At 37.9% G+C, this 53247-nt stretch overlaps 1 protein-coding gene across 3 annotated transcripts; it reads right to left on the bottom strand.

Moving 5' to 3' along the window:
* Positions 1–8134: 8134 nt before the first annotated feature.
* Positions 8135–42816, bottom strand: LRRCC1 (leucine rich repeat and coiled-coil centrosomal protein 1; the record flags this gene model as incomplete). Of its 3 annotated transcripts, none has more annotated exons than XM_080929481.1 (19): positions 8135–8158; positions 17013–17148; positions 17672–17809; positions 17900–18108; positions 18548–18711; positions 19546–19720; positions 20613–20798; positions 23055–23256; positions 25991–26130; positions 27059–27263; positions 32570–32718; positions 33514–33661; positions 35192–35388; positions 36575–36778; positions 36877–37052; positions 39524–39691; positions 40369–40434; positions 40708–40913; positions 42728–42816. In XM_080929481.1, 19 exons carry the CDS (start codon positions 42814–42816, stop codon positions 8135–8137), a joined length of 2982 nt encoding a protein of 993 aa, XP_080785607.1. The 3 variants fall into 3 exon arrangements, with proteins under 3 accessions (XP_080785607.1, XP_080785605.1, XP_080785606.1); XM_080929479.1 differs by lacking the exon at positions 8135–8158 and adding an exon at positions 14309–14431; XM_080929480.1 differs by lacking the exon at positions 8135–8158 and adding an exon at positions 14309–14431 and having other exon boundaries at positions 36623–36778.
* Positions 42817–53247: the final 10431 nt, after the last annotated feature.

Here is a 53247-nt window from a genome sequence, read left to right as displayed (position 1 = left end):
AGCCTTGAAAGTGAAGTCAGTAGACCGCCCCCCTCCCCACCCGGTCACCCCCCCACTCTTGCCTTACCTGCTTTTAAATAGCGTTCTTTACACAATTACATTGTTTTTGTTCTCCAATAATTGTATTGGGACACTGGCAGCATCTTGTACTTTAGTAATAGAGGAAACTACAGATACAAATTCAGATCACAGATATGAGAGAAGAAAATGTGTTCCCACATTTTTACTTGCAAACCTGAGAATCAAGATTAAAAATTCCAACAACTTGGGTAAGTGAGGTGGGTGGGGGTAGGGTGGAGGGCACCCTCTCAGAGACAAAGGGAAGGAGGAATAGGGTAAAGAACTTTTGGAGAGAGTACCAGGAAGGGGCGCAACATTTGGAATGTAAATAAATAAAAACAATTTTAAAAACTAAACTCGGTTTTCACACCTGTTGAATATCGTTCATACTTAACAAATAGTAGGTTAGTCAAAATCTTATTTGACAGGAATTAATGAAGACGTATCTTACATGCAAAAATACTGAAACTAAGATGAACCTCAAAGAGAAGGAAGGCCAGAAAGTGGATACCTCAGTCTTTCTTAGAAGGAAGAACAAAACGGTCATGGGAGGAAGTAAAGGGACAAATAGAGGAGCAGGGATTGCAGAAAAGATCATCCAGAGACTGCTTCACCTGGGGATACACCCCATATGTACCCAACAAATCCAAGCACTATTGCTGTTGCCAAGTAGTGCTTACTGGTGATAACCTGATATATGGATGCCTCCTCAGAGGCTCTGAGAGACCCAAAGTGATACAGAGGAGGATGCTTACAGCTAAACTATCAGACTGAACACAAGGACCCCATTGAAGGAGCTGGAAGGATCTGTAACTCAATGGGAAGAACAAAATTATCCACTATCCAACCCCACCACAGCTCCCAGGGACTAAAACACCAACCAATGAGTTCACAAGGAGAGACCCATGGCTCTAGGTACATATGCATCAGAGGATAGATTCTCTGGCATCAATTGGAGGAGAGGCCTTTGGTCCAGCCAAGGCTCATTTTCCCAGTGCAGGGGAATGCCAAAGTGCTAAGGTAGGAGACGTGGTTGGGAGAGGGAGCACCTTTATGGAAGCAATGAGATGGGGAGGGAGGATGGGATTGTGAGAAAGGGATAACATCTGAAATGTAAAAGCAGAGAATTTCCAGTAAAACATTTTTTGGGATCCTAAGTGGAAGGGTGAGTCAACTTCTGTCCATGTTCTACCCCGAGAAAGGCTGCACAGAACTCCTGAGATTCAAGCAGCAGAAATGAACGGGCGTGTACATTTCCAGCCCTAGGCCAGACTCGGCTCACTTTTACCTGGATGGGCAGCCTGCCTGCTCACAGTTCCCTGGGAGCTCAGAAGAGTGGCAGGAACGCTTTCCATCCTAAGCAGATAGAAGACTCAGTACCCATCTGCACACAGCTGAGCCCACTGAGAAGCCTTGCAAGCTCTCTCCCACCTGAGCTCACAAGAGAGGGCCTGGCAACTGCAATCAACACTGGGTACCTGCCAACAGACCGCCAAGACCCCGGAATAGCCTTCCTTGCAAGCGCTCTTCCAACTAAGCCCACAGAGAGCTTGCCACACACCTTCTGGCTGTCCTGGAAGGTAGCCTGGAGCCTGGAGGTGAACTAGCATGGCGCACTCCTGGATCTGGTCATTTCCAGCCCAGCAAGAGGGCAGGATGACCACCATCAAGGCTGAGGACCTGCCTCCACAAGGCTGACCTACCAGAATAGCCTTACAAGAGCTCGCCAACCTGAGCCCACAAAGACAGAATGGAGTCACTGCAATCAGAACTCACTGTCTACCTACAAAGAGCAAAACACCCAGAAGTAATTTCCTTCCTGAGCCCACAGGCCCTCAGATCCACTGGAGAGACAGGCTCCACACAGAGAAAACAAGATCACCTATAATCACAGATAACAAGATGGCAAGAGGAAATGGATGGAAACCAAGACAACCTGGTAACATCAGAACCCAGCTCTCCCACCACAGCAAGCACTGGATTACCAAACACACCAGAAATACAAGACTTAGACTTGAAATCATACCAACAATCATAACCTACAAATTCAGCCCTACAAAGGATGATAAATAGAAAACTCCAACCCAAAGAAGGAAACTACACCCAAGGAAAAGCAAAAAAAAAAAAAAAAAAAAAAAAAAAAAAATCTCACACAGACACACACACACACACACACACACACACACACACACACACACCAAAAGAAGAAAAGCACACAAACATAAGTCTACTTCTAACAACAAAAAGAACAGGAAACAAAAATCACTATTCCATAATTTCTCTTAACATCAAAGAACTTGATTCCCTAATAAAAAGACATAGACTATTAGACTGGATATGTAAACAGGATCCAGCATTTGCTGCCTACAGGAAACTCATCTCAGAGACAAGGACAGACACTACCTCAGAGTAAAAGGCTGGCCTAAAACCCAGCTATTCCACTCTTGGGTATATACCTCAAAGATGCTCCAACACATAACAAGGACACATGCTCCACCATGTTAATAGCAGCCTTATTTATAATAGCCAGAAGCTGGAAAGAACCCAGATGTTCATCAACAGATGAATGGATACAGAAAGTGTGGCACATTTACACAATTGAGTACTACTCAGCTATCAGAAACAATGACTTTATGAAATTCATAGGCAAATGGATGGAACTAGAGACTATCATCCTGAGTGAGGTAACCCAGTCACAAAAGAATACAGAGGGTATGCATCCACTGATAAGTAGATACTAGTCAAAGAAAGCTCTGAATTCCCAACACTCAAGAAATAGTTCACAGACATTATGAAGCTCAAAAAGACGGAAGGCCAAAATGGGGAGGCCTCAGTCCTTCTTAGAAAAGAGAACAAAACTCTTATGGCAGGAAATGCAAGGTCAGATAGAGGAGCAGGGATTGAAGAAAAGATCACCCAGAAGCCACCTCACCTGGGGATCTATCACATATGCAGTCACCAAAATCAAGCACTATAGCTGCTTCCAAGAAGTACTTACTGGCAGGAACCAGACAGAGATGCCCCTTCAGGGACTATGCTAGAGTCATATAGATATAGCTGAGCGTGCTTGCAGCTAACCATTGGTCTGAACTTGGGGATCCCAATAAGGTTGCTAAAGAAAGGACCTAAGGAGCTGAAAAGGGTTGCAACCTCATGGGAAGAACAACATTATCAACCAACCAAACCCTCCACAGCTCCCATGGAGTAAAACACTAACCTTTGTGTGCACTTTGAGAGACCTATTGATCCATTTGCATATGCAGCTGAAGATAGCAGTGTCTGGCATCAGTGTGAGTAGAGGTTTTTGTTCCAGAGAGGGCAGGTTTTCCCAATGTAGGAGAATGACAAGGCAATGGGGTGGAGAAGGGGATCAGAAGGAAGTGCACCTTTGTGAAGGCAACTGGGGGGGGGGGGCAGGGATGGGTGTGGGGCAGGGTAAAGGGATACCATCTCAAATGTAATACAGAGTATCTAATAAAAAAAGAGGAAAAGAAAAAAACACTTTCTTCCATTGTGTATTTCTGGCATCTTAGTTAACATTCAGGTTACATAGGTGTATGGATTTTCTTCTGAGTCTTCAATTCCATTAATCAGTATGTCTACTTTTATGCCTGGACCATACAGTTTTTATTACTATTGTTCTATAATACTGCTTGCAATCAGTGATGGTGATATCTTTAGATGTTCTTTTATTATACAGGATTGGTTTAGTTATCCTGGGTTCTTCCTTCCTTCCTTCCTTCCTTCCTTCCTTCCTTTCTTTCTTTCTTTCTTTCTTTCTTTCTTTCTTTCTTTCTTCCTTCCTTCCTTCCTTCCTTCCTTTCTTTCTTTCTTTCTTTCTTTCTTTCTTTCTTTCTTTCTTTCTTTCTTTTTTAATGAAGTTGGGCATTGTTCTTTCAAGGTCTGTAAGGAACTGTTAGAATTTTGATGGGGATTGTGTTCAATTTGTTGATTGCTTTTGTTAGGATGGACATTATCATTATGTTGACCCTACTGTTCCATGAACATGGAAGATCTTTTCATCTTATAAAATCTTTAATTTCCTTCATCAAAGATCTTGAAGTTGTTTTTAATATATGTTTATTGCACTTGTTTGATTGGAGTTACCCAAGATATTTTGTATTATTTGTGGCTATTGTGAAGGGTATTTTTCCCCTCATTTCTGTCTCAGCCCCCTTTATCATTTGTATAGAAGAAGGCTATTGATTGATTGTTGTTGGTGGTTTTTTGTTTGTTTGTTTGTTTTTGGTGGTTTTTTTAAAGCTAATTTTGTATCTAGTTACGTTGCTGAAAGTATTTATCAGGTGAAGGAAATGACTGGTAAAATGTTTGGAGTCCCTTATGTATAAGATACTATTACATGTGAATAGCAATACTTTGACTTCTTTAGTTCCAATTCGAATACCCCTGATCTTCTTTAGTTTACTTATTGCTCTAGCTAGAACTTCAGTTATAATATTGAATAGATATTAGAGTGGGCAGCCTTGTCTTTGATTTTAGTGGAATTGCTTTGAGTCTCCATTTAATTTCATGTTGGCTATAGGCTTGCTATAAAATTGCCTTTATTATGTTTAGGTTTGTCCTTTATATTCCTAATCTTTCCAAGACTTTTATCATGAAAGGGTGTTGGACTTGTCAAAGTTTTTTCAATGTCTGATAAGATGATTATCTGTTTTTCTTTCACTTTGCTTATATGGTGGATTACACTGACAGATTTTCATGTGTTGAATATTTCCTGTGTCTCTAGGATGAAGCCTGCTTGATCATGGTGGATGAGGTTTTTGGTGTGTTCTTGGGTTTTTTTTTTTTTTCAAGATAAGGTTTTTCTGAATAACAGAACCCTGGCTTTCCTGGACTCACTTTGTAGAACAGGCTAGCCTTATACTCTCAGATATTTGCCTGCCTCTGTCAAAGGCATGTACTACTATGATTGGCTTAGATTTTGTGTGTGTGTGTGTGTGTGTGTGTGTGTGTGCACACGCGCGTGCGCACCATAGCTGTCTTCAGACACACCAGAAAAGGACATTTGTCTTAGTCAGGGTTCCTATTCCTGCACAAACTTCATGACCAGGAAGCAAGTTGGTGAGGAAAAGGTTTATTCAGCTTACACTTCCATATGGCTGTTCATCACCAGAGGAAGTCAGGATTGGAACTCAATCAGGTCAGGAGGCAGGAGGTGATGATGCAGAGACCATGGGATGTCACTTACTGGCTTGCTTCCCCTGGCTTGCTCAGCTTTTTTTCTTGCAGAACCCAGGTCTATCAGCCCAGCAATGGCAACACCCACAATGGGTTGAGCCCTCCCCCCTTGATCACTAGTTGAGAAAATGCCTTACAGCTGGATCTCATGGAGGCATTTCCTCAACAGAGGCTCCTTTCTCTGTGATAACTCCAGCTTGTATCAAGTTGACATAAAACCAGCCAGTACAGCATCAGACCCCAATAGAGATAATTGTGAGCCACCATGTGGTTACTGGGAATTGAACTCAGGGCTTATAGAAGAGTAGTCAGTGTTCTTAACAGCTGAGCCATCTCTCCAGACCTGAATTTGTTTTTTTTTTTTTTTTTGTTATTGAGTATTTTTACATCAGCGTTCTTGAGGAAAATGGTTGTATAATTCTCTTTGTTGAGTCTTTGTGTGGATTAGGTGTCATGGTGACTATGTCCTCATAAAATGAATTTGGCAATGTTTCTTCTGTTTTTATTTGTGGGATAATTTTCTTTGAAACTCTGATAGACTTTTGGGAGAAAATGTTCTGGCCCCAAGCCTTTTTTAGTTGGGAGACATTTAATGTGTACTTTTATTTCCATGGGGGTTATATGTTTATCTGATCTTGATTTAACATTTTAATGGTATCCATTGCGAAATTTTGTAGAGCCTAAATTTTTGAAGCAGGACCTAATGATTCTTTGGATTACCTCAGTGTCTGTTATGTGTCCCCTTTCTGTTTCTGATTTTAGTTTGAGTATTTCTTCTCTGTCTTTAGTTATGGTTTGTCTTTGTTGATGATTTTCTTAAAGAACCAATTCTTTGTTTCATTGATTCTTCATAATGTTCTCTTTGTTTCTATTTTATTGATTGCAGCCCTGTGTTTTTATTATTTCCTGCCTTCTATTCCTCTTGGGTATGTTTGTTTTTGTTCTAAAGCTTTCAGATATGCTGTTGTTAGTATAAGATCTCTCCAATTTCTTTATGCAGGCAAGTAGTGCTATGAACTTTCCTCTTAGCACAGCTTTTGTCATGTCCCTCCAATATGGGTAGTCGTGCATTTATTTTCATTGAATTCAAGCAATAGTGTTGTTCAGTTTCCATGAGTTTGTTGGCTTTCTGTTGTTTCTGTCATTGCTTTAATCCAGTTTTAATCTGTTCTGATAGGATTTAGGAGCTTATTTAATTTTCTTTTATTGGTTAACACTTGCTTTGTGACAAAGTAAGTGTTCAGTGTTGGAGAACATTCCATAAAGTACTGAAAATTATATTATTTTGTGTTTGAGTAAATTTTTCTGTACATATCTGTTAGGTCCACTTGGTTAATAACATGTTAGCTCCATTATTTCTCTGTTTAGTTTATGCACGGGTTACCCATCCATTAGTGAGAGTGGAGAACTGAGGTCTCCTACTATCAATGTGTGAGACTTGTGTAATTTAAGCTTTAGTAATGTTTCTTTTATAAATGTTGGTGTTCCTGCAGTTTGGGCATAGAAATGAACTGAAATGGTCTTTTGGTAGATTTTTCCTTTGATGAATATGAAGTGTCCTTATGCATTTCTTTTGATTAACTTTGAAGTCTATTTTGTTAGATATTAGAACAGCTACAACAGCTCATTCCTTGGGACCGTTTGCTTGGAAATTTTTTTTCTAACTTTTTACTCTAAGGTAATATCTATCTTTGATGTAGAGGTGTGTTTTTTGTATGAAGGATGGATTTTGTTTTTGCATTCATCCTGTTACTGTCTTTTTATTGGGGAATTGAGTTATTGAAAGATGTCAATGGCCAAAGATTGCCAATTCCTGCTATTTTGTTGTAGTTATTTCTGGTGGTTTTGTGTGTTTATGTGTTTGTATATATTTTGTTTCTTGAGATTTTAATTAAGAAACATTCTGCTATATATGCTAGGTCAGAAATCGAAGTGAAATAAAATCATTACTATTTCTAATACAAATTTTGTTTGTCTTATTTAGCTCATATCCCCATACTACATTAGAAACTGGCTAGTTAAACTGAAAATATTTTCACAGTTCAGGAAGCTGAAAATCTAAGATCAAGGCATAGAACTTCCTGAGTTCTGGTTATGAACCTTTTACTGGCTTGTGAATGGTAGATAGATTTTTTTCACTTTGTCTTTGAGTGGCTAGTGAACAGTTTTAGATTTCTCTTCCTACAAAAGTACTAATGCCACCATGAAAACTTCACTCTCAAGATGACATCTAATGGTAATGATCTCATAAAGTATCTCCAAATTTCAAAGGGAAGGTGAGGGCTGGGGTTTGTGGGGGTGGGGGTGTGGGGTGGGGGTGGGGAATCAGTGTTTTAAAGGATTAGTTTTGGTGAAGCAACCAATTTTACCTTTTTCTACAATGTTCTGGGTAATTTTGTAAACATTTTAATACAATAGTTTAGATACTTTTAAAAAAGGGAAATATGACTATCAACTCTAGAATTTTGATTGGTAATTGTGGTTTTCAGAATAGACTATTCATTTGTTTAATTTTTTTGGGTCTCAAGTATAAATGTATTAACAAATTAGCAAGCATTTAAAGTAGCCATCAAAATCTTTTGTTGCCTGATATTGAAAATAAAATTACATTACTGTTTTCCTCATTTCAGAGAGAAAACTGCTAAAAATGTAGACTTTTGCCTTTATTCTTTTATTTGTTGTAAAAACATTTCTTAGATGTAAAATTTCTACACAATACAATTCAGTCTTTCTGGGTTTTAATATATAGAGCTGTGCAACTGTCACCAGCATAATCAAACACAGAACCATAAATTTCGGTGCTTAAGTCCAAGTTCTCAGAAGCACATCCGCAACTGAGATGAGAGCATGACCTGGAGGGTGGTGTGTTTCAGTCTCAGTCCTCACGCGCATAGTCACCCTGTGAATAACGAACAGCACAGTGAAAAATAGTGTTTCTGTTTCCCCAACATTGCTGAAAATGAGACTGATGATGAAAAATATTTCTAATACTGCTGGACCTTTTTGAAATTTCTGCTCATAATGCAAATTTTAGAAACCAGAATACAAAAAAAAAAAAAAAAAAAAAAAAAAAAGAAAGAAAGAAAAAAACCCTTTAAGATGCTACTACTGGTTACTATCGAATACTGTTCACTTAACAAATATTAAGTGACTAAAAACATCATGTTTTTAGATTCAGTCTGACTTTGATTTTCATGATTTTTTTTTTTTGGCTATAAAGGAGACAGTTCTCAAAAAAGAATCAATTTGCTATACACTGCCTTTTTGGAGAAAGGCCTCAGAGATCTTTACCTCAAGTCAGTGTTTAAACAGCTTGGCAAGCTCCAAGTCAGATGTCTGTGCACTTGCTAGTACAACAGAACTAACCCATATTTCACTGACCTGAATATTTCCATGCCAGCAATCTTTTAATACATTTAGGTTAATTACATAGCTTTATTTGGACAAATACTGTGACATGTTGTAGTAATACTTCGTAATTTCTTATACATTCTAGAAAATAGCTATATAATTCAGGACTTGGTTGAGAGATGAGTTGCAAGTGTTTTGTAATAAAGAAGATAATTTATTATTTCACAGCTTATTGGATTTACAGTATGTGACATTTGTGGAACATCACCATTTGCATATATACAGGATAAATTAAAAATGAGTAGTTATCATAATACAGTAAATCGTTAAGAAAACAAGTTTTTATTTGATGATGGCAGTACACTGGTGGTTCTTCCTGCTCCTCTTCCTCCTCCTCCTTTTCTTCTTTTTGCCACTCCTGCATCGGCAGGGGAAGAAGTCCTGAGGACTGAGGATTGGTCCCAAGGACCTGTGAATGCTAAATACATGCTCTAACATTGAGTTATGTCCTCAAGTACAACTGAGTGAGTTTTAAATAATCTTATTTAGTGATTATAGATAATATCAATGTTCAATTGTTAGATCTCCCTTGAGCTAGTGGTCCATCAAAAGCTTCTATATTATAACTCTTCATTGTCACATTTATGAATTCAAATTTACTCAATTTTTCTTCAAATGCTTGCAGCATACAAACATTTATCTTCGGTATTTTCTAGGTTAAAACCTGTTCTAGGGATAGTTAATCCTCTAATGATAAATGGCCCTGCTGCTCATAGCAATCAGACAGGTAATACAGAGGGGTTTTGAAAGTCTATATCCAGTAATTACAAAGACGAAGTACAGACTGTATTTAAATGCAGAATGTGCAGTGGAATGATTTTTGGTCTGAAACTCTTCTGTTTTGTCTTTTCAAAGCTACTTACAAAAAAGAGAATACATAGTATGTAATTAATTTTTTTTTTTTTTTTTGCTCTGGAAGAGTGGAACTGAGACTGTTTTCCATTTTGACATTAATGTTTCTAAAAAGTAGCATTCACAGCAATGGCTTTCATTGATAGCCCCCTATGTATGTGACACTATTCTGTTTTCATTCATCATCCTCTCCACTGGTTTTCCTTGTGCCTTCCCCTTCTGTAGCTGTTTCTTCCCCGTGGTCTTTCTGCTTTCCTACTACATGAATGTTATTACTTTATCTCTTACCCCCTTAAGGACTCTTCATTACTCTCATCTTGATCATGACTTACAAATATACATGCATGCACATATGTCACATGCACAGTTTAAAATTTAAGTTCTGCATATCAGAAGTGTATTTTGCTTAGCAATGATTCCAATGACATCCATTTCCCGACAGATGTGATTTTTCTTTCTTTACATCTGCATAAAATTCCACTGTGCTTATGTACTGCATGTTCTTTAGCTCTTCATCTATTGATCCATTTCATAGTTGCAGTGACTAATAGTGAAAATCACCTGTATGGTATGTTCACTTAAGAGTCCTTTGGGTATATATCCAGGAGTGTACAGCTTTGTTCTATGGCAGGTACCTCCATGCTGGATCTCCGAAGTGCTTGCAGGAAATGACACTCCAGATTATCGATAAGTTAAAGGTTCCTCTTCCCAATATCCTCTTCTCATCCTCACCAGCATTTTCTTTTTGGTTTTGTTTTCTTCCTTTCTTTCTCTCTCTCTCCCCTCCCTCCCTTCTGTTCCTTCTGTTCTTGTTTTTCTTCCCCCACCTTTTAAAATTTTTTGCTTGTTTTTTGAGACAGGGGTTCTCTGTGTAGCCCTTGCTGTTGTTTTGTAGATCAGGCTGGCCTCAAGCTCAGAGATCTCTTTGCCTCTGTTGGAATTAAAGGTGTTGACCAACACTGCCCAACCACCGTTTATTTTGAGGCTAACATTCTGATGGAAGGTATGGACTAGAAAAGCAGTTTTAATTTGTATTTGCTTGATGGTGAAAAATGCTGAATACAGGCACATATTGACTGTTTAACTTATTTACTGGTTAAATGATTTGAACTTTATTTTTGTGCTAAACTGTCATCATTCTTCAGGTACCTTTCAATTTAATGCCTTGCTTAATATGTAGCTGGCAAGGCTTCTGCTTTCCCATCCAGCAGGTTGTCTTCTCACTCCCTCAATTATTTATTTCACCGTGCAGAAGCTTCTTAATTTTATGCCGGTTTTTATTTATTAATAACTCTTCATTATTTCTTGTGCTATTGGAGTCTTTCAGAAAATGCTTGCCTATGTTTATATTGTTGAGATGCCTTAGCTGATTTCTTCTGTAAATTTCAACCTTGCAGATCTTACGTTAAGGTCTTGATCCATTTTTGCGTTGATTTTGTGGAAGGTAGTTGATACTGACCTACTTCCATCTACATTTATAAGCCCAATTTCCCCATCATCGTTTGTTAAAGGGGCTGTTGCTTCTCTGATGTTTAGTTTTCAAGAGCTTTGTGAAATGTCAGGTGGCTCTAGCTCTGTGGATTTACTTCTGAGTCCTCTGGCCTATACCTTAGGTCTATATGTTTATTTTTATGGCAATATTACGGTGTTTTGTTACTAGGTTTATTATGTATGTGATGAGAAAGTATTGCTCATTTTGCATTGTTTCTGAAAAGGACTGCTTTAACTATTCAGATCCTTTTGTATTTTACAAAGTTACCCTATCAATTTTAGGACTGTTTGTAGTTCTGTAAAGAATACCACTCGGATTTTGATAGGGATTGCATTGAGTTTATATACTGCTTTAGATAGTATAGTAATTTTCATAGTATTAGTTTTTCCAGCCCTTGAAATCTTTTGATCTTCTTGTGTGTTCAATTCTTTCTTTTGTATCTTAGTTTTAAAGGTATAGGCATTTCACTCCTGGGTCACTTTCTTCTTTCCTTCCTTTCCTTTCTCTCTCTCTCCTGGGTCCCCTTTCATTCTTTCTTTGTCTCTCTCCCTTCCTTTTGTTCTTTCTATATTGTGGCACTGACATTTTTTAAATTGTATTTTATGTGTGTGTTCACACACGTATGTATTTGTGTGGAGGTCAGGGGACAATCTGTGGGAGTTAATTTTCTCTTACTATGTAAGCCCAGGGATCAAACTCAGGTGCTTAAGTTTAGCAGCAAGTGCCTTTACTTGCTGACCCATTTCACCAGCTCACTAATAAGAATTTTAATCTTCATCTTCACCAAGCTAGTACTTATAATTTGATAAGTGAAGCCTGAAATCATATTCATTCATAGAAATGATGCATATTGCAATATAAGAAAGGTAAGTTTGTTATAACAACACACATTCAACAAGAATAAAATGGAGGGGCTGTAGAGATGGAGGTAAGAGCACTGGCTGTTCTGCCAGACTCCCTGGGTTCACTTTCTACCACCTACATGGCAGGTCACAACTATTTGTAATTCTGAGTCCAAGGCATCTAATACCATTTTCTGGTCTCCATGCGTACCAGGCACACACATGGTACATAGACATATTATATATGCAGGCTAAACATTCATGTACAGAAAATAAGATATTTATATAAAAATGTATATTGAATTCTTTTACTTAAAACTTCAGCAGCCCAAACGTCTATTCTTGCAGAAAAAGTGGAATACCAGATTGTGGTCCCTAACTAAAGCTGATGCCATTGAAACCCACCTAAGAGTATGGTTAATTGGGAACAGAAGAAAATGTCTAGCAGGAGGAACAAGAGATAATTAGGACTACCTTTCATTCCCACTCTTCCACATCTGCTTCTAGCATAGTATGCCCACCAATGGTAAACCAGATAGATTAGTTATCCAGTTATCAGTTTGGCAACTGAACTGTTACTAGTGTTGGCAACTTACCCAACTATATGTACATTTCTTTATTACTTGCCACAGAAATGTTTAAATGGCGTGTAATAATACTAACTTACAGACATCTGTCATTAGCCACAGGAATGATAGATATATAAAACATACTAGAGTTGGGAACACTGTTATGTATCCCCAGACACCTTGACAAAGAAGCGAAGAGTTAAGCTGTTATCCTTGGAAACATTCAGGATCCTGTCCCATGCACAAGTGTATTGGGATTTCAATGGAAAAAGAGTAGATAAGTTATCTTTTCTAGTTATTACTCAAAGTACTCAACTAGTCCTCTAAATCTAGCATCAATTCAAAAGAAGTTCAGTGGTCTTGGAGAGAGAATCCTGGCTTTAGGAGTTTGGTTAGTTGTATAAATAACTTCCAAGTTGTGATGTAAATACATATTAGAACCCAAGTTCATATCATAGTAAGTAGGTTCAAAGATCATTAAATTGAGGTGCTTGTCAAGAATTTGGATCTGAAGGTAAGTTGCTGGATAGAGAATTCTTGGAGAATCCTCTAGATTCATAAAACTGAATGACTTCTAATACTGGTTATTTCAGTGAATGAACAGATTATCTGATTCCTTCCTGCCTCCACTAAAAACAAAACCACAAAACCAACACCCCCCCCCCACATACACATCCAATCATACCATAATCAATCCTATTGTGAACTTCAGCATTCTATTCCTCCATCTCACAGATAGGGAAGCCCAGTACGTCAACAAGCAGAAATAATACTCAGGAATGCACATGTGGTAATAATTAAGCAAGGATCATGGAATGTTTGCCTCTATAGAGAACATTAAAGGATCCACAGCCTTCCTGAAACATCCTCTGTATTATAGCATCTGTGTTGACAAATCTGTGCCAACCCAATTCTGTGCTTACCATAAGACAACAACTTAAGGATGGCTGAAACTGGAAGTGTAAGGCACTGACTGGTTCAGGTAAGAGTTAGACTGCCAGCTACCGTTTGACTGAAGTATGTAAGCTCAGCTATAATAATACTCTTTAAATATTCTCTTCAGGAATATTTAAAGATTATTTGGGCTCTATTTACTTTTAAAATTTAGCTTATTAATGATATCAGCTTTAGATGTGTTATATTTTCTTCCTCTCAGAAACAGCACAGGGGTAAGGACATATTTACTAACATCATTGGTGAGTTGGCCATATGAGACTAGATAGGAAGTGAATGAGTTTCCAGTTGCAGAGACAGAAGTTTCTTCACACAGTGAGAGAAGTATGAATGAGGGTGGTTATGCTGTGCTCTTCTAGATCAGAGAACATCTACAAACTATAAATGTCACCTTTAATGAACAAATGCACCAGAAAAGAGGAAACTGAGTCATGTGGAGATAGCTAAACCTTTCTGAAAGAAAATATATTTTTGTTTATCCTATAGACTTTCAATATTTTTTGGCTACATCTCATAGACACTTAAAAAGAAGGGAGTTGCAGTAACTAAAGGATAACCTGTAAATTTAACTAGTTCTGCATTAGCACAAGCTCAACAATGATTATTTTCCTCTTTCCTATAGTCAAATTGTAACATTCCTTTACAAGTTTGCAAGTAAGTGTATAATTATCAACAAGTACAGCACAGAGACAAGAAAAGTGCTTTAAGTCTAGTTATTATGATAGGTCCATCTAATGAACATAATTAATCATATTTTATTATAAAAACCCCACATATACAATATTTCACCAAGTCTCTTAAAATATATTCATAATGAAATGTGTAGAAAGAGACATTTCAAAGTCATAGCAGTTACTACTGTTACAGTATTTAATCATTTTTACAATAGGTCTTTTGGTCCGTTTCAACTAAACTTGTTCCCACCAACATCACATTTCTTTCTGTATATCAGTTATAGCACAAGCAAGTTGCTTAATTTTTTCTTCCATCATTTTTTTGTTCTTGCATGTTTCTTCCAGAAGTTCTCGCATTTCGTCTTCAATTTGTTGAACCTAAACCAATGTATACATTTTACATTTTAATTTTCTAAAAAGATTTTAAAGTGCATTTTGAAAAGTCAACGTTGTATTTTATGTACTCTATAATTTGTGATTAGATGAAGTTAGTAAGATGCAACTTTTTTCAAATGATAAAGTGGAAAGCTATGTAAAGTACTTTCATGTGTATTACCTAGATAGTCCTAAGATTCTCCTGCAAAGGATAAAGTAATGCATTTTAACTGCATTTTGAGTTTAGAAAATGTAAAATTCCTATTTTACAGAGAACTGAAACCTAGTTTTCTGATCCCATCATCCCACTGTCCTGTCAATGCTGAGTTTAATTTAAAACACCCATGCCTTAAAGACTAGCAACTCACACAACTTCCTCCCAAAGCAGTCTTTTCAATGTGGTCGCTCCAGCATTTCTGAAAGTTTTGGTGGGGTTTTCACGTTGAGATATAATTTTACCATTCATTCTTAGCCCAGACTCCCCCAGGATTTTGTACTGCATACTACAGACCTTTGCTTGAAACTTTCTTCTATTTAGCTCTACATGTCTGACAGATACAGCTACTGTGACAATCTTCTGTTACATTCCCTTAATACAGAACTCCTATTTTCTTTTCCCTTAGAAAATGACTTTTCCTAATTAATTTATTTTTATTTCTTTTAGATTTTACTATTTTATGTATAAGAAAGAGTGTTTTACCTGCATATATGCATATTTTCCCAAAAGCATGCTTAGGACCCACAGGGGTCACAAAAGGGAATTGGATCTCTTGGGACTAGAGTTACAGATGGTTGTGATTTGCCATGCGGGTGCTGGAGATAGAACTTGGGTCCTCTTCAAGGGTGACCAGTGCCCTTAAAGGCTGAACTAACTCTCCAGCCCCAGCTTCTCCTAATTTAAATTGTTACCTATCTGTGGTGCCTCAAGATCTGCATACTTCTATGCCTGATTATAATTTTTAAGCTCTGGTTCTATTTTTCTAAAGTTTTAAAGATATTTTGTTGTTTTAGTATACAAGGCAAATTTATGCCATCAGAGCAGAGGCTGAGGAAGACTCATATTTCCAGTTGGATGGAAAGACCCACTTAAGCTTATATACGGAGCTATTTGGTGAATCCAGCTCTATCAGAATCAGGTAGAATTTAGCATCCATGTCCTTTCTGTTCATCACAGAGACTTGGGCACAGCAACTGCTTTCTTAGTTAAATGTAGAGATCTTCAGGACAATCAGGACCAAGGCCTTTGAACTTAAGAATTCTCAAGAAGTTATTACATCATGAAGCAGACTTGTGCAGCCCCAGGGAGTCTCAGGATCATCCTGAGAAGAAAGGCTTGTAACTTCTAATGCAACGTAAACTTGAGCATGTGATAACTCAGGCAGTGAGACTCTATTAAGTCTCCTGTCTGTCAACCAGCACAAGGAAGCGCTTCTCTAACTTTTACCAAGTTATGTTGGTAGTAGGTCCAAGTACTTTGATCCGAAAGCCCAATTCATGTTTTATTTGGTATTGCCCACAGTATCCTTGTATCATATTAAATAAAATACCTGAAATCACCACTGACTGCAAGTGAAATAACTTGGTCTTTGTGCTCCTAGCAGTTGATTATGAAAGACTTTTCTTTCCTTGCAGAGTCCTAAGGGCAATTCTATCTTAAGCACACTCGGACAATGACTTTTCCTCTGTATCTGAACTTTCTTATGTATTAGTACTGTCTGTATGCACATTTGTGAATGTGTGTGGAGGCCGGAATGCAGCACTGGATCCCTCAGACCTAGTTATAAGAATTTACAGAGTGCTGCGACCTGGCTTGTTCCATGGGTGCTAGGATCTGTGGGCCTCGTTAAGAGCTCAGTGCTCTTAACAGCTGAGCAATCTTTTCGTCCTTCCTCTCGCCTTTTTGGAGACAGGTCTTTCTTTTTAGCCCAGTCTCACATAGACAGTTGATCTTCTTGCCTCACCCTGGGTACTGGAATTACAGAATAAGCATGCACCATGTGCTCTGTTCTTGAATGCTTTTGGTTACTTAGTTCTGAATTGTACATACCTTAGTTCTTTCTGTTTGCCTTTTCATTACCACTTGAAAATTGGTGAAAAGTTTAAGTATCTTTGAATCTAGTAGATCTCAAAAAAGTGATCATATCAGAATATTTGTGTGACTGATAAAATACCATGATTTGACCCATTATCTTCATGAGGTTAAAGTCCATGATGTTTGTCTTAGACTCACCAGAAATTCATTCTTATCAAGATGACAAACCTGATTGGTTTAAACCTAATGAACAGGTAAGTGATCACCAAGAACTTTCCCAAGACAGTCCCTTTGCCTGTGACCAAAGGCATGTTCACAGGAGACTGCAAAGATCCCAGACTGGTAAAAGCAGGGGTTTAACTTACGACTTACTCGGTGCCCAGGAATTATTACCTGTTCATGACTGAAATGTTGCCTAGATTTATGATAAATATTTTCTCTATAGGTTATGTCATCAAAATGCTTAGCCTTTCCTCTTTTAGTTTCCAAAATTCTAATTTGTTTAACCATAATAGTTTATTGTTATTGAAATAAATCTCAGCTTACCCATACCTTTAAATTTGCACACTCAATATGTTTCTGCTTCTCATTTGATAGCTGTATTATTTCTGCTTGATGAGCTTCAACAATCGCATCAACTTGTTTTTTAAAGGCATCATCCATGTTTTGAAGCTTTTCCATTGCATTCCTTTAAAAAACAGGAGAAATAACCCCTATGCATACAGGTCCACAGAGAGATTGAGAGGGCTTTCTAGTGAGATGCTGACTGCAGGCTCTGTTATTAATACCACTCTGCATCTTGAACTAAAAACTAGTCATTAAACTGTATTACCTAGTTTTCATGGGAATTCAATTTTATAAATTATTTTAAAATAGACTTATATGTTAGAAGGTAAATCTTTATTTCCTATGGAGTATTTTCTAAATGAAACCAAACTGGCAGTTAGAAACACCTTTTCTTTGATCTTTAAAAAAACATAGAATAATGACTATGTTTTAGGTACTAGTCTATAAGAAATACATATATATTCATATCTAATTATTATGGGGGGACTCTTATTTCTTATTTTAGAGATGGGATGAAAATAACTTTCTTAGCAAGTTATGCCATCCATATTTTTGGTATCTTCTTTCCTTGCACATATTTTACCCATTCTAGTGTAGTATGTGTGTTTAAAGGGATCCCACATCCTCCAGAACTTCATGCTTACTTTTCTAGCTCAAGACTTTTGTCTCTCTCTGCTATCAGTTTTCTTTCCTTGTTTTCAAAGTTTTCTTTTACTTCTTTTACTTGTGTTTCAAGATGAGAGAGTAGTTCTCCTTTGTCATGCCATTTCTTGTTTAGTGTGCTAAAAGACAAGCAATAGCATTAGAAGTAACTGAGGGACATGAGACCATTCAGCCAAACCCCTTTCTCACTGCCAGGCACTGAATGATACCTGTAAGCTTTTCTGATTTCTTCAAGTTCTAATTCCTTTGCTTTCAGCTGCTGCTTTAGTTTCTCCTTTCTTTCATTATGTCTCTCCAGTTTCTCAACTATACAGTCTAGTTGTGTAGACTTTTCATTAAGTTGCTCTTGAGAACATTTTTCTATGATGATGATCTGATCTTCTAGCAATTTGATTTGCCCATCTTTTTCTTGTAAACACTTAAAAAAAAAGGTAACCTATTTAGTTGTTGCATATTCATATGAATTAAGACCTAAAAGGATATGGACCATAAAAATATTAAATTTTCTTGTGATTTCTAATCTTCTATGGATGACTCATGTTTTGTTATTTTCTAGGAAACAGTAACAATGAGGTGGGCTTGGTGCCACACGCCTTTACTCCAAGCACTCACACTTCGAGTTTGAGGCTCGCATGGCTCCTACCCAGGCAGGAACACATTTACCCTGTATCAGAAAACAGTAAACAAAAAGTCAAAGTAACACTAAAGTTCATCAGTCGATACTGCGTTTAAGAGCAAAGCTGAGAAACTATAGAAAGAATATCGTATTCCTTCTACAAGAGCTGAGGCTCACAACGATAAATTGTTATTTTCCAAACTTGTTAGCAGCTCTTATCCCAAAGGAATGTTAGGCTTACATCTTTTAGTTTCCGGATGGTCTCAGTTTGGTCCTCGATGATCTTGCACTTTATTCTCAATGCATCGCAGTCACTTTCATGGGTTTTTCTCAGGGATTCATTTTCTCTGCATAAACTTTCAATTTGGGCTTCTAATTTCCCACGACTCTGGCATAGTGTCGAGCCTAAGTAACAACTACCAGTTAGAAACTTAATACACCTTGAGGATTTTTGTACTTACAAAACGCCACCTAATAACGTGAAAAACAACCCAATAAACACTGATTTATAGCCCAAAGTATACAATAATGCATACCAATAGGAGAAAGTCTTTTAAACATTTGAAATATTAGAAACTCTAGGTAAAATAAAGCAAACACAATCACAGTAAAAATTACTATAAAATAAACAAGCAATGCATTATTTTGACCACTATTTTCAATTTTAATCTATCTATTTATGTCAAGACATAGTATTTATTCTTTTTCCTTTTTTTGCTATATAGCAGTTGGAAACAAGACCACAGGTTTACCTGTAATCTAGAGTGATTTTTCATTCACATACAATTTTACTTCTATCCATGCAAAATATGAAAAACGCTACAAATATGAATTCTCTTGTTAGATGCTTTTAGTACTAATATAAAGAACAGTAGCAGCACAGTAGCCCATGAAAATATTCAACTTTAATGTTTTTATGTGCCAATGAAAAATAAATTTAAAAACGTATCAAAACAACAGTTCCTCAGCTACTCGAGTGACAGCTCCCAGCCTCTAGAGCAGCAGCAGCTAGAGGTTTGTATCTCCAAGTCTGGCCACTTTAACACCTTAGTTACTGAAATGCCTTACTTCCGAGAGGCTTGTGCTCCTGTGTGGCTGGTAAGTGCCTACTTTTCCTGCTAGACAACACACTCCTTTTAACTTAGCACCGGGAGGCAGTGAAGCATCCTTTCCTCGAATACCCAGAAAGACTGCTTTGTACTAATGGCTATTTTCCATTGAAACACATGAGACTCTTACTCTGACATGCCAGTTCATGGCCCCACACTTTTCTCTCTGTCCGCAGGCCATAAATCAGCGACTCTTTGGCTGCCAGTTCTGAAATGAGCTGGTTTTTTTCCTGTTTGAGAAGTTCTATTTGAATGCTCTTCTGCTTGTCATCTTCAATCAAAATTTCGAGAGTGTTGATTTGATTCTGTTGATTTGATATACCAAAAACACCAATTATTTCATTTAATTATAAAGATTAAAATTCTATACACTATAAATTATTACAGTAGTTCTTTGGTTTTTTGTATCTTATGAAAAAATGCTCTTTAAGCAATTAAAAAGTAAAGATTACCAAACTTCACACCAAAAGTTTTAAGATGTACACTATAAAACAAATTGCTAACATTTAAAAGGCCACTTTTTAAAATTGAGTTTTATTCCATAACTGTAAGAGAAAAAGTGGATCTGAAATTGTCAAAATTTCTCATGAAACATTTACCTCAACAATCTATAATTTATTTTCCAGAAGTTGAGTTCTGAGGTAAAATAGCACAAATATTAAGAGATAATTTAAAAGCTAGTGTGGTAAGTGTATCTGAAAATACCACTGCCACCATCCAATTAGTACAGAAATCTAAGTAGTGTTTCTCAAAGCTTAGCACCTTTTCAGTATCACTTTCCCAATTTCTGTCATAACACTGCATAACTGGTGACAGCTATATAGAATACATTTACTAAGCATTTACTCACATATTGTTATTTATTTTTGAGACAGGGTCTCAATATGTAGACCTGGTCAGTCTAGAACTTGAAATGCAGACTACAATGAATTCAGATCTACAGAGCTCCATCTGCCTGTCTCTGCCTCCCAAGAGCTGGGGCTGAAGGGGTGTGCCACCATACCTGGCACTCTTAAGGTATTTTGATGAAAGCAGTATCATCTATGAAATGAATCTCATTAAGTATACTTTTATTAAGAACACCAAACTGTATGAATAACACAATCTCAGAGTTACTCCTGAGTACTTCCTAAAAGTCACTGCTCACACGTGAGAGGATGTGAAAGCCCCAAGGGAAAGCACACTGCAGTTTCCTGCCTGTAAGTTTGCGGCTGCTTCCTGCTTCAATTTGCAGACTTCTGAGAGTTTTGTCTTTTGGTCCTTCACCATACAGGTCAAATCTTTAATTAAAGAGGAAGATTCATTTTCTTTACGTTGAGCCCAAATAAGAGCATGTTTACTCTTCGCCAATTCAGTTGCAACATCTTCAAAGCCCTCTTGAACCTGTATTTCAAAATCACATTATAATCAGAAGCTTTCCAAATAGAAAATATTTGCTTCTAGAAATAGTTTATATGTTTCATTTAAAAACTTATAGGTATTGTTTCAATGTACTTAATATCCAGAAGATAAAATGCAGACCTAGGGAGTTTGCTACTCACTTGTCTAGTTACTGAATGTAAGAACCAGGATCCATTTGTATGACACATATTCACTGAGCAACTGGTGCATGTCAGCCACTGTTTGGTACTACAATGATCATTGGACAAAACAGACTGATCTATCTTCTAGTAGGTAGGGACTATCAATATGGCAATAGGAACAAACTTCGCACCATGAAATGATATAGAAAGCACAAGCCTTTACTGAGGAAAGCTTAGGGGGAAGCCCAGTATTGTAAAGGGAATGTTTGATTTTTAAAGAATATTATTATCAAGAGGGAATAAAAGGCTCTAAGAATAGGGAAGGTGCTTTGAGTACCAGTACAAAGTGTGGTGACCTCAGAGTGGCCTGGGTGGGGAGAGGACAGAGCATGAAATCAGAGAGAATACAAAGAGTTCTGCACATCATTCTGAACAGAGGTATGAGGAGTGACACAATGGCCGATGTACAATTCTAACACAAAGGGGTAAGACAGAAGACTATTTTAAAAGTATATTACAAGAAGCTCTTGAAGTTATGAAATATCAGAAAAGAGGGGTCAGTGAGAATCAGAAAAAAAGGAGTATTAATATTTTGCACAAGCACTTAGAAATAGAGATGGAAAGACTGTTGAAGTAAATATAGAGAAACTTCAGTTCAAGGGAAATGCTAACTAGTAAAAGAGTGAACAATTTATACCCATCTATAAAAACAATTACATCCTGAAATTTGCAGGCAAATGGATGAACTAGAAAAGATCATCCTGAGTGAGGTAACCCAGCATCACAAAGACAAATACGCTATGCACTCACTTATAAGTGGATGTTGGCCATGAAGTACAGGATAACCACAGTGCAATCCACAGACCCAAAAAAGCTAAGTCACAAGGAGGACCAAAGAGGGACACTTGAATCTCACTATGAAGGGGAAACAGAACTGGGAGAAACAACTTGAACTGGTGGTGGTGGGCAAATCTTTAGGACAAGCTAGCAATCTAGAACAATGAAAACTCCCAGGAATCTATGAGGGTGACCCTAGCTAAGACTCTTGGCAATGGGGGATACAGAACCTGAAACAGCTCTATCCAGTGACCAGAACAGACTTCTGATGGAGGGACTGGAACACCAACCCAGCTACAAAACCTTAGACTCACAATTTGTCCTGCTTACAAGATGGGCAGAGGTAAAGAGAGTACAGAAATTGAGAGAATGGCCACCCAAAGACTGACTGAGCTTGAGACCCATGCCATGAGAGGGAGCCCACCCCGACACTGTTAATAATACTCTGCTCTACTTGCAGACAGAAGTCTTGCATAACCGTGACTGAGAGGCTTCACTCAGCAGCTGATGGAAACCCATAGCCAAACAGGTGGAGCTTGGGAAATCCTATGGAGATGGAGAGGAAAGAAGCTAGAGAACAAGGATTCATAAGAAAACACACATGGTCATTAACTTAGGCCCATTGGGGCTCAGAGACTGAACCACCATACAGCATGCATGAGATGCACCCAGGCCCTCAGCACATATGTAGCAGTTCTGCAGATCTGTCTCCATGCAGGTCTCCAAACATGAGGAGCAGGGGCTGTCTCTGACTCAGTTGCCTGGCTTTGGATCCCTTTCCCTTAATTGGGCTGCCTTGTCTGCCACACTGGAATAAGATGTACTCAGTCCTGTTTCCAACTTGATATGCTAAGGTGAGCTAGTACTATGGGAGGTCTCCCCATTTCTGAGGAGAAAGGAGAGGGAGGGGAAATGGGAGAGGAAGGAATGCAAGGAGAGGAGGGGAACTGTGAATGAGATGTACAGTAAGTTAATAAATAATAATAATAAAGAAATGCTTATTAGGCAGTGGGTCACTTTGGCCTAGGAGCTTGTCAGCTTTGCTGGACCCTGATGTACAAAATCAGGTTTCCCATTCCTATCCTGATTCTCACTTTATATACCCACTTATTACCATAATTAGTTTTCCCAACAGCAATATAATAGCTATTGTTATATGAGGTAATGAAAACTCTAAGAATTCATTTTTTTTTGAACATCATCATATAGTCAACTCATTTTGGATGGGATTCTAAAATGTAGTCATCTTATCAGTAGAGAGCTAGGTATCAATTCTTACATCTTTAAATCTTCTGGCTTCAACAGTTAAAGCAACACGGAATTCATTTTCTAAATCCAAATACTGTTGGTTTAATATATCAATTTTTTCTTGGTATTCTTTTACTTCTTGCTCATGTTTTTTTTCTTCTTTGGACAATTGTTTAGCTAATGCATCCCGGAACTCAGCATCATTGACAAACTCCCGAGTTTCTATTTCTTGTCTGAAATGAAAACCAAAGCAATGCAATTCACATTAATAAAAAATCACTGGTCTTAAATGGTGCTGGTCTAACTGGCAGACAGTGTGTAGAAAAGTGAAAATAGATTCATATTTGTCACCTTGCACAAAGCTCAACTTCCAGTGGATCAAGGATTTCAACATAAAACCAGATACACTGCGTCTAATAGGAGAGAATGTGGGAAAGAGCCTCAAGCTCATTAGCTCAGTGCTGGGGTGGGGGTGGGGGTGGAGGTGGGGATTTCCTAAACAGAACTCAAGTGGCTCAGTCTCTAAGATCAAGAATTGATAAATGGGACCTCATGACAATGGAAAGCTTCTGTAAGGCAAAGGACATAGCCAATAGGACAAATTGGCAGCCTACAGATGGGAGGAAAAAAAAATCTGATAGAGCTAATATCAAAAATATATAAAGAACTCAAGAAGTTAACATCCAAAGCCCCAAACAACTAATGCAGTACAGAACCAAAACAGGAATTCAAAACAGAGGAATCTCGAATGGCTGAGAAGCCCTTACAGAAAGGTTCAAAGTCCTTAGTGATCAGGGAAATGCAAATCATTTTTATACTTTATAGTAACTGAGATTATACTTTATAGTAATCAGAATAGCTATGATCAAAAACTCAAGACACAGAGGATGCTGGCGAGGATTTGGAGAATGAGGAACACTCCTTCATTCCAACTCCATCCTGGGGTTGGAAAAACAACCTCTGGAGGTTCCTCAGAAAGTTAGAAATAGATCCAGTTATACACACTCTTGGGAATATACCCAAAAGATGCCCCACTATACCACCAAGGCAATGAATGCCCCATTGTGTTCATAGTGGCTTTATTTGTGATAGCCCAAAGCTATACACAACCCAGATGTCTGATATAGAAAGAATGGATACAGAAAATGTGGTTCATTTACACAACAGAGTAATAGTCAGCTATTAAGAACAAGGACATCATGAGTTTTGCAGACAAATGGATGGAACTAGAAAATATTATCCTGAATGAGATAACTCAGACCCAAAAGGACATGCATGGTTTTTATTTACCAGAACACATAATACAAAATAAAGATTTCCCAGGATACAAGAAGGTTAACAAGCCAAAGGGCCCAAGTGAGGATGCTTTAATTCTACTTGGGAGTGATAAGAAAACAATTACTGGAGGCAGAGGGAGGGAGGGAGGAAACTGGGTAGGAGAGGGCAGGGGGAGGAGAAAAGGAGAACATGACCAGGTATTGGGGAGGGCAAAAGAGAAGCCCTGAGTGCCAACAGAATGAATGGAAATATGCAACCTCAGAGTAAGAGGTGGGAGGTGGGAGGGGCTACAGAATGTCCTGGGAGATGAGAGACTCTAAGGACTCAAATGCCCAATAGTGGGGAAAGAGAACTTGTAGAGTCTACCTCCAGGAGAAACACAGGGCAACAAGTGAAGGGATGGGATTACCATCCCATAGTAAAAACACTGACCCATAATCGTTCATGTCTAAAAGAACTGCAGGGACAAATATAGAGAAGACCGAGGGAAAGGAGGTCCAGTGACCTGCCCAACTTGGGATCTATCTCTGACACTATTACTGATGCCTTGGAGTGCTTATAGACAAGAGCCCAGCCTGGCTGTCCTCCAAGAGGCCTAACTAGCAGCTGACTCAGACAGAGGCAGACACTTAAACCCAAGCAATGAACTTTAGTCAGAGACCCCAGTGACTGAACTAGGGAAAGGCTGGAAGAAGCTGAGGAGGAGTGTGACCCCATAGGAATACCAGCAGTCTCAACTGAGCTGGACCCCTGAGATCTCTGACACTGAGCCACCAACTAGGCAGGCAGCACACAGTAGCTGGTAGGAGGCCCTGACACATATACATGCAGCAGAGGACCTACTGGTCTGATCTAAGTGAGAGAAGATGCTCCTAATCCTTTAGAGACTTGATGTCCCAGGGAGTTGGGTGGCCTGGTGGGGGTGGGGTGGGAACATCCTCTTTGAGGCAGGATGGGAGGAGGAATGGGATGACGAACCATGGGAGGGTGGACCAGGAAGGAGATAATGACTAAACTGTGAAACATTAAAAGTCATAAACAAACAAAACCCTCAATGGTCTTTAAATAGCTATTAACATTCTATTAACCCAAGGTTAATAGAAAACAGGTCCTTTTTTAAATCACAGAAATGGTAGTTAGGTAGGAAAAGTTTATAGTCTACTGTTGTAGCAGAATAAATACTGATTAATTTTACAAAGCATTATTTGGAAGTCAATTGGCATAGTTCCCACTCTATATGATGAGCCGTTTTTGGTCAAGTCTGAAGAAATATAAAAACAAGGTGCACTATTATAAGCCCTTTCACACTGACATTAAATTCACATATTTGTTTCTTAGCTCCTAGATATTTCTATAGGACTGGATCTAATACAGATGCAAACATGGCATTTTCCTGAGTTAATTCTGATTTTAATCTCTCTCTCTCTCTATAGTGATTGATGGAGAGTACCTGTATGGGTGTCATGCATAGAAAGCACACGGAACATGTAGGAGTTGGCTTTTTTCCTATCATGTGGAACCCAGAAACCACACCATTCAAGCTTGGGGGTTAAGCTATCGTGCCTGCCCTCCTTGGGTTAATTCTGCCAGATTTTACCAATGGTCAGTCACTGGAAGATCAAGGGAAAAGCCAGGAACTCCCTTTTATACTTTCAAATGTTAGTACTGTCTTGATACATGTTCACTTACCTGTGTTCCTGTTCTTTCAATTCCAGAAGCTCATGAAGTTGTTGCACTTGCTGCTTTTCTTGGTGAAGAGAGGTTCGAAGTAAGTTTATTTCTCGATCAGCAGCCGAGGCTTTGAGCTCCACCTCTTGGACCAGTTTTATCTAAATGAAGCGGACATGGTCACAGCTCTTACACAACCAAGCACATGCTTCTAGTTCTTATCCTTAGCCAGTTCCTAACCTCATCTGAGTGAAGTACACATGGTCACATCTCTCACACAGCCTTTCTCCTGCTTCTACGTTCTATTTTGTCACTTTGTGACAAGGCCAAGGGAAGTTTTGTTAGTTTAGAAGAAAGCCACAGGGCAGGCAAGCTAGAGATCTTTCACCTGTCTGATGGAGAAAAGGAAGAGAAAAAGTCAAAGGAGTTAGAGTTAGGCATCGAGGTCAGGCAGGCATGCCACAAGGTAAGTGACAGGTAGCTTTGGGGGATGCTGAAGCTGAAAGTGTTAGGGAGGGAGTGCCCAGACTCGGGCCAGCATCTGAAAGAAGGGGGAAAACAGAAAAGGAGAAAGTCCTTACTTAGAAAGACTGGCCTACCACAGAGCTTCTTGGCCACCTCAGTAACTGTCCCTGCTTCTGTTTTAATACTAGCTCCTGTAAATGTTCATTAAATCCCATGTCCCAAGAACTAAGCAATTTTCAAACTTTATTGAATTAAAAATGCCATTGCCAATGCAGAAGCATCAATTGTACTGGCGTTAATTACTGTTGATTTACATACTTTTTTGACAGAAATTCCATGCCAATAGCATGAAACTGAAAGTCTTTCAAGAACCCCATACATCTGAAAACTGTCTCTCAAAAACATGAACCTATCTGCCCGCAATATTTCTATCAACTCTTCCAAATTTTTATATAAGTGTTTGTAGAATAAAGATGTAATCCGCAGGCTGCATGGCTGTGATAATAAAATTAACAGTGACGTAATTTCTGCTTACATCCTGACATCTTTTGAGCTTACTATAGTATGTAGTTTTAGGGGAGCCATCAATCTGTTCAGCCACATCACTGATCCACTCAGGGATACCTGTGCCTGCTGCTGCTGTGCTTTCTGCTTCTCCATATTTTCCAGTGCCCTTTCCAGGGTTCTCAAGTGTCTGACGTGCTCTTCCTGTTGATCTCGCGCTTTCATCAATTCAATAGTTAGCTTTTTAACCTCATTTTGAAGTCTGTGAACTATAACTTCAAGCTGAGACTTGCAATGTCTCTCCTTAAAAATAGCATCCTTTAGTCTGGAGCATAAATTATATAATAGGAATAAGAATGTTATATGTTTAAAAATAATAAAAATTGTAATCAGTGTAAGGCTTAAAATAGTAACCAATATCTGAAGTATTGTCAAACTTTAATTATACTAATAATACAAAAAAAGGCTATGAAACAGGATATGCCTTTGTCTGACCCTGAAAATAACATTTTCCTGAAAGGGAAAGACATTCATCATAAATAAAGAAATTCACATATATTCTTACTATTCCACAGCAATAGTTTATTCCTGGTGTGTTTCAGTTTTGAGCTAGATGTGAATTTTTGAAAAGCATTCAGTATAAATGAGCTATAATCACAGCCCTCAAAGAGCTTAATGTCAAGCAGAGGAAACTGACTTGGAATCTCTAAAGCTATGAGGTGTAAGTGACACCTAAGCAGCTGATCAGTTTTGTCTTCTTTGTCTTCTCAGACCAAAGTACTGATCATGGCTTTGTACGTGCCAGAATATTTTACTTGCAACTGAAAACTTAACGTACATAACAAATAGGAATGTCTACCGGTCTACGTGACCAGATGAAGACAGACTGGCTGGTACTCTTCTGAGACACTGCTGTAACCAAGCACTGAATTATACTAGGGTTCTACACCAGAGTGAGCTCTCAGGAACTGGCTTCAGCTTTTCCTGGTATAGTGTGACAAACAGTTAAAGGCAGCCACAGATACATGTGGGTTCATCTTCCTCTAAACGTTTATTTGTGTGTGTATGTGTGTGTGTGGATGCATGTTCATGCATGGAGGTCAGAGGCCAATTTTCAGATACAGGCCTCTCTTTTCATGTGGGTTCTAGAACTGAATTCAGGTTGTAAGGCTTGTGTGGCAAGTGCTTTTATCCATTAAGCCATCTTGTGAGCACTGGGTTTACATTCTAGCAGTCACAACAGGAATGATCTTTGCTTAACTCAACTTAGAAGAGCCATAAGAGGCGTGGATTAGTTCACTTTAGTGTATATGTGTACCCCATGAACTAGTCATTGTGACATGTTAGTATATTATTTACCAGCTCATACCTTATCCAAATACAAGAAGCAGCTAGATGGTTGACATGTGTGGAAGAATCTCATGAATTAATTACCGAGCTAAAGTAGTTTAATACACACACACACACACACACACACACACACACACACACACATGTATGTATCCATCAACTGCTCTATGATGATAATTTCTTCAATTCTTATTTTCTTTCCATTTGTCTTTAATGAGAACAGTTTTTAAAATAGTCTTCCTTTATTCAGTCAATTCCAGGTTGACATGAGAAAATAATAGATGAGGGCAAAGAACTGTAGATAAGTAAAATTTCAATAGTTATCAAAGCAGTAAATCATAAAGCAAGGATACAGTTCTATAATACAGAGGAGATAGGTATTTTAAAAAACAGAATCAAGAAGATATCAGTACCAGCTGGCTTTGAGATATAAGAAAGCAATGGCAAAACAATTATTTCAAGTTTTGGTAACAGACAGAATATTCAGGGCACAACAGTTACTAAGGCAAAGAATACAGAATGAGACACACAGTGCTTCTTCCTCAGGATAGGCTAACCTGAAAACACTTATGAGAACTATATGGAAGGCATTTTTGATAACTGACTAGATCAATAAAGTCCAAGGAGGTTGAAACAATAAACATAGTAAATGAGATTCACTTTTGACATAACAATCAAAGGGTGGCACCTAGCTCTCAGACTTGGTATTCAGGGCAATGGATATAAGAAACGTTAAGAGTTGGGGGTATTAATTTCAAGAGTTTTACACACAACAGCAACAATGGTGTAGACAGAAGTAGAGTGAGATCAATCAAGTCTGTTCAAAAGTGCAAGGAGCATGGAGGTACGTTCCAAACCTCCCAAATTAAATCTGGTCAACAGTTAAGATCTTTTTTTCTAATATACTACAGTTAATACCTATACTATAAAATAAAGCAAAAAGTATTTGCATATAGACAAAACTAAAAGTTCAAGAATGTCAAACTGGCATAGTGGTATACACTTACAATTCCAGACTCCTGGAAGTCAGAGTCAGATCGATTCCTTCTGAGCCAGAACTACATAGTGAGACACTGCCTCAAAAACTCATCATAACAAAATACAAAGTATGCCAACACTAAAAGGAATTTCAATTATAACACAAAGGGAAATAACATTTAATAAAAACAATTACTACAACAAGCTATGCTCCATTCTGAAGAAAAGAGGAATCCTGTCTTCTACAGTCTCCATGTGACACACCCTGTCATGTAATGGGGCTATTCTGAGGAAATTTGAGCACTATTCCCCTTCTCATGCCATTCTCTCATTTCCTAGCTAGGATTTTTCTTCTATCAATTCAGAGACAGATAAACACAAATAAAGATAGTGTCTTAGGGTATTATTGCTGTGAAGAGACACTATGACCAAAGCAATTCCTATAAAGGACATTTATTGGGGCTGGCTTACACTCTCAGAGGTTTAGTTCATTATCATGCCAGGAAGCACAGCAGCATGCAGGCCGACACGGTACTGGAGAAGCTGAGAGTTCCACATCTTCATCCACAGGCAGCACAAGGAGGCTGTGTGCCATACTGGGCATAGCTAGAGCACAGAAGACCTCAAGCACTGCCCACAGTGTCTCGCTTTCTCTGACAAGGCCTCAGCTGCCCATGGGCCTAGCTAGCATTCACACAAGATATGGGACATGCCTACTCAAACCAGCACAGATGGTGACAGACAGACTCACATAAGAGCAGAGTGCACCAAAATATGTAGTTACGGTGATTTTCACAGTGAACATATTTAGGTAGCACGGCGGCTTTTCTCTATCACACAGGTACAACATATATGAGAAGCACATAGGAGAGGTGTTTTATTGTTTTCCTTAAGTATCAGTATCACACAACCAATTGTATAAAAGAAATGAGGGATCAGGATGGAAACTGTTTACCTTCATTTAAAAGTCTCATGAGATCTTGTAAGAGGAATGACCCACTTTACAGACATAAAACTGAATTAAATGTCCAGATCCTGCTTATGACTAATACCAAGTCTAGAGACCTAGTGTTCCCTTACAGATATGAAAAACTGGAACCAAATAGTAACTCTGAGGAAAAACAGTAACTATTTGAAGAAACGGATAACTTGACTATTAACTATAGAAATCAAAGGTGAGGGGGTTACTACAATGTACCTTCACATAATGGAATAAGAATGTCCTGGAGTACTGGCACTCAGCATGCAGAACAATGAAAATAGACCCTTTCTTATCTCCTTGTACAAAGCTCAAGTGCAAGCGGATCAAAGATCTCCACATTAAACCAGATACACTGAAACTATTAGATGAGAAAGTAGGGAAAACCTTAGAACACATAGGCACATGAGAAAATTTCCTGAACAGAGCACCAATGGCTTGTGCTCTAAGATCAAAGATTGAGAAATGGGACTTAATGAGATTGCAAAGTTTCTGTAAGGCTAAGGACACTGTCAAGAAAACAAAACGGCAGCCAACAGAATGGAAAAAGATCTTTACCAACCCACATCAGTTAGAGGCCTCATATCCAAAGGTATACAAAGAACTCAAAAAGCTAGACACCAGAGAATCAAACAACCCTATTAAAAATGGGGTACAGAGCTAAACAAAACGTTCTCAATTGAGGAATATTGAATGGCTGAGAAGCATCTAAGGAAGTGCTCAACATCCTTAGCCATCAGGGAAATGCAAATCAAAACAACCCTGAGATTCCACCTGAAACCATTCAGAATGGCTAAGATCAAAAACTCATATGACAACAGATGCTGGCGAGGTTGCTGAGAAAGAGGAACACTTCTCCACTGTTAGTGGGGTTGTAAACTGGTACAACCACTCTAGAAATCAGTCTGGCGATTCCTCAGAAAATTGGATGTAGTAGTACATGAAGACCCAGTTATTCCACTTCTGGGCATATACCCCAGAGACACTCCAATATACAATAAAGACACATGCACCACAGTGTTTATAGTAGGTCTATTTATAATAGCCAGAAGCTGGAAAGAACCCAGATGTCCTTCAGTAGATGAATGGATACAAAAATTGTGGTACATTTACACAATGGAGTACTACTCAGCTATAAGAAACAATGACTTTATGAAATTCTTAAGAAAATGGATGCATCTAGAGAATATCATCCTGAGTGAGATAACCCAGTCACAAAAGAACAGATACAATGTGCAGTCACTGATAATTGGATACTAACCCTAGAAAGCTCTGAACACCCCAGAAAACAACTCACAAACTATATGAAGTTCAAGAAAAAAAAAAAAAAAAGAAAACGAAAAACCATTATGCTCATTCTTTACACACCAAGAAGACTTTGAGTAATTCCAGGTTACATCTTGTTTTACATGTACTTTATGTAAGTACTAGAAAGATCTTAATGCACACTATCAAACCTTTAAAGAAACCAAGTACTGACAAAAATGTATTCGTATACTTGAGTTACTGTCCGGATTTCCTTCAACGATGAACAATGTGGAAACATAAGCCAAATAAACCCTTTTCTCTCTTAAAAAAAAAGAATGTCCTGGAGTGAAAAGCTCCTTAGGCAAATAGAAGACTAAATAGACAAGAAAAAAGTAGGGAAAGAGTTAAGGCACTTGGCCTATGTAGTACCAAAGAGAACACAGGAAATGAGTATGTTAAAAGAGACAAGGATCATAAACCTTAAAGAGAAATTTGTCAATGCCAGCCTTTTTACAAATACGACATTCTACAAAGCATATTTCCCCCACCAAAGTAATAAATCTGCAAATCAAATGAAAGTCACATATATTCATGTTTGTATCACTATTTTAAATCAAGACATTCCTATTCTAAGCTCAGTAAGCTTCATGCTCTGAGACATCTTTAGACTCACACTTTTCTTAATTTATTCTCTTATATATTATGTCCAGAGCACTGTTTGTCCTCCCTCCTTTCCCCCCATTGCTCCGCCCCCCATGCACTCTTCTGAAAAGAGCTGGCCTCCCGGGGATGTATCAACCAAGCACAGCCTATCACGTTCCAGAAAGACTAGACTAGGCATCTTCCTCATGTCAAGGATGGACAAGGCAACCCAGTAGGAGGAAACATGTCCCACTGACATATGCTGAGGAGCTAGCTCAGATACCTACAGGCTCCCTGGTTCTCAGTGCAGTCTCTGTGAGCCCCTATAGCTTGTTAGTTGATTCTGTGGGTGTTTTTGTGATGTCCTTAGTCCCTCTGGTCAAGGCTCGTTCCTCCCCTTCTCTGCAGAATTCACAGTTGTATTTTGGCCTTACCTATCTGTGGTAATGAGAGCCTGGCTGTGAACATCTTTTTTCTCATCTGCTTGCTTATGTAGCTCATTGATATAATCCATAAGTTTCTTTTCCGTTTGCTCAGCTTTCCACCTCATTTCTCTCTCTTGGTCTAACTGTTCCACAAGAGACTAAAAGAAAACAGCAATGCTTCATGAACTTGGAAAATGTCAGCAAACTTCTCATTGCCCCAGCTGTTTCATTTCTTTTACAATAACTCATTGTAAAAAATTCCAGTTAGAATTACAGTAATGGACATAAAGTGCACAGGAAAGAGTAGATATTGCAAGGTACAGAATCATCTCAAATGAGTGTTAGCTGATACTGTCATGAAGGCAATCCTATCATTAGATTATGCTTTTCACAGTATGCAGTAGAGTATAATAACCAGTACTCTAACCTGTAAAACAAGGGCAAAGTAACTAATATATTCAGTGAGTCTTCAATTTTCTTATAGTGAATCTTCGTTTTTATTCAGTTTGGCTATTCACGAGGGAAAGTCACATTTCTTTATCTGCATTGGTATCACAGTAACAATAAAGAGTCTCCAATTTTTAAAATAACTTCAGCATCTCTGAATTTTTTTCCCCAAAACTGGGTTTCAGGACAACTAACAAGACAGTATAAAGAATACTTCTTTGAGAAAACACAGAGATGTATATTGTTATTTGAAGGGTTCCATTACCCCTAATATTTTGGGAAACAGGAACTGGAATTTTCCGAATATAATGTCATTTCAACCAATCTATCAAATGTGAAAGCAGTAATATTACACAAAATCTGGAACCTGGAAAAGATAAAATTAGCCAATTTTTATTACTCTGATAAAACTACAAACAACATTTATTGCTCATAAAAAACTGGTTAACTTTTTAGGACTTAGTACTTAAATCTAAGATTAATTTTTCTTAATTTTCTAACCATACCCGGTAAGTGCTGTCATCTGAGACAATTTTGTGTGCTTTAATTATGCCAGTCTTCTGCTCATCTAAGTCTCTTAAGTTATTATAATTTACTAAAGATGATCTTACATATAAATCCTTAAAGTGAGGCTGTCTCATTTTACGATTACAACTGCAAAGAAAAAAAAAGCAGAAAATCGTCAAAAGTGCATTTTATGTTTTCCAATACAAACACCTATAGCCACATATCTAGTATTAGAAAAACCATATTGATTAGGGGCTGGAGAGATGGCTCAGTGGTGAAAAGCACTGGCTAATCTTTCAGAGAAACTGGGTTCAATGCCCAGCATTCACACGGCAGCTCACAACCACCTGTAACCCAGTCCCAGGGGATCTGATGCCCGCTTCTGTCATTAGCAGGCTCTAGGACATGGTACAGACATACGTGCAGGTAAAACACCCATACCAATACGATGAATAACCATTTTAAGAAAAATGTATTAAGTAAGGTAATAGTTAACTTGGAAAGCTAATTCATGAAGTTTATAAGGGATGACTTTGCTGACTCACTATTTAGAGTATCAAGAGTTTTAAAAAAGATAATGATTTTATATGTGTAGTGTTCAACATACTCAAGATGAAATACACTACGATCATATAAGAGAAAAATTTGAAAATTATTTAATTGCCCCATGGCACTTAAGAGTTTAAAATTGGTACACTATACCAGAGTAAACAGATTCTATTAGTAGTCAGAAAAAAAAATTCTTGGGTATATCCTAACTAAAAAGAGCTGAATGATTTTTTTTAATACATGAAATTTTATACATGGATCACTACGAAGAATTGAAATAACCAACTAGTATATTTAAAAAAGAATTATGCAGGTAAAAAGCGGATTGTTCCTACTCTGAGGTACAGTCTTTTTGTACCTGCTATATAGTAGATTCCTCAGCTATGAAAATACAGAGATTATATTTCTACCCTTGCATGTCAAAATCATATGTCTGCCTGTGCTCCTAGTTTAGTTGTACTGTTTAACTAGGCCTTGGCTTCCAGCGAGATCTACCTACAGACAGAGTAGAAATTAGTCAAGTAAATGCTAGTGTAAAGAGGAAGCTTTACTTCCCACTCACTGCAAGTGATGTAGTGGCCTTTTGTTTGGTATTATACATTAATTTCTCAAAGAGAGTGAAAGCAATCTTTTGTAAGTAAACGATTTTCAAGTTTCTGCAGGGATTGCAGAACCACCTGCAAACACCAAAATCTCTAAATGCTCACTTTACTATATAAAATGGCACAAAATTTTTATATATAACACATTTGAGTACATATTAAACTGTCTAGAAACATTTTCATATCCAATGCAATATCTACCATGATACTTAATAAAGCAAATGTATTATACTTTATTAATTAAAAAATGACAAGAAAAAATTTGTGAATGTTCAATCAGACACAATCTCTTTAACTCTAGTAAATAGTTCATATTAGTAAAGATGTAATTCTTTGATTTTATTTGAACAGTGGTTGGATGACTCAGGGGATGCAGAATGTAGGATATGGGGGCTGATAGTTGTCCAAATCTGAGCTCCTAGATGTCCGTAAACTGAGAAGTGTATCATCATGGAGCAGCAAGGAGGAAGCAGTCAGTCACTCCGACCTGTGTGCCTCATGTGTACTGCTACGACCAAGTAAATACCTTACAAAAGCACCGTTGTTTCTATTGTGGTGCTTAATGCTTTGAATAGTTCTGGCATAGTACGGGATTTTTGTTCTTCTAGGAACTTTTTTGTTGTACTCTTTTCTGTTTCCGTAGTCACTTTCAGAAGTTATATCTGTGTCTCTTTTTGGTCTGAAGTCTTTCTCAGGAACATTATCTATTAAGGAATTATTAGTCTAGAATATAAAAAAAAAAGAAAGCCTGTTAAAAGTTCTGCTCAGTATAAATAAAATTTAATGCATTCTTAAGCATTAAGATACTTTATAAGATTACAAGGTTATAAATTATGCATCTTTGAAACTGAAGACAAAAAATCGAGCTCTGGCACAGGAGAAAAAGGGGGGGGGGAGCTTTTAGTAACTTAAATCTGGGAAAATGAAAAAAAAAAAACCAAAAACAGGAAAAGATAAAACTATTTAAAGACCTCAGAAATGAAAAATAAAAAAGGTTAGACTAGTTTAGCAAAATGAACCAGAATGAGACCATGCTTCAGTCTGAGACTATCAGTTTACTACTGAGAAACTGTGACTGCCAGTTATACAAGGTTAAGACTTTTGGGCTGAAAACTAGAGGAAATAAAAGCAAAGAAAATATGAACTGATAGTTAACAAACAGCATTAGAGTTTAAATCAAATCAAATTAATGGTAAATAATAGAATGCCAACCTCTGAAAATCTAACCACCTAAGTGTCCACACATGTAACATTCAGCATCCAAGACCTATTCCAAGTGCTCACTAGGAAGGTCTATAACAAAAGGACAAATAAGTCAAGTATCACTATACATATGACTGTAATTCCAGAATTCTAGAAGCAAAGGCAAGACCTCAAGATTATCTGTGTTATACATTAAGATCTCATGTAAAAAAACTAAGGCAACTAAGGAAGGAAAAACTAGAACCCGCATGAATTGTCATTAGGGACAAAGAATGTTTCAGCAACTCTGAAAAATCTGGCAGTTCCCCAACACATAACCCAGGGACAAGCAACTGCACATGCAGGCATATGGCCAAGATAATTCCAAACACACATCTACTTAAAACTGTGACTACTGTATAGTAGTGTCATTCAGCTGCCAGAGTAAAACTAGTCAAACGTCTATGAACTGTTACCACATACACAACACAAGAAAATACTATTGGCAATACAGGAACTGACACTCATCAAGGAAGGCAACAAAGAAAATGAGTGAAAAACATTTCCCACTGTTTTTTTGCCACTATTACTGTACATAATTTTATTTCTATAAAGAAAACAATACAGATACAGTCAATTTGATGTTTCTAGTTGGTGAACACATGTACAATTTCTACTTTAGACTTTCTGAGCTACTTTTTCTTCAATAAAATAAAAATAAACCTACTTCGTTGAGAAGCTGTAGGATTTGATCATCTAATTTCTGAAGTTTCATCTCATTCTGAAAATCGTTTTCATGATTAATTTTCTCTGGTTCAGAAGGTGGACACACAGATAAAAGTGAGGCCAAAACATTTTCCTCTGGTGCACTTGTAAACTCCTCCAAAGGAGGCAGCACGCCCACTGCTGGTGCTGCCATGTTATCAGTGGCCTGTGACACAGAAACAAACCAAAGTCCTTTACAGTTCCTATTCTGATACGTTAACTCGTGAAACTCATTTCTCTTAGAAAAAAACACCAATACCTTACCTCATCTTCACTTATATTCAAGGGGGAATCAGAAGAAACTAAGTTATCCAAAAGACCTTCTAAGCATTGGAGGTGTGATAAGTTTATGTCTTCCAAACTTACTGGCTCACCAAATATATTCTTGCAATCTAAGATTCTCAGTTGTGGTAAAGTCTGAAGAATGATTGCTCGGTACCCTGGGAAACGAATTCAAAATCAAAGCATAAATACTTGAAGAGATTATGTCGAAAACCAACCAAGCTACTAGGTATATTGTCTGAATGATCAAGTCAGTCCCATGATGTACTAATAAACTGGGAATAAACATTATGAACTCAACATCTTCAACATGCCATCAGTAAATACAGAAGAGGGAAAGCAGTCCTGCCCCATTGCAAACACCATTCCTGATAGAGTCAGACCATTGAACCATATGGTGTGAAAAGTTTTAAATGCATGGAACCAACAGCATTCTACTCTGAGAAGGAAGATAACCAGGGCTTTTGCTCATTTTTATATGGCCATTATAAAATGAATAAAAATTGTAATTACTGTCAGAATTCCCCACAGTGAAACATTAGTGAAATATCTCAATTTTTCTTAATTACACATTAATATCAGGATATGCAAATATCATGTACTGAAGCAAAATATATTCACTTCTCTTAAGAACAATTAAACAAGGAATCTGTCAAATTAACGCTATATTGGTACGAAACCAATGCCCAGATTCCCTGGAAGAGCAGCCAGTGCTCTTAACCATTAAGCCATCTCTCCAGCCCCTCAACAAACCCCTCCCCCACTTAATGCATGTAGATCAAGGGACAACTTGTGGGAGTCATTTCTCTTCTTTCTCCATGGGGGTCTCAGGAACTGAACTGAGGTCATCTGGCTTTGTGGTAAGTTATACCATCTCACTAACCACTCAGGTAACTTCACTACCAAATATTTCTCAAAAGGATCAAGTAAGTGGTTGGAAAGACCCCCAAAGAAAGTGCAATCTAGAAAATCAGGGCTAGAACGTTTAAAAAAGATTTATTTTACACATTTGAGTGTTGCCTCTGTATGTATGTGCCACCTGCATGCTTGGTGACTATAAAGTAAAAAGGGGGGCATTAGGTCACCTGTAACTGTAGTTATGTATAGTTGTGAGCCACTATAAAGTAAAAAAGGGGGCATTAGGTCACCTGTAACTGTAGTTATGTATAGTTGTGAGCCACTATAAAGTAAAAAGGGGGCATTAGGTCACCTGTAACTGTAGTTATGTATAGTTGTGAGCCACTATAAAGTAAAAAGGGGGCATTAGGTCACCTGTAACTGTAGTTATGTATAGTTGTGAGCCACCATATGGCTGCTGGGAAATGAACCTATAAGTTTAAGCTTTCAAAACACACACACACACACACACACACACACACACACACACACACACATACACACACACACAACAATGAATTCACATGGTATAAAACCCAAAAGCTACAAAATAGAGCTTCCTGCTTTTAAGTCCTGTTATCAGGAGTTACTGTACAATATTCTAGATGTCACATATATTACTATATAGGTATGCCATATTTAAATACATATGTAATATAAAGGGTGTATTACTTTTTATATAAATATTTGCTTTTGTTTCTCTTAGTGTAGCTGGGGATAAAGGACCATTAGAAGAAAGAAATATGCTACTTGCTCTTTTCATGGTGACATACTATTACAATGCTAGAATATAACTGTGGTGGTTTGAGTAAAAATAAGATCCTATGGCCCACCACAGGTTCATAGGGCTGGAACTATTAAGAGGTGTGGTCTTGGTGGGGTAAGTGTGGCTTTGTTGGAAGAAGTGTGTCACTAGGAGCTGGGCTTTGAGGTTTTGCTCGTTCAAGCCCTACCCTGTGTGGCTCACATTCTCTTCCTGCTGCCTAAAGGTCCAGATGTAGAACTCTGAGCTATTCTCCAGTACCGTCGGCCCGCATGCCACCATTCTTCCTGCCATGAGTATAATGGACTGAACCTCTGAACTATAAACCAGTCCCAAGTAAACACACTCCTTTTATCCCCAGCTATATAAGAGAAAACAAAGCAAGGAAACACTGCCATAGTCATGGTGTCTCTTCAGAGCAGTAAAACCCCAACTAAGACAAAATCACAGTCATCAAAATGTGAAATATTTACCATCAGATTTGTAAACTGTCTAAATAACACCACCAACCTATTTACCCCGCTGGAGATGCAGCTCACTCAGTAGAGTGTTGGCCTCGGTTCATGATATTTGGTTCAACTCACAGGATCACTTAACTGGGCATAGAGGTGCATGGCTGTGATCCCAGCAGAGGAGGGAGGGTCGTGCTTTATCCTATACTACACATCAAATTTGAAACCAGCCTAGGCTATAAGAGATACCGCTTTAGGGAAAATGAAAAAAAAAAGAGAAAGAAAGAGGGAGGAAAGGAGGGAAGGAATCCTATATACTTTAAGCATAGACGTAATTTTGTTTTTTTATCAATAAATTTTTTATAACTATGTTTCTTAAACATACACATACGTGTATATATGTATACATATGTATGTATATATATGGAGAGCTTAAGTGTAAAATGAAGGGGTCATCACTTCAGGAGATACATGTGTTCACATTTAAGTACTAGAAATGTATTTAACTGTTTCATACCTGGTAGAAAACAGATAGGATTCCCTTCTCCATCCTTCTCTAAAACCAGATTGGTTAGGAAGTGCAGTCCTACTGTACACTGAAGTAAGTGATGGATGCTATCTATATAATTACCATGTAGGTCAATATATCTAAGTTTATACTTTAGTCCATGAAGGGGCATCAACCCTGTAACAGAACAAAAAGTTTTAAGGCAAAGAAAGAGTATATGTGGATAACTAGTGAAATTTTACTTCTAACAAGAAATTCTACAATTGTAAATTTGTAAAATTGTAAATCAGTTATATCATGCTAATAAAAAAGGAATGATTTTAAAATCTTCTTAGACATGCAGAGCACATAAAAAAACTGATTTTAACTTTTAACATATGAATCCCTGGAATCGCCCGTACTTATATTGTGTAATGGAGTAGTCACTAGTTGCTTTTATATTCAAATTAGTATTAAATTAAATATTCAGTTCCTTGCACCACCAGTCAAATTTCCAGTCAGTACTTACATCTGGCTACTGGTGGCCAGCCACATGGTTTCCATCACATCTGACGTTCTAATGGAGCTGCCCCTTTCCACGTGAGTACAATGCTTCATCACTGAGGATTAAGCAGAACCCTCCTAAAGTAGGTTTTCCTCACTTTAGCTTTTTCTGCTATGGGTTATACTTGTCTTCATTTCTATGTTTTACTCAGGTATTATTTTCGCAGCAACAAAAGTTTTAATAGAAGTAGAGCGCTCAAATAAAACGCTTGGTCAAAACACCACTACTCTTTGCAGTTTTCCAACATTGAGCTAAGTCCTCATAGCCTGCAAACCTTTATCATTGTAGAAATATGAACAAATCTACTTACCACTTAGATCACTTATGCGATTATAAGACAAATTCAGTCTAGTCAGATTAACCAGTGCTTCAAGTCCTAAAAGGGAGAGGGGAAAGTAACAGAGCATTTATAAGGTTTAAATGAAGAAATAACATTGTTTCACACTGATAGTAAAATCAACTGCCATTTTTGGAGTTATCTAACTATTCAAAAAGACAGTTTTATGGGAAAAATTGCATAGGTAGTTTTAGGGTCAATTTTCAAAGGCTTATGATTCTATTAATTCCATTCTTTAGAAGAAAATACATATATAATTTTATTTTTCATTTTTTTTCTAACCGAAGGTACCACATGTAATTGTTTACAAACCTTCCACTCTTGTGATCAAATTGCAGGACAAGTTTAAAGTGCATAGCTTTGTCAGTGTGCTCAGGCCTTCAATTTGATTTATTTGATTGGATGACAGATCTAGATGTTGTAGGTTCCAAATGTGGTCGATGGATGAGATCTTGGAGATGTTATTACAATGCAAATTGATGGCATGTAGGGATGACTCTAAAGACAACTCTGATATACTATAAAAGAAAGTATTGTAAAACATACTTAAAAGGATAACCAAACAGAATTAATTAAAATGGCTATAATGAATATTTACTCTACTCACTTTAGGAAAAAGAAAATCTGTCCTAGATGCCTTTCCTTTCCTACCCAACTTGTGTCCTTTTTTGGTTGGATTGTTTTCATAATCATGACTAATGTGTGCTGCCCAAATATCCTTGGATGTGCAGCCTTCTACTAGAGTGTGTTAGACTTATTCAGGGGAACATTTTTAAAGAAAACTGACCCTCTTCTGGTAGCTAAAAATGAGTAACTGCATACTTTAAAGCTCTTTTCTTAATTTTCAAGCCCTTAAAAATGTCTGGTTAGGACAACTAAACAGACCTGACATGAATCCAGATTTTATACATGAGTTTAAAACTTTAGTTTCCTTACTTTCAACAATAGCTAGTTAGTCCAGAATGTAATTGATTTCTAAAACAAAACAAAACCCTCTACTAACTATTGCTCTTATCGGTGGAGAGGCTCGGGTCCTCTCTAATTGCAAGTTTGAATGCATTCCTCTAAACAGAAATCATCTCTTTACTCCCTCAATTACCACTTAGAAGTTCAACTTGCTGACTGGAACGTTATTTCCACGGAATTACAGTGCGCTGCTAGGAGGTGCTAACAGTAGTTAGGAACAGCACACACAATGTCAAGGGCATCTGTGGTAGATTTTTGCGCTGGCTAGAATAACGTTGCAGGAAACCTTCTAATCGGTAACAAGGAAACAAGTGCAAAGCTCACAGCACCAGTTTCTAAAGGTGTCTGAAGCATGTGCCGGTCATCTAGCTTCTATCTACAGAACTATCTAGGAACAGATTTTGGGCTACTACGATATGCTCTTAATAACAATCTGTTTTCTGACATATCAGAAATCAATACTGTTGAATTTAATTGCTCACAAGTTGCGCTGTCAAGTTATATAATGTTGCTAAAATATAAATTCCCAGATTCATTGCTTACTAGAAAAAAAACGACCTTGTTTAATTGCTGTGGTGGTAATAAGGCATATAAAATGTACACAGACATCATCCTCGAAGTGATAACCATTATTAAATATAAATGCAAGCATTCTTTTGAAAAACCTTTTCGTTGGCAACCCTTAGATCAGGACTAAGCTATTTTCATTATAGAGCAGGCACCTCCACAAAGACACAGAGACTACTGGATCTCAGAAATAGCGAGCTGTCCAATCAAACTCAAGAAAGTGTCTAGGTTGAACTGGTAAACTGGGCTCAAAGAATATGGAAAATCCAGGGGCCCGAAAACAAAACAAAACAAAACACTGAACGAATGGTCTGGGCAACATTAAAACAGAATCAGCTAAAAGAGTTACACTTGATACCTTGAACAAGTATATGGATTATCTTTCTGATTGTGCCTTATGAAAAAGAACTTAAAAAATGTTTGAGAACCTTGGCAAGAAGTGTAGGCAGGGAACAGAGAAGGCTTGCTGTGCTGCTGGCCCGGGATGCAAGCCCTAGGGCCACTTCTCAGGCTCAGGGAAGGAGACCATGAAGAGGAACAGCCAGGGTGAGCAAGAAAGTGTGGTGGAGAAGAGGGTGAGGAGGAGGACTGGGCTAGGAAGAAGCCTGGGCTCGGCTGGGGGGATTCTGGGTTCGGCAGGGAGGAAGCCAGGGCATTGCTGGGAGGACAGAGAGGAGCCTCGGGCTGTGCTGGGGCAGGAATGTGTGAAGGGAGGAGCCCCAGAATGTGTTGGCAGAATAGGGAGGACCCCCATCCCCCAGACAGACAACCCGAGGTCCACCCGGGAGGCGGCAGCTACCTGTGCAGGCCTTTGTCCATGAAACACACACACCCGCAGCTGCTGTCGCCATCCTCCGGTTCGATTTCGGTACACACCGCCGCCTCCATGGTACCCGCGACGGGGGAGTGGGTGTTAACCGGCGCCCAGCGCTGGGTCCCAGCTGGTTCACGCCTCCAAGTGCGGGAGCTGGTAGTGAACAAGGGGCGGGGCGAGGACTCTAACCGCCCGCCGCACTTTCCCGCCTTGCGCGGCCGCAAAGCACGGCTTGGCTTTTACGGCATCCACTTTCCAAGTGCAGCCTTTCAGCCTGCAGGTTAGGAATGAGTGGGCATCCCAGGTCTGTGTGTATGAACGCTGTTTCTATCCTACCGCCATAGGAAGGCGCTTTTCACAATAGTCTGGTTTTATACTCCACGATCTTGCAGACATAGTAAGTCTTTAAGTATTTGTGCAATGCCTTTATGTAGGTTGGTCTCCAAGTGATGAGAAAGAAAAAAACAAAACAAAAACCAAAACAACTATTCAGCTTTTTATTGAATTCGTTCAGTTTATGCCTCTGCAAAGCAAACACTCCAAAGGTACTTCCCTGGGATGTTCCAAGATAGAGTTGGCAACACAATTGTTTTCCATCGTGGATTAAAAAACAATAAAGAAATAAAAACCTGTTGGTAGGTGATGGAGTTGTCAAATAGGTTGACCCCCTTTCCCTCCCAACTCATGGGCTGATCTTCTTAAAGGGACCTTATTTCCACGGTTCTTCAGAAAATCTCACAAAATGTTAGGGGGTGTTAGAATATGTAGAAAAGGATGCTCTACCAAAGTCAAAGTGTTTATACACCTTTGTTATTGCACATATGTAGGAAATGTCCTAACACTTTAGTTTTTTTTTTTTTGCTTTGTTTTTTGTTTTTTTTTTTTTAATACAGTGGTGACAATCTATCTACAGTCTCAAGGATGCTTAGCCACACAAAGGCATTGCAAAGATGAGACAGCCACCAAAATATAGTTGTCCTGGCTATATAACTTATTTTGATACTGCTCCAGGTCCTGTGATTGACCTCTTGGCAGATTACTCCTTAAAATATTTTGCTACTTTTGAAGGAGAAGTTTTGAGGCTATGGAGTTGGCAAAGTGGTTAAGAATGTTTACTGTTGAAACAATTGAATCTGAATTAAAAGCCCAGAACACATAATAATTGGGTCTTGGTTAGGTGTGGCTTATAATACCTGCACTATCAGTAGGCTGAGGCAGGAGAATTTCTGGTACTTGATGGCTGCCAACCTTGCTCCAGGAAGAGATACTTTCTCTAGGACACAGGTCAAACAGTGGTAGAGTAGGACACTAAAGTCCTCTGATCTCAGGGTCATACTTGTGAACGTAACTACACATGGCTATGCATATATCACACATACACACCAAGCTCACACTTGTATACACTCACATAAATACAGCTGGAAACAGAGAAAGAAAGGAAATTTTAAAAATTAAGTTTTTTTGACAGCTACGGTTAAGTTCTGCAGTCTATTGGCAGGCTGAGTCAAGCAGGAAAGAAGCACTTAGGCTGTTTGTAAGACTTTCTTCTCTTGGCTCCCCTTACATAACTGAAAGGGCCAATTAAACAGTTGAAACTGCAGGGGCCTATCCTGGCCAAGGAAGCCGGTAGGCTAACTGCAGATCTTCACTTCTATTATCCTTCTTCCAAATCCAATTTCCCAGTCTCATTCCCAGCTCTGCACCCCATTCCCCATACAGCTCCAGGTAAAAACAAACTGACCTTCCTCTCCAAACTTGCTTCTTCCCACTCATAGCTTTCTGTGAGTTGTTCAGCTCCATCAGGCATTCCTTGGGTATACAGGACACTCCAACAGGTAAGCAGGCAGCCTAATTGCAGATCTTCACTGTTTCTTACTTCTTTCCAATGTCGAGTCACACCTAAAGTATCAGCTGTGGCCCTCTTCTTCTCTCTGTTCCCGCCTCCAGCAGATCACTTAGACTGCTCCCTCCAAACTTTCTCTCTACTCATGCTATTCCAGGTCCGAAGTCTAGCAGGAATTCCTACTTTAATAAGAAACTGACAACATTGATCTTTGAAAACTTTAATATCCTACTCTCACCACAGACGAGTCATCAGACAAAAACTAAACAGAGAAGTGCAGCCAAATGTTATAAACCAAATGGACCTAACAGAGAGCTGGGGCTGTCCCACTGTCATCAGGAAACAAAAAAAAAAAAAAAAAAAAAAAAAAAAAAAAAAAAAACCCACAGAGAGCTGATCTCCTAGGAGCGCTCTCACCCCAAGCCCACAAGCTCACAGGCCCACGGGAGGGAAAAGCTCCAGTCAGAGGCCCAAGACCAACTAACATCACAGATAACAAGATGGCAAGAGGCAAGCACAAGAACCTAAGCACCAAAATCCAAGATGACCCGGCATCATCAGAACCAAGTTCTCTCACCACAGCAAGTACAACACATTGGAAAAGCAAGATTTGGATTTAAAATTATACCTTATGATGATGATAGAGGACTTTAAGAAGAACATGAATAACTTCCTTAAAAAATACAGGAGAACACAGGTAAACAGGTAGAAGCCCTTAAAGAGAAAACACACACACACACACACACACACACACACACACACACACACACACACACAAACAACCAAACAGGAAAAGGACGTGAACAAAACCATCCATGATCTAAAGATGGAAATAGAAACAATAAAGAATTCACACAAGGAGACAAACCTGGAGATAGAAAACCTAGGAAAGAGATCAGAAGTCATAGACACAAGCATCACAAACAGAATACAAGAGATAGAAGAGAGAATCTTAGGTGCAGAAGATACCATAGAAAACATTGACTCAATAGTCAAAGAAAATGCAAAAAGCAAAAAGTGATTAACCAAAAACATGCAGGATACGATGAGAAGACCAAACCTAAAGATAATAGCTTTAGAAGAGAGTGAAGATTATCAACTTAAAAAACCAGTAAATATCTTTAACAAAATTGTAAAAAAAAACAAAAAAAGAAAAACCAAAATAAAACAAAAACAAAAAAACAAAAACAAAACTTTCCTAACCTAGAGAAAGAGATGCCCATGAACATACAAGAAACCTACAGAATTTTAAATAAGTTAGACCAGAAAAGAAATTTTCCCTGACACATAATATTCAAAACACCAAATGTTCAAAATAAAGAAAGAATATTAACAACAGGAAGGGGAAAAGGTCAAGTAACATATAAAGGCAGACCTATCAAAATTGTACCAGACTTCTCAACAGAGACTGAAAGCTAGAAGGTCCCGGGCAGATGTCATACAGGCCCTAAGAGAACACAAATGCCAGCTCAGGTTACTATATTCACCAAAATTCTCAGTTACCAAGATAGATAAACCAAGATATTTCATAACAAAAACAAATTTGAATGATATCTTGCAACAAATCTAGACTTACAAAGGATAATAGATGGAAAACTCCAAAAGAAGGAGGGAAACTACACACTGTGAAAAGCAAAAAAGTAATTTTCTTGCAACAAACTCAAAAGAAGATAGTCACACAAACATAATTCTACCTCTCACAACAAAAATAACAGGAAACAACAATCACTATTCCTTAAACAGGGAACAGAAATCACTATTCCTTAATATCTCTTAACATCAATGGGATTCAATTCCCTAATAAAGACATAGACTAACAAACTGGATACAAAAACAGGATTTAGCATTTTGCTGGATACAGGAAATGCACCTCAGTGACAAAGACAAATACTACCTCAGAGTAAAAGCTTAGAATTTATTTTCCAGCAAACAATCCCAAGAATCAAGCTGGAATTGCCATTCTAATAGTGAATTAAATTGACTTTCAACAAAAAGTTATCAAAAAAGGTAAGAAATGGCACCTTCTCCAAAATTGACCTTATAATCGGTCACAAAGCAGGCTTCAATAGATACAAGAAAATTTGAGTAATCCCATGCATCTTATCAGATCAGCATGGACTAAGACTGGTCTTCAATAACAACAAAAACAATTGAAAGCCCACATACACATGGAAGCTGAACAATGCTCTACTCAATGATAACCTGGTCAAGGAAGAAATAAAAAAAGAAATTAAATGCTTTTTAGAATTTAATCAAAATGAAAGTACAACATACCCAAATTTATGGGGCATAATGAAAGCAGTGCTAAGAGGAAAGCTCATAGCTCTGAGTGTCCCCAAAAGAAACTAGAGAGAGCATACACTAGCAGCTTGACAGCATATCTGAAACCTCTAGAACAAAAAGAAGCAAATACACCCAAGAGGAGTAGACAGCAGGAAATAGTCAAATTCAGGGCTGAAATAAATTAAGTAGAACCAAAGAACTATACAAAGAATCAACAAAACTAATTAGCTGGTTCTTGAGAAAATCAAGATAAACCTTTAGCCACACTAATCAGAGGTCGAAGAGACAGAATCTAAATTAACAAAATCAGAAATGAAAAGGGAGATATAACAACAGAAACTGTGAAATAAAAAAAAATCATATCTTACTAAAAAGCCTATACTGAACAAAACTGGAAAAACTTAAATGAAATGGAAAATTTTCTAGACAGTACCAGGCACCAAAGTTAAATCAGGATTATATAAATCAATCTAAGCTGTCCCATAACCCCCCCAAGAAATAGAATCAGTCATTAAAAGTCTCCCAACCAAATAAATGCCCAGGACCTTACCGGTTTAGTGCAGAATTCTATCAGACCTTCAAAGAAGGCCTAATATCAATACTCTTCAAACTATTCTACAAAATAGAAGGAAGACTACCCAATTCATTCTATGAAGCCACAATTATGCTTATACCTAAACCACACAAAGACACAACAAGAAAGAGAACTTCAGACCAATTTCTGTTATGAATATCAATGCAAAAAACACTCAATAAAATTCTTGGAAACTGAATCTAACAACACATTAAAATGATCATCCAACATGATCAAGTAGGTTTCATACTAGGGATGTAGGGACTGTTCAATATAAGGAAATCTATTAACATAATCCAATATATAAACAAACTCAAATTAAAAAAACATAAGCATCTCATTAAATTCTGAGAAAGCATTTGACAAAAATTCAATACCCCTTCATGGTACGTCTTGGAAAGTTCATAAATATAAGGTACATACTTCAACATAGTAAAAGCAATATACAGCAAACCAGTCACCAACACTAAACTAAATGATGAGAAACTTGAAGCAATCCCACTAAAATCAGGGACTAGGCAAGAGTGATCACTCTCTCCCTTCCTACTCAATATAGTACTCAAAGTCCTACCCAGACTAATTAGACAATAAAAGGAGGTCAAATAAATACAAATGGAAAAGGAAGAAGTAAAAATATCATTATTTGCAGATGATATGATAGTATACTTAAGTGACTCCAAAAATTCTACCAGAGAACTTCTGTACCTGAAAAACAACTTCAGCTAAGTGGCTGGATATAAAATTAACTCAAACAAATTGGTAAACCTTCCTCTACTCAAAGGATAAACAGGCTGAGGAAAGTAATAAGGGAAGCAACACCACTCACAATAGTTACAAACATTATAAAATACTTTGGTGTGACTCTTACCAAGCAATTGAAAGATCTGTATGACAAGAACTTCTCTGGAGAAAGAAATCGAAGAATATCTCAGAAGGTGGAAAGATCTCCCATGCTCATGAATTGGCAGAATAAATATACTAAAAATGGCCGTCTTACTGAAAGAAATCTACATATTCAATGAAATCTCCATCAAAAATTCAACTCAAGTTTTCATAAAATTGCAAAGAGCAACTTGCAAATTCATTTGCTATAACAACAACAAAATAAAACAAAACAAAACAGGATTTTAAAAACTACTCTCAACAGTATAAGGACTTCTGGGGAATCGCCATCCGTGACCTCAAGCAGTATTATAGAGCAATCGTGATAAAAACCATATAGTATTGGTACAGAGACAGTGTATTAGTCAGGGTTCTCTAATTGATCTACGTGCCTATCTGTAGTGGCTATGAGTCTCAGAACTTATGGGTAGTCTCTATATAGTAAGAGAATTTTTTGTTGTCTTACAGTCTATATTCCAACTCTCCAACAATGGTCACTAGCAGCTATAAATTGAAGTCCAAGGATCTTGTTGTTGCACAGTCCCACAAGGCAGGCAGAGCAAAAAGAGAGTGCCTTCTTCCAATGTCCTTATGCAAGTTTCCAGCAGAGGGTGTGTACCAGATTAAAGGTGTGTACCACCATGCGTGTGTTGCAATAACCTCTCTAACCCAAATAAGCCTGTGCAAGTGTAAGTTGTTGTCCTTACCCAGGAAGGCACAAGATAAAGTGAAACCTGTCATTGAACAAGAATGAAGAATAAGTGGGAATAAAGTTTTAGAAAGTGACCGAGAAACCAGAGAGGGGAAGAGGCAACATTAAGGAAGACACAGATTATCCGCTTATGTGTCTCTGCATAGATATAGGTTGTTATGAATATTTTATGAGGGATGGAATTTACAGATACAGGTTGTTGTTGTTATGAATATTTTATAAGGGATGGAATTGTACAGGATGATTTGTCTTGTCTAGATTGGCAAAATATATCCAATTATTTGGCTGTGAGTTTATGGAGTGGACGTTTCATGGAACGTAAATTTGCTACGAAATATGAGATAAAGCCATTGTTAAATTACAAATTTCTGGAGTTTTGAGCTTATCAGGTTTATTGGAGTGAGGGCAGAGTTTGAGGCTAGCAGAGAGGCAGTTGGGAGTGATACTAACCAGAGATGAATTAATGTTAGTTAGTTCTCTATGGCTCTCCAGTGCTGGATCTAACGCAAGGGAGCAGCATGAAGGTGTCATGCTGGAATAGCTCACAGACTGCCCAGGTCAGAGAGTACCCAGGACCAGGGTGGAGTGGTAATGGGATGGAACTGGTCACAGTATTTTTAATACTTGCCACAACACACCTGAATCTGGGACTTGCTTTTTCCCAGATGATCCTGAACTCAAAGATCTCCTGGGATTCATAGCAGCTGTGCCTCAAGATCTCCATGCCAAGATCCAGGTCAGAATCTTTTATCTCCCAGCCCCAAGATCAGGATAACTGTTGAGCCTTCTAATTTTGGAGTATAGTTCATCACAGTTATAGTCAAGTTGAAAATCAGGAATAGCCACTACAGATAGGCAGGTAGATCAATGGAATAGAACTGAAGACCCAGAAATGAACCTACTTATGATCTTTGACAAAGGAGCTAAAACCATCTGATGGAAAAAAAGCATTTCAACAAATGGTGCTGGTTCAACAGCATGTAGAAGAATGCAAATCAATCCATTATTATCTTCTTGTACAAAGCTCAAGTACAAGTGGATCAAGGGCTGCCACATAAACCAGATACACAGAAATGAATAGAAGAGAAAATGGGGAAGATCCTCACACACACGAGAACAGGGGAAATTTTCCTGAACAGAACCTCAGTGGCTTATGCCCTAAGATCAAGAATTGGCAAATGGTACCTCATAAATTTGTAAAGCTTTTGTCAGGCAAAGGACACTCTCAATAGGACAAAATGGAAAGCAACAGATTGGGAAAAAAATCTTTACCGATCTTACATACAATAGTGGGATATCTAATATATAAAACACTCAACAAGTTAGACTCCAGATTACCAATAACCCTATTAAAAATGTGGCACAGAGTTAAACAAAGAATTGTCAAGCAGGGAATACCAAGTTTCTTAGAAGCACCTAAAGAAATGTTCAATATCCTAAGCATCAGGAAAATGCAAATTAAAACCATGAGATTCCACCTCACACTAGTTAGAATGCCTAAGATCAAAATCTCAGATGAAAAGCAGATGCTGGCAAGATTGTGGAAAAAGAGGAACACTTCTCCATTGCTGGTGTGATTGCAAGCTGGTATAACCACTGTGAAAATAAATCTGGTGGTTCCTTAGAAAATTGAACACAGTTCTACCTGAGGACCCAGCTATATCACTCCTGGATATATACCCAAAATATGCTCCAATATATAACAATGCTCCATTAAGTTCATTACAGCCAGAAGCTAGAAAGAACCCAGATGTTCTTCAGTGGAGGAATGGATACAAAAAATTTATACAATGTAAAATATACTATTCAGCTATTCTCATGAAAATGGATGGAATTAGAAAATATCAGCCTGAGTGAGGTAACCCAGTCAGAGAAGAACTCACATGTTAAGCACTCACTGATAAGTTGTTATTAGCCAACAAGAAGCTCAGAATACCCAAGATACAATTCACAGATGACAAGAAGAAGGAAACCAAAGCATGGATGCTTCAATCCTTCTTAGAAGGAAAACAAAATATTCAGTGGAGGAACTAAGGAGTTAAAGTGTGGAACAGAAACTAAAGGAAAAGCCATACAAAGACTGCTAGAGATTCGTCCAAAGTACAGACACCAAACTCAGATACTATCCAAGTGCTTGCTGACAGGAGCCTGATATAACTGTCTGCTGAAAGGCTCTGCTAGAGCGTGACAAATATAGAGGCAGATGCTCACATCCAACCATTGGACTGAGCATGGTGCCCCATTGGAGGATTTAGAGGAAGGACTGAAAGAGCTGAAGGGGTTTGCAACCCATAGAAAGAACAACAATATCAACTACACAGACCCCCAAGAGCTCCCAGGGAGTAAGCAACCAACCAAAGAGTACACATGGAAGGATCCATGGCTCCAATCTCAAATATAGCAAAGAATGGCCTTGATGGGTATCAATAGAAGGAGAGGCCCTGGGTCCTGGGAAGGCTTGATGCCCCAATGTAGGCAAATGCCAGGGCAGGGAGGAGGAATTGGGTGGTTTGGTGGGGATCACTCTCATAGAAGAAGAGGGAAGGAAGATGAGATAGGGGGTTTCTAGAGGGGAAACCAGGAAAGGGAAAAACATTTGAAAAGTAATTAAATAAAATTTCAATTAAAGAAATCAAAAAAGAATTTTATTCAGTTTGAAAGAATATTGAAATAATGACCATTTCAGAACAGTGCATGAAATTGGGATCAATATAAGTCATATAAGGCAATACATGATATAAGGCAGATCAAGGTATTCAAATATCACATTTTTTCATATGTAAAGCCTACTTTAAAATGTATCTTTGTATCTATGTGTATGTTCTAATGTGCAGGAGAAGGGAGAAAATGAATGGACAATAGAGTGTAACTATCATGGAAAGAGAGAGGGAATTATTCTGCAGGAAGTTGGTAATCAGAAAGAAGGAGGGATTAAAGAGATGGGAGAACACTGGAATATATATGTATGTATATATATATATATGTATATATATATACATAAAACAATGGAACTCAAAATATTGCTAAGAAAAATAAATCAGAAAATAATTGTGCAGGAAATAACTACATAAAATTATTTTATTTTATACAATTATGGAATGAATGTTATAACTTGGCTACTTGTAATATTTATTGATGTGATCATGGTAGTTAATATTTCTATTACAATTCTGAAACATTGTACTGGTTGGTTTTGTGTCAATGTCACACAAGTTAGAGCAATCAGAAAGGGTGGAGCCTCATTTGAAAAAACACCTCCATGAGATCCAACTCTAAGGCATTTTCTCAATTAGTGAATAATGGGGTTGGGCCAGCCCATGGTGGGTGGTGTCATTCCTGGGCTGGTTGGTGGTCCTGAGTTCTATAAGAAAGCAGGCTGGGTAAGCCATGGGAAACAAGCCAGTAAACAGCCTCACTCTGTTGTTTGCTTTCAGTTATGTTTTGTCACAACAATAGAAGCCCTCACTAAGACAAACATTTAAAAAAATATATTGGTTAAGAAACCAATGATAATATTTATGAGGTACAGAGTTATATCCAGTGGTGTATGTGTGTATGTGTATATGCGTGAATACTGATCAAAATAGAGAAGAAAATGTACCTTTTTTTCTTGTATGTTTTATATATTAAATAATAGTTTGCTTTATTATACATTACATTTGTTTGCATGGAACAGGAACTCAGTGCACTTTTTGAAATGAATTTGCCATATGCTATGTAGTCTTATTCAAAGTTGTCTGTTGTCATAATTTCGACCACTCCCCAGAATCTGCATATGCAAACACTTCACGAATTACAATAGGTCATGAGCCATTGCCTGTTAAATCATCAAGTAAATCTTTAGTCATTCAGAATTCTAGGCATTATTAACCTTTTCAAATTAGCAGTATAGATAGGACTGGCTAATTTTCTCTGAAAAATCAGTGAGAACACATTTTCAACATTGAAGATTATGTGGTCTCTGTCATTATTCTTGCAGTCTATCAGTGTGGAGGCAGAATAGCTGGAGAATCACCAACTCTGGTTCTGTGGGTAGAGACACCCACCAACTCTGTTGATATGGACAGAGACAGTCACTAACTCTGGCTTGATGGCTAGAGCACAACGATTTCTTTGCATGTGCAGCACATTATACAAACTTGGTCTTTTAGTAAAAATATGCTAAATATGACTTGTGACAACCCTACCTAAAAGTTCTAGGTTTTCCTGTG

The sequence above is a fragment of the Micromys minutus genome (genome assembly GCF_963924665.1).
Source record: "Micromys minutus genome assembly, chromosome: 15".
NCBI lineage: Eukaryota > Metazoa > Chordata > Mammalia > Rodentia > Muridae > Micromys > Micromys minutus.
Note: the sequence above shows the minus strand (reverse complement) of the source record. Positions and strands in the feature narration are given on the sequence as shown.